The sequence below is a fragment of the Heterocephalus glaber genome, unplaced genomic scaffold, assembly GCF_053883595.1.
Source record: "Heterocephalus glaber isolate CG9 unplaced genomic scaffold, H.glaber_assembly_v1.0 deba00001472, whole genome shotgun sequence".
Taxonomy (NCBI): domain Eukaryota; kingdom Metazoa; phylum Chordata; class Mammalia; order Rodentia; family Bathyergidae; genus Heterocephalus; species Heterocephalus glaber.
This window is the reverse complement of record NW_028258315.1, coordinates 70,966,590-71,038,678: the sequence shown is the minus strand read 5'-3', so window position 1 is coordinate 71,038,678 and position 72,089 is coordinate 70,966,590. Positions and strand designations below refer to the sequence as shown.

Below are 72,089 nucleotides of genomic sequence, written 5' to 3'. Positions count from 1 at the left end.
GTAAGGCAAAGCCCTAAACTGATCCCCAGATCCCTCATCCCCTAGTGTCCACTCTTTCCTTGTAGAGTCCCAGAACTATGAGTAACATAGATTTCACTTCCTTGGTGTTATACTTTGATCATTCCCACCAAAACTCATCCCTATTATGTGGTATTAAATGTTTGGAAACTTAACCTAAGATATTGGGCATTTGAGAGGTAATTAAGGTTGCATAAGGACATATGAATGGGCCCTTAATCTAGTGGGACTGTTGTTTTATAAGAAGAGGACCTGAGCTTGGACACTCTGTCTCACTATGTAATTCCTTGCACAAGGAGTCCCAATCAGCAAGAAGAATCTCATCAGTTATAGTCAACAAACTAAATTTTTCAGCCTTTGGAACTGTAAGTTGAATGAACCTTTATCCATTATAAATCACCCAGTTTGTTGTACTGAGTTATTCCAACAGAGAACAGACTAATCCACATGATTAGGTTATATCATATGACACACTTGTTGTTAAGAAAAGAGGATTTCATGCAGGTGGGAAGACCTAATTAGGTGAACTTTTAAAGGACCTGGTATATTCCTGAGAAAAAGATCAGAAGCAAGGAAGGGTTCAACATGAGGCAGATTTTCCATTGCTGGCTTCAGAGATGAACAGAATAACAAAGCAAGGATTATGAGCTGTTCCTAGGAACTAAGGTCAGCTGCCAGTCAGTAATCAGCAAGGAATTGAGAACATAAGTCCCGCAACCACCACAATAACCAAAACTAAAGTCAGCTGATACCCTGAAAGAGCAAGGAGATGTGCTTTCCCCAGAGCCCAAGCAAAGGAAAAGAAGTAGGCGAACATTTTGATTTTAGCATTCTGGGACCTCAAGCAGAGGACCCAGTACGCAGAGCCAGATCCACAGAACTGATAGCTAATCAGTGTGTATTTTCCCAATCTGCCAAATTTGTGATAGCCTGTTAAACAGTAATGGGTTCTCTGTGTGCCACTCCTGTGTCCACACAGTCTCCCAATTCAAACATCAAACTCCAACCAACTATAATCTCTCTGTCTTCAAAGAACAGAGAGACTTGGTTTGTTCCTAGTTGAGTCAAGAGACAGCCATGGTTAGTGGGCCCAGCCCTGTTCTTCACCGCTCACTTGGCCATGGTTGAGGACATGCAACCTCAGGCAAGGGGACAGAGACAAGGCAGGCAAAATGCCTGGGTATCTGCTACTGTCCTTCCCACTTGACTGTGGTGGCTTCCTATTAGTCTATACCCTGCTCTGCACTCTGCATTTCCTCTTCTCTAACTAGCCCAGGAACTCATCAAAGGCAAAGGGCCATTTGTTACAGTAAGGCAAGCACTATTTTATGGCACACAAGGAGTTACGTGTTAACCCATTTATTTGCTGTGTGAGCCTTGGCAAGTCATTTAAGCTCTCAGGACCTCTTTTCTCATTTTGAGGAGATAAGGAGTTGTTCTTGTATGTGTTTAAGAGATAATTTCTCACTGTGTTGTCCAGGTTGGCCTCAAACTCCTGTGCTCAAGTAATCCTCCTGTCTCAGCCTCCCAAGTAACAAGGAATACAGGTGTGCACCATGACATCTAATTCTCTTTCCTTATTTATGAAATGAGAATGATATACCCATCATGCAGAGCTGTTGTGAAAACTAAGTGAGGTGAAATAAGGAAAGTCCTTTAAGGGATCAATATATATTAATTCCCTTCTGCGCTTTTTTGTTTTTTGGCTGTGTTGGGGATTGATCTCAGGTCTTTAGACATGCTACACAAGCATTCAACTACTGAGCCACACCTCTAGCTCTGTCATTAAAAAAAAAATCTGTTTGTTACACGCCATGGCAGCTAGAACAAACATATAATTTCATTGCTGTGTTAAATTTTTGTAAAGCTACATACTAGTTATCTGATTGATGAGAAGGAGTAGAGCCACCAATAGCATAGAAGTAATCCAATTATCACATGGAGCAGCGATGACAGACTAGTAACAAGTTCTCTGGATTTGAGTTGGCCAAGAACATAATAACATGATCATAGCATCAGGCATTAATTGCTAGCATCCAGTACTGTGCTAGGCACTGTACTGACAGCCTCTTGACGTATCTTATTCAACACTTAATGAGGACCTTCCATCAGCAGGTTGAATGTTAATCCAGAGAGCTGAAATGTCTTGTGTCAACTTGAAAGAGGCAAGGTCAAAATTCAACCGTAAGTATATGTGATTTCAAAGTCCAAAGCTTTTTAAATACTCTGCTTCAAATTGCCATGAACAGGGCATCCCTCTTTTGGAAACACAGTTCAAGTTAGTGGAAACACTTAAACCCGTGGAGCCTAAAATGGGATGATAAGATACAGCTCTTTTCATTGCCTTCTGGGTTCTGTTCAAATCTTTAAATTCCCAAGAAGTGTTTTTGTAAATCACAGGACAAGAAAAATATTCCAGAAAAGAAAATGGGCTTATGTCTGCCAAATCAAAAGTAGCTATTCAAAATAGAGCCCAAAGCAATTTCATTTCCCTGCCTAGTGGAATACTCCATCAGTGAAGTTTTTCAAACAATTACTGCTTGGTTTTCAGTTGTTCAGAGAATTGAGACAAAATGGGAAGACTACTATTCTCTGTACTTAGAGCCAAGAGTCTCTGTTGTTTGTCCTTTAAGCTGAGTTGAGACTTCTCCAGTGGCTAAAACATATGTACACTGCTTGAGATATCAGAGAAATTCCTGTGTCTCCCTTGACAAACATTACCTCCTTTGGGAAGCTGGCATTGTTATCTTCATTCTGTATCCCAGACAGGGTGTGAGGCCCTCACCTTGCCACTCTGCAGAGCCAGCCCAGCTGCCAGGAATACCCCAAGGCATACTTCGATGGTTTTAATAAACCCTTCCATTCTCCAGTTAAGATTCTGCCATTATGGCTCAAGCCTTTTCAAATCAGCTCAAAATTCACCTTGGTATGGTTCCCATCTTTGTTGGACACTTCCCCTGGCTTTCCAAACTTAGTAAAAAGGATTGAGCTCTAGTGGGAAATGCCCACCTGTCATTGTTTTCCTTCTAGATTCTGGATGAAATGTCGCATAGGAATGCCCTAGGTCTGGATTAATTGAGCCATTTTAATATACAGCAGTATCAGGAAAAACTAAAGGTGATTCATTACCACAGCCTCCAGGCCTTTGTCTCTTAGAGTTTGGAGGATCTGTGGAAATCAGAGAATAATATGTAGAGGCCCACAATCTTATTTGCTGACATAGATGCCTGAGTTGTGCCTTTAAACCCTAAGCTCCATTCTAGATAGATGTCACCACTTCCCTCCAGAGCCTTGAGTCCAGCTCAGCAGGGAACGATGTCCTTCTTCTTGCCAATGCCAACTCCTTGTTGCCAATTCCAACTAAGGCATTGGATTTTAGTGTTTATCAAGTTGTCAGAGACCCCTGATGATAAAGCTTGTAAGTACAAATTGGGCCAAAAAAATCCTGTATGTAGGAAAATGTTATTCAAGTTGTGGTCCATTAATTATTCAATACCAGCCTACCATGAGGGAGACAAACAAATCAAAATCAGCACTCAGAAGTCTCCATAGTTATTTGACACTATTGGGACATTTTACAGAAGTATCAGTTCACAACTGATAGAAATTAAAAAGTATTTTTTTTTAAGGTCAGAGTTTGAGAAGCACTGGCATAGATGACATGGTGGAAAGAGGGAGGGAGGGAAGGAGAGAAATACAATGAAGGAAGGAAAGGAGGCAAAGAGGAGGTAAACATTGTAGGAATAAGAGAAATAAAAATAATAATCTCTATATAACTGTGTATAACATGCAATTCATCATTACCTAAGTTACATTCCTGAGTCCTTCCCACCGTCCTCCAAGATCTCTCTCCTGCTCCTCAAACACTCCAAGCATTTTGTCAATCTCTTCCCTCTTTCATCTTCTTTCCTTGAGCGTGCTTCCCTCCACTGGATTTTTTTTTTTTTTACATGTCACCTCTCTGGTCAACTACTCTAGAATGTTCACCTCTGCCCAACCCCATGCCAGCCCTCTCCATGCTCCTATGAAGCATAAAACAATACAAAGCTATTTTATTCATGAATTTGCTTACTCTTCATGGTCAATTTCTCCTCTTAAACTCAGTGAGAGTAAGAATACTGAGCTGAGAGTAGTGGTGCATGCCCATAATCCCAGCTACTTTGGGAGCTGTGCAGGAGAATCTCAAGTTTGAGGCCAGCCTGGGCAATTTAGCAAGATTCTCTAAAAACAAAAAGTAAAAAGTTGGGACTACCTCAGTGGCAGAGCACTAGCATACTCAGGACCCTGAGTTCAATCCCTAATGCCACCAGAAAGGAAAAAAAGAAGAAATAGGAACATTTTATGGCCTGCTCACCCCTTAAATCCCACAGTTACAATAGTACCTTGTATAGGGATGAATGGACTAGTGGATAATATATAAATAAATTATATAGATATTTTTGTTTACATTTGAAATGCAAAGAAAATAAGAGTTTTAGGATTTTTCCCTCAAAAACTTTAGGGTCTTTCCCAAAGATGTACACAGTTCCTCAGGGTTCCAAATAAGATTCTGGACTCTAGGTCCAGAGGAAGGGGCTTCCCAGTCACCATCCTTCCTGCCGCTCCTGGCCCAGAGGAAGGGGCTTCTGGGCTGCCATCTGTCCTGCCGCTCCAAGCCCAGAGGCAGAGGCTTCTGAGCTGCCATCCCACTGCTCCTGTTCCAGAGGAAGGGGTTTCCAGGCCACCATCACTCCCACTGCTGCCAGCCCAGAGGAAAGGGCTTTTGGGACGCCTTCTGTCCTGCCGCTCCTGGCCTAGAGGAAGAGGCTTCCAGGCAACCATCCCTACCGCCGCTTCCAGACCCTGTCCCACCTCTCCCAGCTCAGAGGAGGTGATCTACCCAGGCGGAAGAGCACCCCCCCCCCGTGTCCCCCAGTGGAAATGAGAAAACACGTAAATAAGTCTCTGAACCAGACTTCCAGATCATCTACACCAAACCCAAAAGAAAATGAGATGGAACACCCTGGTACTCGACCACCTGGACCCACTGAACTGGCAACAAAAGGGGATCTGGAAAAAATGAAATCAGAAATAATTTCTCAGACAACAGGAGAAATTATGCTCCTAGTGAAAGACATGATTAATAAATCTAGAGAGGAGCTGAGGAACATGATGGAATCCCAACATAAGAAACAAATGGAATGCAAAAAACAGATGCAAATAGATTTCCAGGAGATGAAACACTCCACTGAAAGTGTACATAGCAGAATGAGCCAATGTGAGGACAGAATTTCAGATATAAAAGATAAGATTGCAATTAGTGACCAGGAAAAGGAAAATTGCTTCAAAATTATAAGGGAACATGAGAAATCAATTCAGGAGCAGCTAGACGATGCAAAGAAGAATGACATAAGAATGATTGGAGTCAATGAAGAAACAGGAGAGAGTGCAGATGACATAAAAATATCTTCACAGAAGTAATGGCAGAAAACTTCCCAAGCAGGGGAAAAGAGCTTGACATACAGATAAATGAGGCATATAGGAATCAAAATAGACTGGATCACAAAAAAATCTACACATAGGCATAGAACTGTTAAGATTCCAGAAACACAACAGAAGAACAAAGTTCTACAAGCAGTCAGAGAAAAGAAACAAATCACATACAAAGGAAAGCCCATCAGAATCACAGCAGACTTCTCAACACAAACCATCAAGGCAAGAAGAGCTTGGAGTGACATATTCCAAGCCCTAAAACAAAACAGCCTCATACTCAGATTGATATACCGTGCAAAACTATCTTTTAAAATTGATGGAGAAATAAGATACTTTCATGACAAAGAACACCTTAGGAACTTCATGAATACCAAACCAGCACTCCAAAGAATTTTACACAATATTCTAGGAACAGACATTGAGGATCACAACCCCAGGAAGCAAAGCAGAATGAACCCATCTGGCATGACAAGAAATTAAATGTAAACGGGGAGAAACCAACAAAAAGAAAAAGTCATGGCAATGACAAGTCAATACGTTTCAGTCATAACCATCAACGTTAATGGTCTCAATTCACCAATCAAAAGAAATAGACTGGCAGAATGGGTCAAGAAGCAAAATCCAGCAATATACTGCATACAAGAAACACACTTAATTCAAAAGGAAACTCATAGACTGAAAGTTAAAGGGTGGAAAACAATACTCCATGTGACAGGAACACAAAAAAAAGCAGGAGTAGCTATCCTCTTTGCAGATCAACTAGATTTCAAACCAACACTGATTAAGAGAGATAAAGAAGGACACTACATCCTTGTAAAGGGAAGAATCCAAGAGGAAGAGATGACAATCATAAATATCTATGCACCAAACATTAGTGCACCCAACTATATAAAACAAATACTAACAGACATGAAAAGTCATCTATGCACTAATACAATTATAGTAGGGGACCTCAACACCCCACTGTCACAAATAGATAGATCAACTAGACAAAAAATAAGTAATGAAATACTAGAACTCAATCAAACTCTTGAACAAATGAACTTAACAGATGTTTACAGAGTCTTCCACCCCATAAAAACAGAATACACATTCTTCTCAGCTGCACATGGATCATTCTCCAAAATAGACCACATACCCACACATAGAACATGTTTAAGTAAGTGCAAAGGAATTGAAGTTATCCCCTGTATATTATCAGACCATAGTGCGATGAAATTGGAGACCATAGCAAAGGAAACTCAAAAAATTTCATAAACACATGGAAATTGAACAGCACACTTCTGAATAACCAATGGGTCACAGAGGAAATGAAAGAAGAAATCAAACAGTTCCTTCAATTAAATGACAATGAAAATACAACATATTGGAATCTATGGGACACAATGAAAGCAATCTTATGAGGAAAATTCATAGCAGCGAATATGCATATTAGGAAAACAGAATGAGCCCAATTAAACAACCTGATGCTGAACCTCAACCTTCTAGAAAAAGAAGAGAAAGACAACCCCAAAGCTCATAGAAGGGAGGAAATTATAAAGATCAGAGGAGAAATCAATGCAATGGAGACTAAGGGAACGATACAAAAAAATCAATGAAGCCAAGAGTTGGTTCTTTGAAAGAATCAACAAAATTGACAAACCCTTAGCCAACCTTATCAGAAAAAGGAAAGAAAAGGCCCAAATCCATGCAATGAGGAATGAAAAGGGTGAAATTACAACAGACCCAGGAGAAATCCAGAGGATCATCAATACCTATTTCCAGATCCTATATACCAATAAGATGGAAAACACAGAAGAAATGGACAGGTTCCTAGATACATATGAATTACCAAAGTTGAATGAAGAAGACCTAAAAATTCTAAACAACTGAATATCAACCAATGAAATTGAAATCATAATAAAAAACTTATCAACTAAGAAAAACTTGGGCCCTGATGGCTTCACTGCTGAATTCTACAAGACATTTAGAGAGGAACTGCTACCCCTGCTCTTTAAACTCTTCAATGAAATTGAAAGGGAAGCAATACTCCCAAATTCATTCCTGGAAGCAAGCATCACCTTGATCCCCAAAGCAGAGACAGACCCAACTGAAAAGGAGAACTATAGGCCAATCTCACTAATGAATATAGATGCAAAAATCCTTAATAAGATACTGGCAAATAGAATGCAGAAGATCATCAAGAAGATCATACACCCTGATCAAGTGGGATTCATCCCAGGGATGCAGGGATGGTTCAACATATGCAAATCAATCAATGTAATACACTATATCAATAGAGCTAAGGAAAAAAACCATATGATCATCTCCATAGACACAGAAAAAGCATTTGGCAAAATCCAACATACATTTATGATAAAAAACCCTACAAAAAATTGGAATAGATGGTCTCTACCTCAAACTGATAAAAGCCATCTATGAAAAAGCAACAGCCAGTACCATACTAAATAGTCAAAAACTGAAATCCTTCACACTAACATCAGGAACAAGACAAGGATGTCCTCTATCACTACTCTTGTTCAATATAGTTCTGGAAACATTAGCCACAGCAATTAGACAAGAGAAAGAAATAAAAGGAATAAAGATAGGAAATGAAGAAGTCAAATTGTCATTATTTGTAGATGACATGATACTCTATATAGAAGACCCCAAGAACTCCACCAAAAGTCTTCTAGACTTAATAACCAAATTCACTCAAGTAGCTGGTTACAACATCAACACACGAAAATCAATAGCTTTCCTCTACAACAATGACAGACTCACTGAGAGAGAAATAGGGCAAATAATTCCTTTCACAATAGCATCCCCAAAACTGAAATACCTAGAATCAACCTAATGAAAGAAATCAAAGACCTCTTCTATCAAAACCATAGCACTCTGAAATGAAAAGAGAGATTGAAGATGATATCAGAAAGTGGAAAGACATCCCTTACTTCTGGGTAGGAAGGATCAACATAGTGAAAATGGCCATACTTCCAAAACTGCTATATAGATTCAATGCAATTCCAATTGAGATCCCAGCAGCATATTTCATGGACCTTGAGAAAACAATCCAAAAATTCATTTGGAACAAGATGAGACTCAGAATATCAAAAGCAATTCTAGGTAACAAAGACTTGGCAGGGGGTATCACAATCCCCAACCTGCAACTCTACTACGAAGCTACTGTGATAAAAACAGCATGGTACTAGCAAAGAAACAGACCTGAGGACCAGTGGAACAGATTAGAAGATGCAGAAACAACTCCAGACACACTCAGCCATCTCATCTTCGACAAAGGAGCCAAACACCCTCACTGGAGGAAAGATAGCCTCTTTAATAAATGGTGCTGGAAAAATTGGGTTTCAACTTGCCAAAGATTAAAACTAGACCTATATCTCTCACCATGCACTAAACTAAAATCAAAATGGATTAAAGATCTAAATACCAAAATAGAAACGCTGAACCAGTTGGAACAGAGGTTAGGGAGAACTCTTGAAGACATCAGTGTAGGAAAAGATTTTATGAACAAAACCTCAGTTGCTCATGAACTAGCACAAACAATCAATAAGTGAGATCTCTTCTTATTAAAAAGCTTCTTCACAGCAAGAGAAACCACCAGCAGTGTGAAGAGACAACCCACAATGTGGGAAAAAATCTTCACCTGCTTTTCCTCAGACAAAGGTCTAGTATTTAGAATCTATAAAGAACTTAAAAAGATCAGACCTCTCAAATTTAAAGACCCAATCCAAAAATGGGCAACTGAAATGAACAGACATTTCTCACACAAAGAAGTAGAAATCACCAATATATACATGAAAAAATGTTCAACATCACTGGTCATTCGAGAGATACAAATGAAAACAAAGCTGAGATACCACCTCACTCCAGAAAGAATGGATTCTATCATGAAATCAACCAATAACAAATGCTGGCAGGGCTGTAGGGAAAGAGGAACCCTGCTCCACTGCTGGTGGGAGTGTAGGTTGGTGCAACCACTGTGGAAATCAGTATGGAGATACCTCAAAGAACTCGGACTGGAAGTCCCATTTGACCCCACTATTCCACTGCTGGGGATCTTCCCCAAAGAATTAAAAGAATCATACCACAGTGTTATATATGCACCTATGTTCATAGCAGCACAGTTTGTGATAGCTAAAACTTGGAAACAGCCCAAATGCCCATCAACTGGAGACTGGATAAAGAAAATGTGGTTTTTTCATAAAATGGAGTACTACTCAGCCAGAAAAAATGAGAAATTAACGACATTTATAGCTAAGTGTATGCACATTGAGGTGATACTCTTAAGTGAAATAAATAGGACACACATGTATAAATAATGAATAGTTTCTCTAGTGTGAGAAACTAAAAGTATAAATAAGGACTAAAGTGTATAATAGGTAATGTGAAATAGGTAGAAAAGGGGCAAAGGGGAAGGAAGTGGGAGGGCTAGGAGAAAGGATAGAAGGGAATGGGATTAATATGAGAAAATGGAAACATAGGAACAAAATCTTTGTAAATAGGGAGGAATGGAGTGGTTGAAGGGAGGGCTGGGCAAGGGTGAAAAATAAGAACCAAGAGAGACTATGTAAAGGTGCAAATTTCCTATGATGAATGTCATTATATTGTATACCTAAAATGTACCAATGATTAGAATGAATAATTGATAATGCAAATTAGGAAGAAAAGGTCCAAAGGGGTAGGGGTAGTAGGAGGGGCAGGGGAAAGGAAAGAAGGGAATGGAAAAATGATAAGAAATGGAAATAAAGTCTTTGTAAATAGGGAAGGGTGGAGGGGGTGAAGGGAGGGCTAGGAATGGGGAAAAAATAAGGACCAAGATGCATCATGTAAAGGTACAATTCCCAGTGAGAAATGTAATTGTGTTGTATACCTAAAATGTACCAATAAAAGAATTTAACAAACAAACAAACAAAAAAAGATTCTGCACTCTAAAAAAAGTGCTCCTTCTAAAACATTGCCAGATGTTGAAATTTCTGGGGAAAGACCTACAGAGTGTGCAGTATCCAATGTGAAAAGTCACAGAGGTTGCACGATGGTGTAGTCCACTTCTGCAACTCAAGTCAAAGATCCCGTTGAAATGACAGAAAAAACACTCAAAGGCCAGGAGGTTGAGTGAGCATCCTGCTTCCAGATGAGGTGACAGCTAACCTCTCATCTGTTTCCTTGTCCTAAAGCCCCACATGATCCCTTAAATCCACTTCTTACTGAATAATGTGGAAAAAGTAAGGACTTTGGAGCTAGGCAGACTTGAGTTCAAATCCTGAATTTTGTTTACTCTTGCTTGGGCAAGCTCCCATATCCCTCTCCTCCTCAGTTTCTTTATCTCCTCTGTACAATTCCATTTTTGATTACTATAATGAAGTACCTGAGGCAAGATGATTTTATTTTAAAAGAGGCTTATTTAGCTTGCAGTTTTGGAGGTTAAGAGCCCAAATGGCAGGCTGGTGCAGGCTCTCATGAATGCCCCCTTGGTCGTCACCTCATGGTGGGTGGCAATGGTGGGACTACTTTGGGGAGCAAGAGGGCATGTTGTAAAAGAGAAAGCCAGAAAGGCTGTGGTCCCACAGTCCTTCATGTGGCTATGCCTTCAGTCACCCTAAGAATCTACCATTAGGCTCCACCTCTTAAAGATCCCACAATCTAAAAAAAAAAAAAAAGAAAAAAGATCCCACAATCTCTATACCATCACCATACCTGAGATCAAGCTCTCAACCCATGAACCTTGGGGGAAAAACATATTTAAGCCATGGCACTCCCTTTGCAGAGTTTGTGTGATGATTAGCCAAGATAACATAGGCAAAGTGCCCACCAGGAACATTCAACCAAGACAAGTCTCTCTCTTTTTCCTGTTGTCATATCAGTTAATTATATTGGTGCCAAGTGAAAGTGAAAGCGAGTATAAAATGAGTAAAGATTTACAACCCACGCAAGATACTTAGGTCCTAAACTGGTGAGTATACAGTAGCCCCACTAGCTCTGAGCCACCATAGCCAATATCACACAAGCTCCAGTTGGCCTTTGAACCAGATCTATGTTACTCTGTTATATAACTTCCCCAACCAAGTCTAGTCTGAATTTCTTTCCCAGTTGGTCACAGCCTGATATCCAGTGCATAAATCCAATATTTCATGTCTTATGTATAACTGTTTTAAAGGATTTTATTTTGTGATATATATATTATATATATATATATATATATCAGTAGTGTACACTGCCATATAATGTAAAAAGGAAAGATCTATCTGTGAACAATGCAATGAACTAAGCGTCATACCAACAGCAACACCAAATAAATTCTCACACAAGGTATTGAAGACCCTCTAGCTAACCCTATATCTTGTGAGTGAGGTCTTCACATATACACTCTGTGGCCAGTCTATAACCTCATACCCAACAGCTAAGAAAGTTGTGATTTGATTGACCTTTATTTGAAAAAGGAGTAACTGGTAGCTTCCAATGCTAAAATACAGTTGTAAGAGCAAATGGTGTTCTTGAAAACTGAACTCTCTACTTCTTTTCTGCTTTTTTCCTCTAGCAGGTTAACCAGTGGGAAAACTATGCGCTTTGGTGACACATAGACAAGGGTTCAAGTTCCAGGTCTAATGTTTGCTGGAAAATTACTTCATATGTCTGAACTTCAGTTTCCAGCCTGTAAAATGAATATAATCCTTCTTACCTTGAGGCATTCTTGGTGAACCAAATGACATATATAGTGCAAAAAGTGGAAGGTGCTCAGTACCCAGAAGTTTTCATTCCTTTTCCAAACATCTGATCTTAATCACAAGAGGAACAGAGGCATGACAGGGATGTCTTTTTCACAAAAGACAGTGAAGGGAACATAGTAGGCACTCAAAAAATATTTGGTGAATGAATAAAATGGAAGGGCGATTTGTTTGCTGCTGTCAAAGAGGAAAAAGTTCCATTTCCTAACATCTGACTCGGTGTTCCAGAAGATTAATTCATGACATGAAGACTTATTTGCAAAAGCTCACCATGTACAGTACAAAAGCCATTTACCTATCTTTCAGCTCCTCTATGACATGGTTAAGAGCTCATGATTTAAGGTCAGCTAGGAGTGGTGACATGGTCCATTATGTCAGACTGAAAGGTCCAAAAGTAATATCTCTGCTGCTAAAGTGACTATTCTCCCTTGGAGAGCTGCAGATCCCCAGGGGAGAAGATTTGAGGCTGCCACCTTCAAAGGCAGCCGGCCCTGATTTAGAAATTTTATTCCTTTAAATCTGGGCCACTCACTGCATCTGGATTTTCAATTCGGGCCCAACCCTTCCTGTCAAGAAAATAATGCATGAAATGCCATCTTGCAATTAGATAAGAGCAGGAAAATAGAGTCAGCAAAGATTGAGGGTCTTGAGAAGAGCTCCCATGCTTGGGTTTCCAATCTATGAGAAAGTTTAGATCCAATGTTTAGCAGGAGAGATGTAGTTGTCTGTCAGACATCAAGTCTGGTTTGTGAAGCTGTCAGTCACTGCTGTGAACCATACAGTCACTGTGTGAGCTGGCCAACTCCCAGGAGGATTTCTATAAAATTAAAACTCAGACAAAGGAATGCCATTGAGCCCAAGGAACATTTCAAATCTTCATAACACTGGTGACCAGGACTCTAGAGTACATCGGATTCTTCCTCTCTCCTGCTTCCCTCCCGTCTCCATCTCCTTCTTCCTCTTGCTTTTCCTTCTTTCCCATTTTTATTTTTATTTTGTTGTCTCTTTCCTTCAGTTTTGAGAAATTTACAAAACTAAAAGAACAGTATAAAGTAGGCAAAATGCAAGCTTATTAGGGAGAGTTTTCATTTGTCTAAAATCTAAACTTCCACAAAATCATGTACATGGAGTTTTTTCTTCTTTTATGAGAAAAAGACTAATAGGTAGCCAATGTGATAAATTTAATTTTGAAACTAAATTAAGTTCAGGGGAAAATACAAGGCAGTGTGAATTTAGTGTTTATTTATCTATCTACCTAACTTTGCCTAATTCAGTAAGTCCTTTCTGAGCATCCAGCACAGAACATGCTTTTTTCTCCTTCCCTCTGCCCCAGACCAATTTCACTTCAAAATTTTTTCACTTCAACCTCCACTGGGACTACAGTACTAGCTGGAGTCTTTCTGCATTTCTCTGGGACTGACCCCTTCTCTTCCATCCTCCTTCCACTCAGGCAAATGTAAATCTTCATACTTATCAAAGCTTCTACCTAATCACCGTATCCTGCTCAAAGCAGCCCTTCACCTTCTTCTTCACAGTGAAAACAGAAGTCATATGACAAGAACTCCCTCCCCCTCTACTTCCAAACTGTGATCACAATCTTGGGATGATAATTATAGTAGAATACATGCCATCTCTGTCCTCTTCTCAGTAAAAGTATCCTGTGGACCATGCTTCCTCTCTCCAAATCTTTAGCTTTTTTTTTCCACCAGTTGTTCTTTATCAGGATATAAATATACCTCAGGCTTTTCCATGTTGAAAACACACAATCAGATAAACAAACCCCTCTCCCCTAGGATGCCCCTTCTGGTTCCCTCTTTTCTTCTATATCACGCGCAGAACTTCCTTCCAAGTGCCATATTCAAAGATCCAATCGCCTGTAGGGCATCTCTACAAAGATGACTCACTCACAATGTCAAATTGTCCCAATCAGACTTAATCATCTTTCCCTGCCTTCTTGTATAGAGTATCACTCACTGGAAACCTTAACACCTGTTTCCAATCACATTTTACCTCCTACATATGCCTCAGTCCAACTGCATATGTGCCACAGTTCGCATCTCATTGTCCCGTCTACATTACTGTCACGAATTTCCAAATGATAGATGTGTTGCCAGAATGAGCTTCATTTTCTACATCATTTTAGTCAGACTCCTGAAAATACAGAAAACACAAGGAATGGTAAAATGAGTACCCATATTCCTACCACGAAGAATTAACAGTGATGTTTCTAAAGCTAAAATCTCATCATATTGTCTGTCTGTAATGATCAATAGGTCCTCTGGATTCTTTTCTTTTTTTTTTTAATGGTGGAAAAGTTTGACATTTATTAAAGGTAGGAAGAGTGGGCTCTGTAGAGCAAGTTTGGGTGAAACAAAAGTAGGAAAATGAAGAAAACAAATTTAAAAATACTATACGCCCTACAGTGTAGGATGGGTTATCACTAAGAAACACAATAGCGGTCCTTAGTATCGTATTCTTTTTGAATGCAACTGCAAGGTTGGGGACTGTCCAGGATTTGCCACCTCTTCTCACCATACTTCCCAACTCGGCAATCTCAAATCCAGGTCATAGCAAACTACTTGTTTTCCTCCCAAAATACCAAGTTCCCTCTCCCCTGCAGCCCTTTCTACCTTTGAGGAGGAGGGTGGAAAGTGAGAGGAGTGGCCTGTGTGCAGGACAGGGCAGAATACATTGGAAAGTACTTGGCAATCAACCCATAGAAGTGACGCTGACAGCAGTACCTTAGATTGTGAAGTGAGAACATCACAGAATCTTGCTTGGAAATTTATTTAAATTCACCCTCTCCTGCTGTCCATAGCTAAATCTATCCATCATGCCTCAAAAGAACCTATATTTGAAAAGTAGTTATATACATGTACTATATGTTTTGTGTCTTGTGGCTTATGTATCTTATGACTTATGGTTTAATGTACTCTAAGTAGAATGTATAATGCATGGAGAGAGGTGATTTTAATTCTCTAAGACTCATCGGAGGCAGAAATCTTTCCCCCAACATCCCTCTAAGAGGGTAGAGGTAATCTTTTAATGGAAAAGCAAAAAGGTACCTAAATTCAATTAAGCAGGATTTTTTCATGAGGGCAGAGGAAGATCCAAAAGTTTCTGGCAATTTCTTTGTTTTGTGGAAGTAGTTAAAAGGAAGCCCAGAAGGAAGATAAATTTTTCCAGTTCCTCTGACAGGCCTCTCAAATTGTCTTATTTTAAGGAAATGCTGGTATTTCTTTCACTTCCCAGTTATACTGAATGATGCCTAGAAAATGACATAGACGTTGCAAACCAGAATTCTCCAATTTTAATCTGCACTGTAGTCTGACTTCAAAGATACCTATATTATTAAAAGCCTATTTTAATTGGCAGAAAAAGTAGTGAACTACCAGTGTTTCATGCACTGGTACTAGAATTACTTGTGAAACAGGAGAAAATGGATGGTGCAAATAAGCTGCCCAATCTACCAGGCTTTACAGGAAATTGCTCCAATTTCCATGGATGATGTAAAATGGAGGCTTTGTTGTTTTCTCCAAATTCAATAGCTGTTAATTGATCATACTGTTGCTTCTATAATGACTTTTGTAAAATGTGAGAAGAAAACTGAAGGAGCTCATTGGTCACTGAAAAAAACAATACGAATGAAAAAAGGGAAAGACAATCCATGGGTGAGTTTGATAAATTATGAGATATTTTGTTTGGGGATTGATTTTCCCCATTACGTATGTGAACACTTACTCTGGAACATAACTGACTTTCCAGTAATGTGAACCATTTTCAAAGTGGTGCCATTCCAATTACATAAAAAGTACGTTCTTTTAGAGCAGGTGTTTTGGAAAAATTAAACTGTGTCAAGATGGATATTTTAATTTGTAATGGAAACAACACAGATGGCAATAATCAGAGCTGTAAAATATCCTTTAATTTATTATTTAAGACACTATGTAATTATTTACTCACACTCAAAATTTTCAGCTCAGCCCTCCAAGCACAATTTTGAAGAGATGTGCTTGATACTCTGAACTATATGTTAAGGAAAATAGAAAGTTGCTAAAAATCTGTATTACAAGAGAAAAGTCTGTGAGAAACTCAACCTCTGTATGGTACAGTCCATGCTATATGGTGAGGGCACATGTTTGAGAATTTCACAGACACAGAGACAAACAGATACACACACACACACACACACACACACACATGCACACAGGAACATGACAGAAGTGCAGTGAGTCTGAGCACTATGAGCTCTTGGGAAAGGGTTAAACCAGCCCTCTAGTAGATATTGTGGTCAACATTTACTTAGGACCAAGTGTATAACAGGTACCATGGGTTGTCCTTCATAAACATGGTCTCATTTTATTCTCCCAAAGCCATATTTAGTAAATTATAAAACCCTATTTTACAGATAAGAAAACAAAAGTATGCCTTACTGTCAAACTACCATACCACCTTGGAAAAATTAACAAGGTCATTTGTATCTAAAATTTGTAGCTCTTTCATGAAGGCATGCTTCCCAACTTGAGTAAGAGTCAAATTTGGTTTTAAATTAAGGCTATTAGTTTATTTCAAGGAATTTATAATTTAGATATAGAAATGAACATGTTTTTAAAATTCATTATATTCTTTTTTTGCAAAAGTTTTATTTTAAAAGCTAAGGGTAAATACTGTATTGGGCAGAATGACACTGTACAAGGTGTTAGAAATGGCTAAGTGTGGCAAAACTAAGGCTGAAGATGTAATCATGGGAAAATAATAAAAATTTCATGGACCATCTTCACAAAGCTGGGCTTTATCCAGAAGGTGATAAAGCATCTTTGAAGGACTTTCTTCAATAACTCCTTGATTTCATTCCATCTCTATCACCAAGAGCATAGTTTCATCTCAATTTCTTGTACCTAAAATCTTTCATAATTTTAGCCTCACCACGTGGTAAAACTCCCAAAGCTTTTCTCCTGCAGAAAACTTTATTTTAGAAATGGAATTTGTGGAATTTCCCACCCAGCCTGAATACTAAGTCCTCTCTACCTGCTCACTGCTACAGTGTCCCCTGATCCTAGCTCCAGAAACAGAGTCCTGATTAATGCAGAGCAAGGAGGAAACATGATAATTGCTCAGCACCTGTGACATGAACCTACCTGGCTAATCTGCCTCTACAATTCATTTCTTGCCTAAAACACCTTCACTTGCTTTTAGCTGTTTTCTCTTGAAGGTCCAACTTTTCTCTAACTTGAATCTGGTAAATGGGATTATTTCCTCACCGACATTACTAATACTAGGTTAACTAAAACTGTTTTTCTTTCAGTGTTTAAAATGATAAATGTTATGCCAGAATGCATCCTTTAAAATATAAAAAGGTCCTTTTCAAAAACTGAAATATAAAGTATATCATCCTGTGTTGGTCAGCTTCCTGTTGCTATAACAAAACACCCAAGACAATCACTTTTAAAAGAAGAGAGGTTTATTTTGGCTCACAATTTTGTAGATTTCAGTCCATGGTCAGATATCTCATTCCTTTTAGGCTGATGGGAAGGCTGTAGTGCATGACTGTAGTGCATGGCAGAGGAGGCTACTCACTTCATGGCATCTCGGAAGCAGAGAGAAAGAAAGGGGCTAGGTCTCAATATCCCCTTCAGGGCATGCTGTCAGTGACCTAATTTCCTCTTAGGCACTACCACTTAAAGGCTCCACCACATTCCAATAATGCTGCAGCCTGACAACCAATCCTTTAATACACAGACCTTTGGGGCCACTTATCCAAACCACAACATCTCCACAAGAATTTTCATCTTCTGGACAAAGGGAATGCTTAAAATGCAAAAATGATCCATGCTTTTGGTGGGAGACAGTTGAAAACATGCATTTCTGCATTCAAAGATTGAACGTTAATGGACAGAGAATCATGATTTTAAAAAGCAGTGTCTGAATAAATAATATCCCAAACAGTTCAGGTATCACCCAGGAAGGAATTTCTTTGCACATGCTGCAGTTCGCCACAGACTTAGAACATACGCTAGGCTTCCACCTATAAAAAATTCTGCAAGCAACAGCATGCCCTGGCTAGAATAACGATATATGACTTCTGTCTGAAAACATTCCACAGCTCAACAGATGGCTCTCTTCTGGGGCTTAAGACAGCAGGCATCAGAAATATCCTGACAAGAGTGAAATACTGAACCAAGGAGAAGAAAATGAGAGCAAAGGGAGATGGCATACCTTTTGTGAAGTACACCATTTTCTGGGCGCACCCTACTGGAAGCTCTCCCAGAATGCAATAACAGGGCTAGGTTTCTGAAGTGTGTTAAGGAATTTGTAAAGTATGAACCACTGATGTAAGTGAAATTCCATCAGTTCTACCTATTACATGGAGATATTTAGATTTTGTCTCTGCATTCAGAAGCTTATTGCTGCTATACATCTAGATCATAATGAAGTGTATCTCTATGGCATATTTTAGCCCCAATCCCTTATTTTACCAGTGTGGATTCTCACTTAAACCATGGAGAAAAATAAATCATGGCCACTACTCATAATGAGCTCTGCTTGGTCCTTGAAGAGCCTTACCCACCCATCCACACAAAAGCAGGTCTTTCCCACGTGGTCCCCCACCCTAGACATTTCCAAAACTGAACTCATTTTCTCCCTCCAAACCCTAATTCTTCTCTCATCTCCCCCAGTGAACAAATGATTACACCATTTGCCCTCTGTTGTGCAATCCAGAAACCTAGATGTCATCTCCACCTCTTTCTTTTCCCTTATTTCTTTGGCCAATAACCAAGCCCTGTCACTGTGACAACCTAAACCTCTCTCCAGTCATTCTTTTCTTTCCAGCTCTTCTCTTACCTCTCAGGCCTGCTCTCAACAAATCTCACATTGCATTTCTCTTGTTTAAAGTCCTTACAGTGTCTCCCCATGCATTTTAGGTTAAAATCTGAGGTCCTTACCATGGCTTAGAAGGTGTCTCAAGTTATTGCCCTTGCTTTGCTCTGAATCCTCATCCCTTGCTGCATGGGTAACACTTTATATGCTTTAATCAGTCTGAAACCTATGTGGCTTCCCCAAAGCACTGTTCTTTCTTTTTCCACAGGCCATTTGTGTATGCTGCTCCTTTTACCTAACACAGGGATCTTCTACCTGAATCCTACTTGTTCTTGAGCTTTAGCATGGCTTTATGTACCTACAGGAGTCTTCTATAGTCTTCTTCCAAGACTCTTTTGGGTGCTCTCGCCACATGTTCTCATAACCCTCTTTCAAGTAAGAATATGTAACCCAATATCTAGGTATCTGGGTCCTACAAGTGTCACATCCTAAGATTTAGGCACAGAACCTAGAAGGTATTCAATACTTAAATGTTTGTTGAATGGATGAATAAACACTTCCTGAATGATTGAATGATGTACTAAATTAATAAATTGTGCTCCTGATTATTTTAGTTATTGATAACACATTCCTCTGCCTCTTTCCCAACGCTCCAGCTCACTTCCTTCCTCATCTATTATTGACTTGCACAGATCGGTCCTTTCTACTCCTAACTTTGTCCCTCCTTGGACCTTTTGGGCTTCATGTATATATATACAATATCACTGCTATCTGTCCATTGGCCTTCCCACAGTGTCTCCAATTTGATCCGCCCTTTTGCCTCTCAAACCTCCTTTGAACAGGGCCAGCCTCCCAGCATCAATTTTGGCTTTTATGCAAGCCACTCACTACTCCTGCCCCAGCTTGTGTGGAATGAAGAGTCAGGTATTTTAATATGCATTCACAGTGCTTGAAGCACTTCCTCAAGGCTCAAACAAAATATACCATTTGCATCTCCTTATACCATGGCTGTGATGTTAAGGCAGCTTTGTAGCAGATGTGTCCTGTACTGGGCCAATAAATGAAGGCCAAAGCAGAGCTATCCACTCACCTTTGACCAACAGTACCTCCACCTGTCCCTGTCAAATCATCACAAGCCTACTCCTTATCTTGCTGTTGAATAGTCCTGTGGACTCATCTACCCATGATACCCAGGGCTAGAATCTTAGGGAAGTTTCTCTTATAAACCAACCACTGTGGGCCAGTGTTAAGGAGGCTGTGCTATCCCTGCAGAGGATTCTGTTTGCTTCTTTAAGGTCCTTCACAAGGAATGCCCAATAGTCCTACGCCCCATCCAGCTCGCTGCCAGGAGTCAGAGGCTAACATGGTCAGGACACAGCAGCCAAAAACCTCTGGCCTAGAATACTCTCTCACAGCCCTTAGACTCCAAGTCTTAACCCCAGCTCGCTGAGTCCTAACATCAACTCCCTGAGTTTTACCATCAGTTTTCTAAGTCCTAACACCAACTCCCAGAGTCTTCTCCTGTCCTAAATCTCCAGGCACCATCATTTGCCACTTCTTTTATGTTTTTCACTTATATTGGTTTTGATTTCAGCCACTCTGACCTTGGTATTGAGATCCTGATCTTGCTCCTGCCTCTGACATTCTTCATTTGGTGTCTACATAGGGACTTCTAGATGTGTGATGCCTGGCTTCCTGCTATGACTGACTGATTTATCCTCCAGGATAAGATTCCAACTCCATGGTATCTACCAACCTAAGGCCCTTTAGAATGAGAAGGAGAGTAAGAGAGTCAAACAACCACCTAGCGGTCGTAACTGGGAAGCATACTACCTATAAAGGCTCTTTATAGAGGCTGCTTTATCCTAGATTTCTGTAAACTCAGGTATAAGGCCATTGTTAGAGACCAGCTATACTGTAATTGACTGATGAGATAAATTGGATCGTTTTGAAGTCTTCTCTCCTATTTATGCCACCTCCAGATACCCTGCTGTCTTTCTTAAGACATGTTTGATCTGAAAAGTACAAAATTCTTAAAACACACAAGGTGGAACTGAAAATACCACATCAAACATCATAGAAGCAGGGACAAGTATTTAAGGAGATAGTTGAAATCTTGTTCTCAAAAACTATTAAAAGCTATCCTTTCTCCAATCCTGTCATCTGGCCACCTGATTGCTTTTAAATGAAGATGCAAGATCTCAAAGAGAAAAGGGTGCAAAAAATAGAATGGCATTTTTTCTCTCCACCATCTCACAGATAATGATGTGGGAGCCTCAGCTGGTATAGCTAACCAGTGTAAATTAAAAGCTTAAATGAGAGCCTGTGAAAGGCATCTCCACTCCCTTTGGCCTACTCCCATTCTAACACAGTGCATCACAGAACTTCAGAGAGAGCCCCAAAATATTATGTCTAGGAAACTCAATTGCTGTAGCCAATTATTCAATGTAATGTCATTTATTATCTAAAGTCTTTGGTCAAGGAGTTTCTTTTAAAGAGATTCTTCCTTCATCCACTTAAAGGTGAGGGGTGTCAAGTGCTGACCTTGCTTAGCATTAGTATTTATAGGCCAGGACATATTGTAAAGTATCTTAAGGACAGTACTTCCATCCCAATACTGTTCATGGTATAATTAACTTCAGGGAAAATTTAAACCACAAAACCCACAATACAAGATCAAATGTTCTAAAATATTTAGAACTTGATAAAAACACAAAAGTTCATAAAATCAGGCCACAAACCAACTCTTTATTCTGCTTAGGAGTAATTAGGGGAAAATATGTGTAAGAAAACAATGAACTTATTATGCCACTTAATTTAGCTACTCTTTCCAAACTTCCACCCAAATCCATGCCAAGAACTCTGCCATAGAGATAGGACCGTCACTGATGGACACCTGACTACAGGAAGATACTCCAGAGTTTCTTTCACAGAAAATTGAATTTAGCCACCAGCATTGTAGTTATTTAGCCACAAGTATAGGATTTAGAAAGCCATGCAAACAAAGGTGCACACTACATTACGGAATGGATGCAATAATACCCAGGACAGGGGGCAGAAGGAGATAGACAGAGAGAAAGGAGAGCATCTCAGAACTTTCCAGTTCTAGTAGCTATACCTCTTGCAAAATACCATTAGAGTTTTGAAATAAACTGCTTTTAATTTGAGCATTCTTAGAAGATTTCTCTTTCTCTTCACCTAGGGATGTTTGCTCATGCTATGTATCTTCCACATGTTCCTTTGTTGTTATGTCTTTCCTAGGCCAAATCATACCTTTGGGCAATTATTACATATTTCAACAAAAACTTAATTCTCATATACCCCAAATTTTTAACTATGTAATTTGTTATATAAATTACAAGGCTAGAAACCACATTTCAAGAATCTATAACAAAACAGAATTCAAGTCAATGTTTTTATAGTAGAAGAAGTAAAGTAGAAATACTATGGATCTCTTGAGAGAGTAAAATTGATGTCAAAGACCCCTCACAACTATTCTTTATCTTCTACAGTTTTCTTTTCTTTCACAGTTTTCTGAAATCTAGGAATTTTATTTTATTTTATTTTGCTTGGCAAATAGCGAGGTAAATAGGTTTTATTGGATGTTGGAAACAGGATGCAGCAACCAGTTGGAAACCTAGATGTTAAAACAATAAAACTATTCTTTCTCCTCTTTTCTCTAAAAAAGAAAACAGTACACAACCAAGTACATTGATTATCAAGAGGATAAGTAATACTTCAGAATATGATTTGAAGAAACAAATGTAGCAAAGATATTTTTTACAGGTTTAGTTCTTCAAATTTGGGTTTAAAATACCAAACTATTCCAAAGAACTCTTACTAGAACCTATCAGAACTCAATAAAGTTTCATTATATATTGTCCTTCTCTGTAAGGCTATTTGCAGATACAAGATAATTTTTTGTATGATAAGTACCTGTTGTGGAATGGAAGGTCTTTGTCAAATACTTAACAGATACATACACCACACCACAGCTGGACATGCTTCCTATTGAACACTCAGCTTGGTGCATCCAACTTTTACTGACTTTGCCATCGGAAATAGGCCAAATTGTCACAGGATGGAAAACAAGACTTTTCCTAGGGTTGCCAGACAAAATACAGTATGCTCAGAAAACCAAATTTCACATAACCAATATACATTGCACAGGACATACATATACTATAAAAAATTATTTATTAAATCTAACACCTTTACTTATCCTCTTGCCTGAAAAATTCAACTGAAGCTCCAAAACTGAAAACACTGGGTTATAAACACTCAATATCTCTGAAATGAGCTACTGTTCAAAGTTGTATTCAGTTTGGATTCTGCTTTGGCTTTGTGCTTAGGGCTCCTAAATTCTTTATATATTCTGTATATTCTGGCCAAACTAATTGTTCTAAGAGTCCAGTCACATCTATCATCTGCTATAAACTGCAAACTTATTCAGGGCTTGGCTGTGTCTTATTCGTCCCTGTTTCTTCAGAAACTTGAAAACACATAGATGTTCAATAAACGTTCACTGAGATAAAATGTTTGTCTGCAGCCTTCTACATCAATTCCAGACTTCTTTTCCTGGCTTTTGAGAGCTTTCATAATCAAGTCTCAACAGGAAAAGCTTACTTTTCCTTTCTTCTCAACAAGAGCTTCCTCTTTTGAAGCTTTTTGTTCCTGCTGTTTCCCAAACAAGTTCTGCTCCTCCTACGAATCTGTCCATGCTAATATAGGAGCCCAAGATGCTCCTGCAATGCCTTATGGATCCTTGACTATTCCCACAAACTTTACTTATGATCAACCCTCTTCAGGGAGATTTACTGGATTATTCCACCCAATGCCATCTCTGTTCCATGAAATTTCTGTATTAGCAATTAAGGCCTAACACAACATTTTAGCTTCAATTTTTGCTAGGTATTTGTTCATTCAGTCCCTTCAACTCTGAGGCCCTTGACATCAAGGACTGTGTCATAATTATCTCTTGTCTTCCCTCCACCCCAATGTGTGCCCAGTGGACATGCCCTACAGAAAGATATTCGATGTTATTTCTATCCCTTCTAGCACTTTCTACTAAATCACTAGAGAACAATTCATGTTTAATACCTCCCAGAGCAGCTAAGGAACAAGGTATTGGAGGCTATGTTGCTCAACCACTATCCATCCAATTCGCAAAAGTTCTAACTTAAAACAAGCTGCTAGGAGCTGGTACTTGTGTTGCCATCCCTCATGGCTTTCCAGAGGCTGAATTTTAAGTGCTAATGATAATTTTTAAAAACTTTACCTCAATAAAAACAAAGGGGTAAGAGAAAGGGGTAAGCGAATGAGACTTTCAACTTAGCCTTTCCAAAAAATTTCATCAATCAATAAATTTCTCTCATTTTGATGTGCATTTTTCTGATTATGGGAAGCTGAGCAACTTCATGCTTATCAGACATTCCATTGCTTCTCCTTTCATGAAACACTTCATGGTGTATTCAGCTGCACATTCTTGTTTGGGTTCAGTTTGAAATCTGAGCTTGAGATGTAGTTTTGGGAATATTGATGTAAAATGTTGATGTAATGGTGTTGGAGAAGGCAGACGAAGGGAATGTAGTAGTTGTGACAACCCAACTGGCCTTGTCAAAAATATGGATTTCCATAGTTAATTTCTAAGAATTATCTATTTAGCAATAGCCAAGTGAAGTAGAAATGAGCAATATAAAACCCAATCTTAAACCCCTCTGCTCACATTTGATATTATAGGATTTTGTTGGGATAAACTCAATCATGTTTCCAAGAATCAAACATATTGGTAAGTGGGAAATTTCCAGAAGGCAATATCAATAAAGCTGTGTTTGCCACTCTGATTTGACACTGTAAGACAGAGACAAATCTGGCAAAGGATAGTGGCTGCATTGGGTTCTGGGTAGTGCTGATAGTGGTCCAAAATAATGAATTTGTAGCATCTGCTCCAACTGGATGTAAATCATTTAGAACAATTTCTCTGGCTACTGGGCCAAAGCCAGCATACTCACTGCAGATTGGAGAGTCAGAAATGTTGACATAGAGTTCAACATTAAACAAAACAAGGCACGTTATTATAAGCCAAACAAACATCATATTAGCTGTTTAATGAAATAATTTTTAGAGACACTGAAGGGTCAGGCAATACCACTAGCCATGTTACTATGGCAGGACATGAGTACAGGCCAGTATGCTTGACCAGTGTAGCCAGCCACAGAGATTCTTAATATTCTAACCAAGAACTGCTGAAAACACAGGACTCTGCAAAGAGGAGAAATCATTTATTATCTGTCCCTGGTATAAGAATCATGAAAACTATGTTTGTTACTCCAAATATCAAAAGATAATGTCAGTCAGTGATGATAAAATCCCATGATGCTGCTTCCAGCTCTGACATCTTAGAATCAGTAAAAAGGGAAATAATGGTCTATTGGTGATGGTTTTCTCCACGTTAATAATCAAAATAATAAAAAGGAGTTAACAAATCACAAGTACTTAATCTATGCCAGGGACTCTGATCTATTTAAAACTAGAAACAATTTCAGTAGGGTGGACCATGTAGGAAGTAACTCGTGGCATGGTACAATCTTTCTGGGAAATCTTTCTTGTCTCTGGTACTTCCTGAGGAAGCAGGTTAAAGGCAGCATCCTTACTATGCAAAAGGACACTCAATTCTAGCCTCATTTGCAAAATACAATGTGAGCTCCATCTTTGACTTCATTTTTTTCTTCATTACTTTCTCTTCTCTGGTTCTGGTTGAATATCTGTGTGGCCATGTGAGAAAGATTAGCCCCACAAGTGAACTCCACTACATGTGGAAAAAGAGCACTTTCAATTTTCTATATTCTTATTTAAAGAAGAATGGCTGTGATAAAAGAAGTGACTTGTCAGTTTGGATGTCTAATAAATAAAATCTGTCCCACTACCTAGGAACTACTCTGAGATTTCAGAAAGATTCTAAAGAATCCTTGTTTGTTTAGTTATGCTATTCTCAAATACCTATTTTTATGATCAGCTTATATTCTGAGTGACAAATGGAAAAAGAAATTCTTGAACTTTTCTGAAAACAATTACCAAGTTTTGTCATACCATGTGACTCAGAGAATTACACTTGTATTGTCGGAACCTCAGAAGTCTTCATTTTGTTTTGGAAAATAAATAACCTAAAACATGTTTTTTTCTTTTTCACTGGAGAGGTATTCAGTATTGTATTATGGCCCATGGTCAATTCATTTTATATGATAAATGTTTTTCTCAATATTCTTTTTCTCTATTTATACTGTCAACTTTGAGTCTGGCATCTAAGGACAATTAGTTAAGAGTTAAGAATTAAGCTGTTAATTTACTGGCTGACTGCATTCTCTTTTCCATTTTTTATGATCTGGTTTTGTCACTTAGTAATGTAATACTGTTAAAATGATTGTGATAAAATAATAGCAGTGAAAGAGAATTATGACAAAGTAAAGCCAAACTTTGGAGAAACCTGAGTAGAAAGAGGATTCATTGGTACATTTTCATTACTACAATGAAATACTTGAGGTAGGCTACTATATTTGTAAAAAGATATTTATTTTGGCTTACATTGTTCAAAGAACCAGGTCTAGAAGACTCAACTGCTGATGGCCTTCTTTCTAGCAGAGCTGCATAGGCCATCACATGGGAAGAGACAGGGGTCACGTGTGCCTGTCTGTCTGAACTCCTCTCTCCCTTTGCTTATACATCCAGAAGGATACAGTCAAGGGGATTCCACCCTAACCACCTTATCTAATCATAATCACATTCCAGATGCTTGACCTCTAAACACCATAATTGGATTGTTTCTACTCTCTTGATACTATTAACATGACTTTGAGGATTAGACTCCTGCATAAATTCAGGGGAACAAACCATCTACAAAACATAGGCATAAACAGCAGGAAAAGTTCTCATTCATTCAGGAAGCTTTCAGTGAACAACCAGAACCAAATGCTGTGATTTCCAGGTTTTAGGGTGGAGGAAGTAAAGGTCGGCTACAGGCAGCATCAGAGGGAGAGAGCATGCACGGGTCTTGGAGACAGAGTGGCCCACCCCAGGGGAACAGATGGCAGATGGCTTTACACCAGCTACTGGCTGAGATCCTTGATGATCATAGAAATTATTCACTCTTTGACATTTCTTGAGATAATTATCAGTATACTTATAGTTGTAAGAAATAATGAAGAAATACTTTGTATGTTCTTAACTTAATTTTCCTCAAGGTAACATTTTACATAACTATATAACAGTATCACAACCAGGAAACTGATATTGATTTAATACTCCAAACTTAGTTATATTTCATCACTTTTATATGTACTCTTATATGTGTGTATATTTAGAGCTATGCAATTTTATCACTGCATAAATATGTGCAACTACCACAGTCAAGATATAAAGCAATTCCATAGCAACTACTAATCTGTTCCCCATCTCTATGATCTTTTATTATATGAATTTTATGTAAATGGAATCATACAGTTAATCTTTTGAGACTGGCTTATTTTCCTTCAGCATAATTCACTCCAAGTCTATCCAGATTGTATATATTAATAGTTCAATCCTTTTTATTGCTTAGTAGTAGTGGTCCATGGTACGAATGTTCCACAATTTGTCAAGTCATTTACTTGCTGAAGCATATTTTGGCTATTTATAGCTTGGGGCTATAGCAAATAAAGCTGCTTTGAACATTCATGTGTAAATTACTGTGTGGTATAAATTTTCATTTATCTGGGTTATATATTCAAGTGTACAATTCCTGCAATGTGTGGTATCTATTTAATTCTATAAGAAACTGCCAAACTATTTTCTAGATTGACTGTATAATCACAGCAATGCATGAGTGATCTCTCTATACCCTTACCAGAATTTGATTTTATTATTATTTTAAAAAATTATTTTGGTCATTCTGATAGGTGTCTGGTTTTATCTCATTGTGGGTTTAATTTGCATTTCCTGGATGACTAATTATATTGAACATCTTTGTATGTCCTTATCTTCCATATGTATGTTCTCTTCAGTGAAATGTTTGTTCATGCCTTTTGCCAATTTTCTAATGGATTATTTTTTTAATCACTCATTTACCAGTCCAATCATTTGAAGTACAAGATGATGAAAAATTGCATATTTTTTCATTAATTTTTATATGATAATATAACAGGAAATATAAAAATGACAATTTTATCAAATTTATTCAAAATTTTCTATGTATATTTTAAAACATTCAATACAGAACATAACACTATAATCTGTACAATAGTATCTAGTCTCTTTCTAAATTCTTTTTCCCCTATTGTCTTTCTTTGAACAATCTACTTTACATTGTCATGTCATTGGTCTTTCCTTTTTTTCTATGCATGATATAATTTCAATAAAATGTCTACCCACTAATTATAGTGGTGAAGACATCAATGATGAGTGTCCTGGTCGGTGTTTAGCTATCACGTATTTTTTAATTATTTTGTCTATTAGATCTAATTTAAATTGTAAATGACTTTTTGAACCCCTTTATTTTGAATAAATAACAAATGAGTTCCATATTATTTGGTCCAGAAGGTACATAAATATTTTATAATAATATTTTGCCCTTGCTTTTTGATTACAAGATAGCTTATTAGATGTTGGTCAACTTTGTCAACACCACTCAGAATTATTATCATTGACCACTATTGGAATTTTTTTTTAGCTTTATTTTTTCTTTCAACTTCTATCATTTCTGTATTATGAATAGTTGACGATAAAGACATGTCTTTTCTTTTCTTTCCATTTTATAATACAGATTTTTCCTCTCTGATATGCAAACATTTCTCCATTTTTCAGTCTTTTCTTTTGCAGATCTTTTGGCATTTCCTTCCTATTCAGTCTCAGTGTCCCAAATGTGCCTGTTTGTACTGTAACAGAATATCACTGAGTTCTGGAGAAGTATAAAAGTTATATCTAATATACTTATGGTAAGAGTTTTTATAGATTATAGAGCAAACTTGTATATTTTTTCACAAATAAGATAAACACAAATTAGTAAAAGAAAATATCCAGAACTTATTATTATATTTCACTAGAAACAAGTATTAAGTGAATATAACGTTCTAAATAAAAAAGTATGCAAAAATAGTTGATATAAAAAAATAGATATACATGTGTATCTCCTACAAACAAGGATCAAATAGTTTAAATGACATCTGCCTGAGCAACACTCAGGATAGTCAGTACATAAACAAATGCACTGCCCATGTGATACTCAGGTAAACTGTTAAGCAGTTATTTTTTAAGTTTGTCTTGGTTACTTTTCTCATTGCTCATCTTTTTAACAGTATTTTGTAAAAAAAAAAAAAAAAAAAAAAAAAAAAAAGGTTTTTAATTTTAATGAGATTCTATACATAAACTTTTCCTTTTCTGATTGTGCCCTTGGTATCAAATCTAAAAACATTTTGCTAGTTAGATCTTAAAGATTTTCTCCTGTGTTCTTTCCTAGAGATTCATAGTTTTAGATTTTATAATTGAGTGTATGATATCCACTTTGCATTAATTTTTATATAAAGTATGAGATTTAGGTAGAGGATTTTTTTTTTTTTTACTTTTTGCCTATAGTGTGTAATGCCTTAACAACATTTGCTCCCTACCCCATTGAATCATGGATATCACAAAATGCCAGAAGGTTATTCATTTTCTCATTTGATAATGATTTGCTAATAAACACTGGCAATGGCCACTCAGCCAGAAACAGTTCTCACCAATTGCTTAGAAATATGGATCTACCTGGTCCAGCAAGGAGGTATTGACAGATTGAGAAAAAACTCTTGCTGAAATGCAGGTATGTAAAGCCCATGGCCTTCCTTGAATGAACTAGAAGCAACATAGATTTCACATTGGCATTTAAGCTGCCATGTAGTTATTTAATGATCCCAAGTTTCTCACTTAACCTCAGTATTCAAGTTTTCTCATTGACAAAATGAAGGTAAAACTCTGAATCTCACACTTTTGTGGGGCTATAGAATTATAAAGCACAATATACCTTATTTGTTAACTATGTGCTATTTTTAACTGAAACTGAATCCTTGTAGGCACAGAGACTATGAAATGGAAGTTCCTGAGCTTTGTCTATTTTTTTTAGATTTTTAAAATTGTTTGTAATACATAATGATTATATTCATCATGGTGAGTTGTTACATTCACATACCACATCTTAATTCTTTTTACTTCCATTTTACCTTCCCTCCTCTCCCTCTTCCCTCTCTTTTTTCTGATAGGAGTACAAATTAGGGAGAATAAATCTGCATGGATAGTTGAAAATTGCTTTTCCAAAAAAGCAAAGAGAAATAGAAGACATAGGGCCAGTTGGAAAAACTTGGGAGGGAGAGTATAGAGCAGAGCTTTGAAAGAAGTCCTCCCCAGAAGAGGCAGGTTTATATTAGTGTGAGTGTGATGTATTACATAGCAAAGGCAGATTGGAGATAGTTGAACTCAAGTGGCATAAAAAGCCAAAAGTACACAAGTAGCCACCTAACTCACATATCTACCCTAGGAAACAAAAGAAATTTTGGAGTTGCAACTCCCTGGACCCTAGTCAAGTTCATGCAGATCTCAGGAAGCAGGTAGCTGACTTTAGAAATACATATATATTTGCATTCATATATGAGAAACAGTAGAATATTGACATCGCCAGTCCTTGGGTGACTTTTATTAAGCAAAAAGAAGGGGGGAGACTTCTTATTCTATTATTCCAACTTTGATGTTTTATTCACTCTTAAAGCATAAATAATTGTTTGTATATATTTTTTTCTGAATGAAATCACTATTGAAGACTTTGTTGTTTGTAGTTTTGCTTGTTTCCTGCTGTGGACTTTAAAACAGAAGGCTTTCCTTTTGAACTGAAAGTATCAACGACCAGCACCCTGTGACTTTCATGTGTTAGATTCTTTTGTTAGTGGATTTTTTTGCCTTATGTTCTTATAAGGTACACAAATAATTACAAGCATGAATAGCATGTGTTTGCTGTGTGGGAGAACCTGAGGTGAAATTGGCTGCCATTTACCCTTCTCCAGAGTGTGCCCACCCATAGCCTCTGCAGCAATGCAGCCCTGGGATTTAATTTGACCATGTGACCCAGCCATCTGGCTATATGCAGGGGTGCAAAACTAAAGCAAGAACAATCAAACTCAAGCCTGACCTTGATCTCTGGGGTGGCTCCTTGGGGAAAAAACAATTCACACCAGTTAAGTCCTCTTTCTCAGGTATTTTAAAGGGGAAATGTGGTAGAGAATGCTGAAAGTGTACTGATGAAGGCCAGGAGATAGTTTTAGAGGTCATAAGTAGTCACAAGCAAGGCAGAATTAGGATTAAACAAGTCAAAAGCAAAAAGAGTATAAAGCAGATTTAAGAAAACTGATCACATCACACAAAGCTCAACCTGCTCCTGCCCTAGGTATGAGCAAGCACAAGCCACCCTCTTTGCTTATCTTCTTCCATTTTCTTTTCCCATCTCCTCCCTCTTTTGCTCCAATCCATCCAGCCAAAATGGTCAAGAACTTTATTACCAGACCAGATGAAAATGCACTTTTCCAAGGTCCTTGTTTTTCCCTGTCTAGGCTGAGTTTTATAAAGGGTGCAATGACCATGTTGTCAAATGTAGGCATAATGACATTGAGCTCTTCCTTTGTCATCTCAATATGTCCAAAAGGAAAAATGCCTGAGAATATAAAGTTTTCTGACCACAGTGCTCTTCTCTCTTGTTGACTCTAATTGTAGCACCAGAAAAAGAGAGACTGGTTCTTGCAAACCTCCAAATGAAATGCTGGCTGAAACATTTTACTCTCTAAATACAAAAAAACAAAGTCAGCAAGGTGTGGAAGAAATGGCAATGTTGTATTTGTCATTGATTCAGAAATGGTGGGTTTGTCAGGAAGGGAGAGAAATGTACATGAAAGCACTATCATTGCAGGGAACAATATATAGATGTACAGAGAAAAAATATAGTCAAATATATTTTCAGGATGTGGCAAGTGGATGTGGCTCAACCAGAGGAATTTATAGCTGCAAGTGACACTGCTAGCACCATAAAACTGCATAGAAGCTGCTTTTAGACTTCAAGGATCAAGCAGCTAGATTGAAAACATAGATAATAGAATAGCACCCACTACTTAATAGGGAGTAGGAGATAATAATAATTTCCTACAGAAGCTTCCCCCAGCACAGAGGAGGTAAACCTTCTGGGCCACCATACCACTACCACCAGCTCCTAGGAGGTGAGCCTCACAGTTGCCAGCAGCACACATACCACCACCACCCCCCATTGAAAACAGCAGAGATTGTGCCCATAGTGCAAGATGTGATTAATAAATCTAGGGAGGACACAGATAAAAAAATAGAGGATCTGAGGAACATGATGGTATCCCAACATAGGAAACAAATGGAATCCATAAAACAGATGAAAACAGATTTCCAGGAGATCAAAAACTCCATTGAAACTTTATGCAGCAGAATGAGCCAATGTGAGGACGGAATTTCAGATATATAAGATAAGACTGCAATTAGTGACTAGGAAAAGAAAAATTTCTTTAAAATACTAAGGGACCACAAGAAATCAATCCAGCAGCTAGCTGCTAGATGATGCAAAGAAGAATAACATAAGACTGATTGGAGTCAATGAAGAAACAGGAGAGAGGGCAAATGACATAAAAAATCTGCTCACAGAAGTGATGGCAGAAAACTTCCCAAGCAGGGGGAAGGAACTTGACATATAGATAAGTGAGGCATAAAGGAATCCAACTAGCCTGGATCAAAAAAAATATCTACACATTAGCATATAATAGTTATGATTCCAGAAACCCAAAAGAACAAAATTCTACAAGCACTTAGAGAAAAGAAACAAATCATATACAAAGGAAAACCCATCAGAATCAAAGCAGAGTTCTCAACACAAAATCTCAAGGCAAGAAGAGCTTGGAGTGAAGTATTGCAAGCCCTAAAGGACAACAGCCTCCAACCCAGATTGATGTACCCTGCAAAACTATCTTTCAAAGTTGATGGAGATAAGATACTTTCATGACAAAGAGCACCTTAGGAACTTCGTGAATACCAAACCAGCACTCCAAAAAATTTTAGACAATATCCTAGGAAAAAGACAATGAGGATCACAACCCCAGGAAGCCCAGCAGAATTAATCCATCAGGCATGACAAGAAATTAAGTGCAAAGGGGGAGACTCCAACAAAAAGAATAAGTCACAACAATGATAAATCAATACATATCAGTTATAACCGTCAATGTTAATGGTCTCAATTCACCAATCAAAAGAAATAGACTGGCAGAATGGGTCAACAAGCAAAATCCAACAATGTGCTACATACAAGAAACACACTTAATACAAAAAGAGACTCATAGACTGAAAGTTAAAGGGTGGAAAACAATACTGCATGTGACACGAAGCTGAAATAAAGCAGGAGTAGTTATCTTCTTTGCAGATCAAATGCATTTCAAACCAACACTGATTAAGAGAGACAAGGCAGGACACTACATCCTTGTAAAAGGAATAATCCAAGAGGAAGGAATGACAAACTTAAATACATATGCACCAAATACTAGTTAGTACACCCAACTATATAAAACAAAAACTAACAGACATGAAAAGTCATATATGCACTAATACAATAGTAGTGGGGGACTTCAATACCCCACTGTCACAAATAGATAGATCAGCTAGTCAAAATATAAGCAATGAAATACTAGAACTCAATCAAACTCTTGAACAAATGAACTTAACAGATGCTTACAGAGTGTTCCACCCCACAGAATCAAAATACATATTCTTTTCAGCTGCACATGCATCATTCTCCAAAATAGGCCACATACTCACTCATACAACATGTTTAAGTAAGTGCAAAGGAATTGAAGTTATCCTCTGTATATTATCAGACCATAGTGTGATGAAATTGGAGATCAATAGCAAAAGAAACCACAAGAATTTCATAAACACATGGAAATTGAACAACACATTTCTGAATAACTAATGGGTCACAGAGAAAATTAAAGAAGAAAGCAGACAGTTCCTATAATTAAATGACAGTGACAATACAACATATCGGAATCTATGGGACACAATGAAAGCAATCTTAAGAGGGAAATTCATAGCAGTGAATACTCATATTAAGAAAACAGAGCGAGCCCAATTATACAACCTGATGCTGAATCTCAAGTTTCTAGAAAAAGAAGAGCAGGACAAACCCAAACCTCATAGAAGGGAGGAAATTATAAAGATCAGAGCAGAAATCAATGCAATGGAGACTAAGGGAACGATACAAAAAATCAATGAAGCCAAGAGTTGGTTCTTCGAAAGAATAAACAAAATTGACAAACCTTTAGCCAACCTTGTCAGAAAAAGGAAAGAAAAGGCCCAAATCCATGCAATTAGGAATGAAAAGGGTGAAATTACAACAGACCCAGCAGAAATCCAGAGGATCATCAATACCTATATTGAGAACCTATATGCCAATAAGGCATATAGATGGAAAACACAGAAAAAATGGGCAGATCCCTAGATAAGTATGAATTGCCAAAGTTGAATGAACAAGACCTAAAAATTCTAAACAATCCAATATTAATCAATGAAATTGAAAATGTAATTAAAATCTTATCAACTAATAAAAGCCCAGGCCCTGATGGCTTCGCTGACTAATTCTACAAGACATTTAGAGAGGAAGTACTGCCACTCCTGTTGAAACTCTTCGATGAAATTGAAAGAGAAGCAATACTCCTGAATTCATTCCTGTAAGCAAGCATCACCTTGCCCATCAACTGGATACTGGATAAAGAAAATGTGGCTTGGTCAGGGGATTTAGCTCAGTGGTTCTACCCGCTGCCTCTCAAGTGCAAGGTCCCAAGTTCGATCCCCAGTATCAAAAAAAAAAAAGAAAAGAAAGAAAATGTGGCTTTTTTATAAAATGGAGTACTACTCAGCCATAAAAAATGAGAGATTAGAGACATTTATAACTTAATGGATACACACTGAGGTGATAACTATTAAGTGAGATAAATAGGACGCACATGTAAATACCGAATACTTTCTCTAGTCAAAGTGTAAATAAGGACTAAGAGGTATAATAGATAATGTGAAATAGGAAGAAAAGGGGCAAAGGGGCAAAGGAAAGAAGGGAATTGAATTAATAGGAGAAAATTGAAAATTGGAAACAAAGTCTTTGTAAACAGGGAAGGATGGAGGGGTTGAAGGGAGGGCAGGGGAATGGGGAAAAAATAAGAACCTAGATAGAGTATGTAAAGGTACAAATTTCCAATGATGAGTGTCATTATATTATATACCTAAAATGTACCAATAAAATTAATAAAAAAATAAATAAATTGCTACACTTCACTGGATTCCACCCCATTCCTCTAACACAGCAATCCTGAGCAGTTAATTTATTAGAATACGTGTAGTTGCAGCAGACAGGGGAAATTGCTATCAGTAATAGAAGAAACAGTAGATGGCAGATCTTTAAGCAGCAGTTATCAAGACTAAGATTTCAGAAGCCAGAGTAGGTACAGTAGGAGGTGAACTGAGCAAGAGGAAATGAATCCCTAATGAAAGAAGGATTCCTCACCCTAGGTCAGGAAAAAAGATCCACATAAAGGAATCCACGTTTAATATTTTTAAGATTTACTTTTAATACGTAATTGTGTATTTCTTATTTAATTAAGAAATTAAAAGAATTTCTTGAAATTAACCCATTTTCTAGCTTTAATATCAGTCTTGAAATGCACAAACCAAAATATTTCCTCCCCTAACCTATTTTTTAAAAGACCTCTCTCCAGCAACCCTATAAAGTCATAGAAATGAAATTTTAAAGCTGGCAGTACATGACCTAGCTAAAGATGACATTTCCAACTACCTTTTCTTGTCAACCCAAAAGAAGTACTGAATGTGGGAGACAGATCTGTTGAGATGCTCATAGATGTACATATGTGACACTTCAAGGAAAAAATAAAAAGGGAATTGGATTTTCCATTTACATTCTCCCACCAGTACTCCTTCCATATTTTTCCTGCCCCAACCCACATGGGAGCATAACAGCAGGGAGAAACAGTATGAAAGTGTAGAAGGTAGATGATAAACACATGTGGTCTCCAATATCAATGGAGCTTTGACCAAAAGTAATGAGTTATTATTGTTGGCAGCCCCAGCAAAATAAATAAATAATTTAAAATACTTTCTCCCTTTCCCTTGAAGTCTTCTACCCCAATCTGACAAATAGCAATACATTAAAAGAGTGTTTTCATCAATATGTCAAAAAATGCTGTTCAGAGTAGGATTTTCCATGAGCTAGCCCCAGGGAAGTTTCTGCCTCAAATGTGGATATGCAAATTGCTTTAAGGTTTTAAGATTTGGCAAAATATGTTATACCTTCAATGTACCCCAGGCCAAAAATGGAAAAGAGGAATTCAGCTTTTCAGGCACTGGAAAGAGATTCAGTATTTCAATAGGTTTGCAAAAATATAGCCAGCAGAAGAGACTGGCCCTATAACAAGGTGCTGCAGACCTTTGAGCTTCTAGCTGGCAAGTTGCCCAGCAGAGATGATAGAATATTGTTGAATTTTCAGGCTTTCCAGTCAGTGATGGGGGCGAAAAGGCATTCCAAAGGAATAATAAATACAGGAGGGAAAGTGAAACCAGGGATGGAGGGGGTAGGTGGATTCTAGAAGTGAAAAATTATTTTTCAAGTGTAAAAGAACAACTTTAAAAAAGACTACTGGGGAAAGATTGCTCAAAAAGTGACCTTAGTAAGAAGCAGAATGAAGAGGATACATAGGTGTTATGGCTTGTATCTAGATGTAACCCCAAAGCCTCATGTGGTCATAGATGGAGCTTTTTGGAGGTGGCTGGATCTAGAGTGTGTGGTGCTGGGATTAAGAATGTGATGCTGGGGGCCAGGAATATAGCTCAGTGGCACAGCACCCGTCTGAGTTCCATACCTGGTACAAAAGAAAAAAAAAAAAAAGAATGTCATGCTGGGACTGATTCATGGTACAGTGCTGGGATTAAGGCCTCATCCTGGGTATGAGTGCTATGCACTCAAAGGGTGGGTAGCCTAGAGAGAACATAAGGGACAGAAAGATGGCTGCTCTTGTCACTGCTTATTGCTTTCTGCTTCTTCACTACTTTGCTGCTTTTCTGCCTTTTGCCTGCCATGAAATGTTTCTCCTATGTGATGCCCCTCTGCCATGCCACTCAGCCTTGGAGCCAGCCCACTATGGACTAAAATCTTTTTTTTTTGTCTTGAAGTTTTATGGTCAGTTTATTAAATTCAATGGTGAAAGTTATCAGAAGAATATTCTCTTGAGAGTTATTTTTTCTTAGAAAAAAAAAAGAAAGGAAAATGAAAAGCCTCTCAGCACAGCCACAGGTGCTGTGGCTGTGGGGCTCTCTGGAGATGGTGCATCAGTCCTGTGAGTCACTCCCTGGGCCAGCAGGGTTGTAGTCTGGGTCGTCCTCAACATCCTCCAGCTCCAAGTCACCCAGCTCCTGGAACAAAGACTCATCTACTTCTACATTATTTCCGGCATCCTCCAAGAACTGGATATCAGATGTGTCAAGATTATGATTGGTTTCAAACAGCTATTTGCCACATAATTTATTTTTTCCTGCTTGCTCTTCTTCTTTTATCCGTTTCTAATTTCCAAGAGTTCTGCATCAAACTTGGCTTTCCAACGTAAGAAATTCTCAATTGTAACAGGGGCGCTGTGGAATAATTGCTTCTCTGCTTCTTCTTCTTCTTTTTCTTTCAGTTTCTTTTCTTCCTCTCTTCTCGTTTTTATCTGATCTACTATTTCATTTAATTTTTCTTGCACTGCTGTCACTAGAGTAAAGATCATGACCATACCAAGATTTTCCTCAGCCTGTAATGCTAATAATTTTAAAATCTCTATGACATCATTATCTTCTAGATTTTCCTGGGAAAATATTTCATAAAGAGGAGCTTCATCTGGGTGTTTTTCACTGTATGTAAACTCGAGGGTAGTCTGGACAGTTTCATCATTGTCTCCAGCCTCAGATGTCACAGTGATGGTGAAGCTAGGTGGATTTTCTGATAATACTGTGAAGGAGTCGCGGTAGATCGACTCCAGAGCTTCCAGCTCCTTTCGCTGCTCCTCGCTGTAATCTGTCATCGTGGCTCTGGCTGCTGCCCATGGAGCACGCCGACGCTCAGGCAGCGCGCCACAGCCGAGTCCCAAGGCCTCCGGCCAGGCCCGGCCTGCTGAGCCAAAGCCGCGCGCCGCTCTCGGCCGATCGCTAGTTCTATGGACTAAAATCTTTACAACTGTGAGCTAAATAAACCTTTCCTCCTTAAACTTTGAGTGTTGTGTATTTTGTCTTAGCAATGAGAAAAGTAACTAAGACAATGGATCTCGAAATATATTCTGTGCCCAAGATTCTCTGAGCACTAAATCCATAGATAAACAGAAAAATTCAAACAGAAGGATGGTAATCTCTAAATAATAAGCCACTTCACTGAGTATTCATTCTCTAGTTCCAAGCCCAGATTTATGATGAGAAAAAGAACAAACACACATACACACGTAACACACACACACACACTCTCTCACACAGTCACACACATACAAACACACACTGTATAAACCCAGAGGCAGAGCATCCTATGGCATGAGCATAGGAGGCACTAATGGGAAAACTCATTCACAAGGACTTTTTAATTGCTTTGCATTCATTTTTATCTTCTCTTGCATTTCTTCTGGTGATGATTGTGATTGTATTTTGAAATCACAATCTACCACTGCAGCACTGTAATTACATAAATTTGGCATTATAAATGAAGGTTAGCACCAGAAATAGCACAGCAGAGAGGGGTGCAATTTGTTTTTGTGGATGCAAGTGCATGTGTATATGTTTATAAGTATCTCTCATTTACATGGCATTTGAAAATCATTTGTTAATCCAAGCAAGGAAGGTTGTTAGGAAACAGAATAAAACCCTCAGTCCTGTTTTCAACTGAAGAATATGAAGGCATGAAAAGACAGGGTTTTTGGTAACAAATGGAAATAATGTGGAAAGAGCTAGGCTTAAACTGCCCTCGGACTTTCAACTGGCCCACAGTTGTTGGAACCAAGGGCTCTGCTCATAAGCTGAAATCCATCTGGGGCAGCCCAGTACTCAGTAGATCTCTTTAGCATTGCTGGAACCTCAGGCAGTGTCTCCTCGGGCAGTCCTCTCCTAGTTTCATTCTGTCTTGTTTGCAGGGGGCCACCCAGAAACCTCAGCCAACAGCAATGGGAATTGGTAAATAATCCAGCTTCCTCCACTCTCAGAGAGAAGTTTCACAGAATCTGTAGTAGTTCTAAAATGTGTTAAATTCTCCTTAGGAAAATGGAAGTTGTTTCTCCATTTGGACTGTACTAAGCGCCTCACTTCAGATGAATATAAAAGTGATGCTATGAGACTCCTAAGGCTAGGTCATAAAAAGATTATTTCTCTTTTGGGTCACTTCTGGGATAAGGCAGACACCATCTAATGAACATACTCATGTAGTCTACTGAGAAGTCCACACAGTACGGAACTGGGATCCTCTGCCAAAACCAACAAACAGCACCAATTCACCAGCTATGTGGCTAATCTGCCTAGAAAAGGACCCTCCTGCCCCACTCAAGTCTTCAGATGACTGTAGTCCTGACTGACATTTTGAATATTTATAACTCTATGAGAAATTCTGAGATCTTTCACACATAGAAGCCACTCCTGAACTCCAGACATACAGAAAATGTGAGTATAGTAAACATTTATTTTTGTAGAAAGCCAGTTAATTTGGGGATAATTTGTTATACAGCAGGATAACTAATATAGAGTCACACTGATATTGTCTACCAGTTACCTGTAGCTATAACTAGGTCATCAACTCACTATGTAAGCTTCCTTGCATCTCTTCCAAAAGAAGGGACCATACTCAAAATTCTTGTCACAGAGTTTTCTTTTGGGGTCTAGGACATGCCAAATAAGGTAGATGTTATTAGTATCCCCATTTAAAAAATTTAAAAATGAGACACATCAGTTAAAGTCACACAGTAAATAATGGCAAAATGATGTTTTCTTTTTTTTAATTCATTAAGTTTATTGGTACATTTTAGGTAGACAATATGATGGCATTCATCATTGGGAATTTGTACCTTTACATGATATATCTTAGTTCTTATTTTTCTCTCCATTCCCCTGCCCTCCCTTCAACCCCTCCATCCCTATTTACAAAAATTTTGTTTCCATTTATTCTGCTTCTCATATTTATTCCTTTCCCTTCCCCTACCCCTCCCACTTCCCCTTCTCCTTTGGACCTTATCTTCCTATTTCATATTATCTATTATACACTTTGATCCTTATTTACATCAGTTTCTCATACCAGAGAAACTATTCAGTATTTACACATGTCTGTCTGATTTACTTCACTTAAGAGTACGGCCTCAGTGTGCATTTATTTAGCTATAAATGCCTCTAATTTCTCATACTGATTTCCACAGTGGTTGCACCAGTCTACACTCCCACCAGCAGTAGAGAAGCATTCCTTTTTCCCCACAGCCCCACCAGCATTTGTTTATTGGTTGGTTTCATGATGGCAACCATTCTTTCTGGAGTAAAGTGGAATCTCAGCAGTTTTCATTTGCATCTCTCAAATGACCAGTAATGTTGAACATTTTTTCATATGTTTATTTGCTATTTTTACTTCTTTGTCTGAGAAATGTCTGTTCATTTCAGATGCCCATTTTTGGATTGGGTCTTTAAATTCGAGAGGTCTGATTTTTTCAAGTTCTTTATAGATTCTAGAGAATAGACCTTTGTCTGAAAAACAGCTGGTAAAATTTTTTTCCCATATTGTGGGTTGTCTCTTCACATTGTTGGTGGCTTCTCTTGCTGTGCTAAGGTTTTCTAAAACTTAACCCACTGCTTTCTGATTCATCACAGTGACTGCCCTCCTTTACACACACCCAGATCCTCTGCAAATTTAAGCAACTTCCCTTCATTCCCTATAACAAATCAGTTCAGGTGCTCATTCTCTGTGAGCCTAAATACTCACTCATCATAAAATTTAATTTCAGCAAGCTCAATAACCAAAGCAGGAACTTTAGTCACTTAAATCAAAGTGCATTTGTTTTTCTTTTTTTTTTTTTTTTTTTTTGCTTAAATTCTTTTATTGGTACATTTTAGTATACAGTACATTTACATTTATCATTGGGTGCTTGTACCTGTACATGATGTATCTTGGTTCTTATTTTATCCCCATTACCTGTGTGCCCTTCACCCCCTCCACCCTTCCCTATTTACATATTTCGTTGCCATTTTTTTTTCTTTTCTCATAATTTTTCCTTTCCATTCTTTCCTCATCTCCTCCCACCACCCCTACCCCTTTGGACCTTTTCCTATTTCAAATTATCAATTATTAGTTATTAATCCTTTTATTCCTTATTTACACTCTCAGTTTCTCACACTAGAGAAACTATTCAGTATTTATACATGTGTGTCTTATTTATTTCACTTAAGAGGATGGCTTCAATATGCATCCATTTAGCTATAAATAACTCTAGTTTCTCGTTCTTTATGGCTGAGTAGTACTCCATTTTATAAAAAAACAAAACAAAAAAAAAAACCTCACATCTTCTTTATCAAGTTTCCAGTTGATGGGCACTTGGGCTATTTCCAAGCTTTAGCTATTACAAACTGTGCCATAATAAACATGAGTACACATATATCTCTGTGGTATGACTCTTTTAATTCTTTTGGGAAAATACCCAGCAGGGGAATAGCTGGGTCAAATGGAACCTCCAGCCCTAGTTCTTTGAGGTATCTCCACACTGATTTCCACAGTGGTTGCACCAGTCTGCACTCCCACCAACAATGGAGAAGGGTTCCTTTCTCTCCACACCCCCACCAGCATTTGTTATTGGTTGATTTCTTGATAGCAGCCACTCTTTCTTGGGTGAGGTGGAATCTCAGTGTTGTTTTCATCTGCATCTCTCAAATGACCAGTGATGTTGAACATTTTTTCGTATGTTTATTTGCTGCTTTTACTTCTTTGAGAAATGTCTGTTCATTTCAGATGCCCATTTTTGAATTGGGTCTTTGAAATTTGGGGGGGTCTGATTTTTTAAGTTCTTTATAGATTCTAGATAGTAGCCCTTTGTCTGAGTTACAGCTGCTAAAAAAATTTTCCCACATTGTGGGTTGTCTGTTAGCTCTGTTGGTGGCTTCTCTTGCAGTGCAGAAGCTTTTTAATAAGATGAAATCCCAGTTGTTGATTCTTTCTGCTAGTTCCCGTGCTGCTGAGGTTTTGTTCATAAAGTCTTTTCCTATGCCAATATCTTCAAGAGTTCTACCTAACTTATCTTCCAGCAAGTTTAGTGTTTCTGTCTTAATATTTAGATCTTTAATCCATTTAGATCTTAGTTTAGTGCATGGTGTTAGATATGGGTCTAGTTTTAATCTCTGACAGGTTGAAATCCAGTTTTTCCGAGTTGCGCAATGCCCGCCGGCGCCGGCCCCGCCGGGCCTTCAGGGAGGTGGGGAACCCTGAGGAGGTGCCACCGCGCCAGCACCCCGCCTCCTGGAGAAGCCCAGTCGGCCCGAGCCGCGGCCCGGAGCATGGAGCCTGTCCAGTGCCCCGCCATGGAGACCCGCTACAACCTGAAGAGCCCGGCTGTTAAACGTTTAATGAAAGAAGCAGCAGAATTGAAAGAGCCAACAGATCATTACCATGCGTAGCCTTTAGAGGATAACCTTTTTGAATGGCACTTCACAGTAAGAGGGCCCCCAGATTCTGATTTCAATGGAGGCGTTTATCATGGACGAATAGTACTACCACCAGAGTATCCCATGAAACCACCAAGCTTTATTCTCCTAACAGCTAATGGAAGATTTGAAGTGGGCAAGAAAATCTGTTTGAGCATCTCAGGACATCATCCTGAAACTTGGCAGCCTTCATGGAGTATAAGGACAGCATCACTGGCCATCATTGGGTTTATGCCAACAAAAGGAGTTGGAGCCATAGGTTCTCTAGAGTACACACCTGAGGAAAGAAGAGCACTTGCCAAAAAATCACAAGAATTTTGTTGTGAAGGCTGTGGCTCTGCCATGAAGGATGTCCTGTTGCCTTTAAAATTGGGAAGGGACTCAAGCCAGGCTGACCAGGAAGCCAAGGAACTCGCAAGACAAATCAGTTTTAAGTTAAAACAGGCAATAGATGAAAGTAAAAATACTCTTCAAAAATTAAAGAAGGCTAATGAAGCTGCACCTGTCAGGAACTATGATCAGAGGAAAGAAGAGGAGCAGGCCCTGCTGGACAAGCTTACCCACCAACTGCAGGAACTTGGTGTGGCCCTAAGTAGAGAAAATATGACTAACCATGAAGTCAGGGCAGAATATCACAGCAACTATCTGCAGGCACCACTCATCAAGCAAGCAGGGCAGATCCCGACATGGGGAGAGACTGACAGGTACACCTACTGAAAAAGAGGAAGATGGTGATTCTACTAAAGAACAAAATGATGATGACAATGACAACGATGACAACAAAGAAGAAGACAGTGAAGAAAATGGTGGAGAAGAAGAAGAATCTGAAGAGGAAGAAGAGCAACAGGGAGATGAATCTCTCAAACAAGCAGCAAATAAAGAATACATTGCACTTGGAGATTTTACTGCTCAGCAAGCTGGGGATCTTACATTTAAGAAAGGGGAAATTCTCCTTATAATTGAAAAAAAGCCTGATGGTTGGTGGATAGCTAAGAATACCGAAGGAAATGAAGGTCTTATTCCCAAAACCTATGTGGAGCCCTATAATAAAGAAAAAGAGGACCAAGAATCAAGTGAACAAGACAGTGAAGAAGATGTGGAGATGAGAGACGAAGCAGCAGATGGAAATGAAGTGAAGCAAAGAACTAATTCCCATTGGAATGCTGTTCGAAGAGCTGTCTCAGAGATAAACACTGTCGATGTGCTGACCGCAATGGGGGCCATTCCTGCAGGCTTCTGGCCCTCCACACTCTCCCAGCTGCTGGAGGAAGGGAATCAATTTTGAGCAGGTTACTTCCTACAGCAAGAGCTCACGGCATTGCAGCTGGCCTTCCAAGACCTAGTGTGGGATGTGAAGTCGGGCACTATCAGGTCAAGACTCAGCCATGTTTCGTTGGTCCTGACCCTGTGGAGCTGTAAGATGATTCCTCTCCCGGGAACGAGCATTCATGTCCTCAGCAGGCACATCCGCCTCTTTTGTGTTCGACAGTAACAGGTACATAGGAATATTCACAAAGATAGATGGGTGATCAGAAGACAAACCTCACAAATTTGAAAGAATTGAAACTCATACAATATATTGTCTTTGAGCACATGGAATTAAATTAGTCATCAATAACAGAAAGGTCCTGAGCAACACTCATACAGTCCAAGCTACGTGGCAACCTAAAAAGCCCAAAACATGGACTTTTTCTCCCCAGGTTACTGGCATCTTTCCCTGCTTGCTTGATGGTGATTGTTTCATCAGGTCCAATTCTTCATCTCCAGACCCCAGAATATTGTTTGAACTTGGAATTTCTTATATTCACAATTCAATTGGTGAACGAGGAGAGTTAAGTTGTGGCTGGGCATTTCTGAAGCTGTTCAATGCCAGCGGTGTTCCTATTCCTGCCAAAACTCTTGTTGAACGGCAGGACTCCCTATGAGAAAGGTGTGGAAGTGGACCCTTCTGTGTCCAGGAGAGCACACAGCAGTGTTTCCTATCAGATGCTGACCATGAGAAAGCAGCCTCAACTTCTAATAAAACAGGTCTCTGAACCAAAGATTAAGAAACATGCCAAGTCTCCTGTCAGAAACATTGATTGGAAGTATATGCTGCTCTCACTTGGTATTTTATCAACAAATTCTTGGAGATGTGTTGCTGAAAGACAGGATGAACTCATAAAGTACTGATCTAATCAGTCACCCAATGCTGGCCTCCTTCCCCAAGCCCTTGGAGCAGCCCAAGGTGATGGATGCTCTGTGGAGTTCGTGAGCTGAGAAAGAAAGCACATTGAAAAGATCAGAGAAGAGAGACAGGGAGCTCCTGAAGGTCAGCTTCCTCCTGATCTACCATGACTGCGTGCTCCTGCTGCTGCACTCCACTCTCCTGCCCCCCTTCAAGTGGGCTGAAGAAGAGACCGAGGCTGCATGGTAGAAAATCATCGCTGACTTCAGGCAAACCCATAAGAATGAGGGCACCTTGCAGGCTCTGCTATTGCAGGACAGGGTCCACGAGCCCTTCAACCTCTTGGAGCAGGCCTATGACTTCCTGGATGTGGGAAGGAAGAGGCCCAGCTTGCTGCCCCTCAGCGTCCACAGCTCTGGTGACCTACTGGGGGATGCAAACCAAGTGACTGAACCTGAAGTAACTGGCCCATCCTGATTGAGAGCCTGCTCTTTTTTTTGAACATGTTATATTTTTAAGAAATATTTATCCAATAATATGAATGTTTTAAAAAAATAAAATAAATTTAATACAGAAAAAAAAAAGAAATCCAATTTTTCCAATACCATTTTTTAAATAGGCTATCTTTCCTCCAATGAGGGTGGTTGGCTCCTTTGTCAAAGATGAGGTGGCTGAGTATGTCTGAAGTTGTTTCTGCATCTTTTAATCTATTCCACTGATCCTCAGGTCTGTTTCTTTGACAGTGCCATGCTGTTTTTATCACAGTAGCTTTGTAGTATAGCTTCAAGTTGGGTATTGTGATACCCCCAGCCATGTCTTTGATGCCCAAAATTGCTTTTGCTATTCTAGGTCTCTTATGGTTCCAAATGAATTTTTGGATTGTTTTCTCTAGCTCTGTGAAGTATATTGTTGGAATTTCAATTGGCATTGCATTAAATCTATATAGCAGTTTTGGGAGTATGGCCATTTTCAATATATTGATTCTTCCTACCCAGGAACAAGGGATGTCTTTCTGTTTTCTTATATCCTCCTTGATCTCCTTTTTCAGGGTGCTGTAGTTTTCAGTGTAGAGGTCTTTTGCTTCCTTTGTTAGATTGATTCCTAGATATTTCATTTTTTTGGATGCTATTGTAAAAGGAATTGTTTCCCTAATTTCTCTCTCAGTGAGTCTGCTATTTGTGTATAAGAAGGCTATTGTTTCTTGAGTGTGGAACTTATATCCAGCTACTCTACTGAATCTGTCAATTAAGCCTAGAAGCCTTTTGATAGAGTTTTTTAGGTCTTCTATGTAAAGTATCATATCATCAGCAAATAATGAGAGTTTGACTTCTTCCTTTCCTATCTTTATTCCTTTTATTTCTTTCTCTTTTCTAATTGCTGTGGCTAGTGTTTCCAGAACTATATTGAAGAGGAGTGGTGATAGTGGGCATCCTTGTCTTGTTCCCAATTTTAGCGTGAAAGTTTTCAGTTTTTGACCATTTAGTATGATATTGGCTGTTGGTTTTTCATAGATAGCCTTAATCAGGTTGAGATAAAGACCTTCTGTTCCAATTTTCTGTAGAGTTTTAATCATGAATGGGTGCTGGATTTTGTTGAATGCCTTTTCTGCATCTATTGAGATGATCGTATGGTTTTTGCCCTTGGCTCTGTTAATATAGTGTATTACATTTATGGATTTATGTATGTTGAACCATCCTTGCATCCCTGGGATAAATCTGACTTGGTCAGGGAGTATGGTCTTCTTGATGACACTCTGTATTCTGTTTGCCAGTTTCTTGTTGAGGATTTTTGCATCTATGTTCATGAGAGAGATTGGCCTGTAACTCTCTTTTTTGGTTGGGTCTTTCCCTGGTTTTGGAATCAAAGTAGCACTTGCTTCCAGGAATGAATTTGGAAGCCTTGCTTCCCTTTCAATTTCCTTGATAAGTTTAAAGAGTAATGGTGATAGTTCTTCTTTAAATGTCTTGTAGAATTCAGCAGTAAAGCCATCAGGACCTGGGCTTTTCTTTGTTGGTAAATTTTTTATTACATTTTCAATTTCACTCATTGCAATTGGGCTGTTTGGAATTGCTATATCTTCTTCATTTAACTTTGGCAATTCATATGTATCTAGGAATCTGTCCATTTTTTCTGTGTTTTCCATTTTATTAGAGTACAGGTGCTCGAAGTAGGTATTGATGATCTCTGGATTTCTGTTGGATCTGTTGTGACTTCCCCTTTTTCATTTTTAATTGCATGGATTTGAGTCTTTTCTTTCCTTTTTTTGATAAGGTTGGCTAAAAGTTTATCAATTTTATTTATTCTTTCAAAAAACCAACTCTTGGATTCATTAATTTTTTGTATCGTTCTCTTAGTCTCTGTTGCATTGATTTCTGCTCTGATCTTCATAATTTCCTCTCTTGTGCAGGCTTTGAGTTTGTTGTTCTCTTCTTTTTCTAGGAGTTTGAGGTTCTACATTAGGTTATTTATCTGAGTTCTCTCTGTTTTCCTAATATGGGCATTCACTGCTATGAATTTCCCAGGTAGAACTGCTTTCATTGTGTCCCATAGATTCCTATACGTTGTAGTGGCATTATCATTTACTTGTAGAAACTGTCTAATTTCTTCTTTAATTTCCTCTGTGATCCATTAGTTGTTCAGGAGGGTGTTATTCAATTTCCAGGTGTTTGTAGGAGTTTTGAAGTTTCTCATGTTATTGATCTCCAATTTTATTGAACTATGGTCTGATAATATACAGGGGGTAATTTCAGTTCTTTTACACTGACTTAGACATGTCCTGTGAGCTAGCATGTGGTCTATTTTGGAGAATCACCCATGTGCAGCTGTAAAGAATGTGTATTCTGATTTTGTGGTGGAACGCTCTGTAAATATCTATTAAGTCCATTTGTTCAATAGCTTGGTTCTGTTCTAGAATTTTGTTGTTAATTTTTTGTCTAGATGATCTGTCTATTTGTGATAGTGGGGTATTGAGGTCCCCCACTACAACTGTATTAGTGCTTTTTTGGTTTTTCATGTCCATTAATATTTGTTTTGTATATTTTTCTGGAAGGTTGTTTCATATAAATTCAAAATGGCCTATTCTAGCATCTATTAGAAGTTACATTGAAATAATTATAATGAAATTTTGAAATACTAAGCTAATACAAACCCTTATAATTATCCCATGGTGTTAATTGATAAAGTTGCCAAAGAACATGTATTATGTACAATTCAGCAATAAGACAATGGTAGTCTTTAGTAACCCTTGGAATTGGGATTTGCCTACTGATGTTAGCTACTGATCATCACTTGTGATATGAAGCAATTTGAGTGGGATGTGACTAGATGACAGCCAGACATTTGTAGTTGGTTTTGTGAGTCCTGAGAATCCAGATAGTGGATTTTATTTTTTGAAATATTATCTCTGTTTGTAAGGGCTATCTCTTTGAAAATGTTGTTTTTCAAGAACTATTGCCTAAAGGAAAATAAAACGTAGACATGCCTGAAAAAAAATTGTTTTGTATAGTTGGGGGCATTCGTATTTGGCGCATATATATTTAGCATTGTCATCTCTTCCTCTTGGATTGTTCCCTTCACAAGGATGTAATGACCATCTTTGTCTCTCTTAATTAGTTTTGGTTTGAAATCTACTTTGTCTGCAAATAAGATTGCTACCCCTGCTTTTGTCTGGGTTCCTGTCGTGTGGAGAGCCGTTTTCCATCCTTTTACTTCCAGTCTATGAATTTCTTTTTCAGTTAGGTGTGTTTCTTGTACATAGAGTATTGCTGGATTTTGCTTCTTAATCCATTCTGTCAGTTTACTTCTTTTGATTGGTGAATTGAGGCTATTAACATTGATAGTTATAATTGATAGATATTGACTCATCCTTGTCATGATCTTTTACTGTTGTTGGCTCTTATTTCTTTTTCCCCCTTTCCCTTTAGTTTCTTACCTTGTCTGATGGCTTCCTTCTGTTGAGCCTCATGGAGTTGTGACCTTCGTTGCCTTTTTCTAGGACATTGCTTAGAATTGTTTGAAGTGCTGCTTTGGTGTTCATGAAATTTCTCAGGTGTTCTTTGTCATGGAAGTATCTAATTTCCCCATCAATTTTGAAAGATAATTTTGCCAGATACAACAGTCTAGGTTGGAAGTTATTTTCTTTTAGGGCTTGAAATACTTCACTCCAGGCTCTCCTTGATTTGAGCATTTGTGTTGAGAAGTTTGCCGTGATTCTGATGGGCTTTCCTTTATAGGTGATTTGTTTCTTTTCTCTAACTGCCTGTAGGATTTTGTTTTTCTGTTGGGTTTCTGGGATCTTGACTATTATATGCCTAGGTGTAGATTTTTTTTTATCATGGCTAGTTGGAGTTCTATATGCCTCACTTATCTGTATGTCCAATTCTCCACCTCTGCCTGGGAAGTTTTCTACTATTACTTCTGTGAACAGTTTTTTTATGTCAATTGTACTTTCTCCTGTTTTTTCATGGACTCCTATCAGTCTTATGTTATTCTTCTTTGCAACATCTAGCAGCAGTTGAATTGATTTCTCATGGTCCCTTACTATTTTTAAGAAATCTCTGTTTTCATGGTCCTTCACTGCAATCCTGTCTTCTATATCTGATATTCTATCTACAGATTCTCTTAATCTGCTCTGCATGCTTTCAATGGAGTTTTTAATCTCCTGAATATCTGCTTGAATCTGTTTCATGGATTCCATTTCTTTCCTATGTTGGGTGATCATGGTTTCCATTTCTTTCTTATGCTGGGCATTCATGGCTTTCAGCATGTTTCTGAGCTCATCTTTTTTTTATCAGTTTCTGTTCTAGAGCCTCTAATCATGTCTTTCACTCTGCTCACCATCTCTGTAGTTATCTGGGAGATTATTTCTGCTTTGAATTTTTCTAGAGCCTCATTCATCTGTTTTGTTACTTCCTGTGCTATCAGTTGAGGATGTCCAGGTGGTTGATTATCAGACTTTTGCACCTCATTTCCCCCAGAAACTGCCTTTTGTGGGGTGGAAGTCTAGGTTTGTGACTTGCTTAAATGCCTTCTCATTTTTGTTTTTGGTACTGTCCTGGGTTTAGTGCCTGGGTTGATATTATGAAGTTTATTGTAAGTATCTTTGTTGATGTATTTAAAACCCTTATGGAATGATTGCTTCTCAGAGGTGTCTTCTGGGTATAGCTGGTCTTTAGGTTTTGAGTCTCTAATGACTCTGAGGCTATCTCATTTTCATTATACTAGGAAGGAAAACGGTTTAGATCAATCACGGCACCTTAGCCCAAGTTATACAATCAGCAACACCATAACATCAAATACCACTAGAGAATGACAATTTGTGGTAGTTATGAATCTATCACCTTTAAAAAATAAAGGGCCTCCTTCAAGGTGTGTTTCTGCTGTCACAATAGACAATGAAGGCAGCAGTGTGCAGTTATAAGTCAATGAGTCTCAGTAAGCTAGTCCCAGACCCGTGAGATTCAGGCAGATTTTTGGTTGCAAGTCCCAAGTTGAGCTCCCTGTCCTCCTGCAGGGTTGCACACTGCAGGGTTCAGCTGCTTTTCCCCTGAAGAAAGTCCAGTTTCTGATGGGAGCTGATGATCCCTCCAACTTACCAATCATGGTGGTCTGGTGTGCCTTTATTGCAGAGATTCCCTTCACTTTTCCAGTGGGCTTGTTTTCATCAGGGAGCCTGAGACAGGCCCTCTCTCTGTTGTGCACTTCTGGTGCTCAGGACAATGGCTTTTATGTCCCCCTGTGTCTCTACAGTGTGTAACCAAGTAGCTGCACAGCCAAAAGGCCAGAGGCCCAGGGTGGGGGTCGCAGGGTGGGGTCCTCCTCACCCTGTCCTGGTCACTGGTGGAGCAAGCCAGAGCAAGCAGGTCCCTGTCAGCCTGCAACCTTTCAGCCCCACTCGGCCCCACCCGGCTCCAGTTCGGCCCAGCCAGCAGCTGGTGGGCCTGTCGGGGGTGAGGGTGGGGGTCCTCCTCACCCTGTCCTGGTCGCCTGTCCTGGTTGCCTGTCCTGGTTGCTGGTCGCATTTGTTTTTCTTAATGTTACCTCTACACAGCAGGGAGGATAGCAAATTAATGGATTATTCTTTTGTTGACATTAATGCTAAGGCTCTGTGTAACTCTCCTGTGTTTTATGTCTAGATTATGTGTGGTGGTCTGAAATTGCTGACCATGGTTGCCTGTAGTAATTTATTGAAGTTATGAACACATGACCATGCTGTGTGGGCCAGAAATGAAGAGGAGGCCCCTATGTGCTGCACTTTCTGTTTGGACCAAATAAAATGAACAGCCAACTCATCTGTTAGATATTTAATCATAATAGTTATCATGCTATGTGGTAATTAAGCATAAATAGGACATAAATAACTCTTGTCAGCCCTATTTTATACATCAAATAACAATTTTGTGGGGCTTTTTTATATAGTTTTATAGTATCCATCTCTACTCAGTGTCACAGTGGTTGATTTCCCCTGAGCCAGAGTGGTAAAAAACACTTATGGGCTCTGAAACCAAACAAATCACTCACACTGTGTGATCTTGCTCAGTCACATGAGCAAAGGCTCTCTGGGCCTTTCATATGAACTCTAAGTGAGTACCTTCCTCATAGGATTGCGATGAGAAATCAAATGAGAAACAGAAATGAGTAGTGTTCATATATAGTAGGTGTTATACTGTCTCTAATGCTATTACTTTCATATGCATCAATGTCAGAGATTCTTGATCATCTCCTCATGAGTTATCTTTTCCTGGGCTGGATCCCACTCCTAAGCACACCTAACTTCACTCTCCAAATCCTATTGTCTTGTGCTAATTCCAAGTGTATTCATTCTTGAAAAAAATTTGTTATCGGATGAATAAAAATTTATGCAAAAATTTTTGGTACATAAAAAAGTAGGTCCACAAGTAGGAATAATCTGGCTTAAAATACTTTTATGGGAGGAGGAGTGGTGACACTTTAGCAGGACTAAGTTCTAGTTGCAGATAAATGATGAGTGGAATTTATCTTTCTATTTGATTGGATTTGGCTAGTGAGGGATTTGGATGGTTCTGGGCATCATTAAGGTCTCACGAAAGAAAAAAGTGCTGTAACTTCCAGTCACATCCAGCAGGAAGTATGCTATAGTTTGGAATAATTTAGTCAATTTATACAGACAGAAAGTGAGCACCAAAATACTTCATGTCCTCATGGCTGTGTGGTCTTCAGAGCCTTGGCAGGTACTATGAAGGAGAAGAGTCTAGCTTTCTGTGTGAAGAGAACTGTGAAAGTTCTATCCAGTGACAAACCCAACCAATCATCATAATGACAGCAACAATAATAACTTTCACTTATTAAGACCCTAACATTTATTTGTATACAAGATTCACAAATCACTTCCTTGTGTTACCTCATTTGGTTTTCTTGCAGCTGGGTGGATATATAATTATTGCCTCTATTTTACAGAGTGGCAAATTGAGACCCAGGAATATTAGACATCTCACCCATAAAACTTATAGAAATTAGACAAAAGAATAATATCTGGTATCTTAATCCTATATTCCTTCCTCTTATCATATCAGAAATAATTAGCTTGGTTGAAGAATAAATAGAAACTAATTTGTTAATTCTCCAATTAGCTTTTCTTGTTCTATATTTGTTTTTAGACTCACAATGCAACACATCCAGATCATACTAGGTAGTACAGAAATAATTTTAAAATAGTTGCTTAATAATTTTTGAGAAAAATAAATCGCCATGAGTAAAGAGCCTATTTCACATTATCCAAGGTCATTGCATTCAGTCCATTGTAAATTGTCCAATGATGAAAAGCAGGAACTCTTGGAAATATTGTAGAAGGAAACTTCTTCAAATAGTGCCTATAATTTGCACAAAAGGAGGTATTCAGATTTCACCACAAAAGAGCACAGTTTTAGTGGGCCAGCTGTGAAATGAACTGACAGGTTTTGTAACTTCCCTCCACAACACAGAGACTTTGACCACAGATATCAAATTTATCTATGAAACTCTCAATGTCACCAGGCAAGAACAGCTTGTCATGGGGGCAAGAGTGTGAAGGCCCACCCCAGGGCTCTTGTGAGGCCCAGGTCACTTAGAGGGTGACATGCTCACTCCGAAGAGATGACACTACACTGAATGTCATGGAGTGTGTGATAAGGATTGTCTTCTCCCTCCTTTATGCTGTATTCAGTAAAATTCACTTGCTCACTCATCTTTCAATGTGACAGAAATTTTCTGAAGAATTCTTTCACACACTGGAGGGCATGGATGGGACCCCAACAGATGCCCAGCCCAGGAAATGGCAATGTCTCTCATTCCTTCCATGCTGCCAGCCCTCCACAGCCCTCCACCTGCCCACATCCATTCTCTCCCTTCTCCCCTCTTGCCTGTGTTCCAGATGGTCACAGAAGGCTCCTTGTCCTCTGGCTATGACATGGTCCAGCCAGGAGTAAAGTCAGGGTACACTTCAGTCAAATGCACTCTCCTCTGTACTACATTTCTGGAGTGGTTACATCCCTCTGTGGAGACCAGCTCTGCTGGTGTCCCCTCCTGTGGCTCCAGCTCTCCAGGACTCCTGTTGCCCTTGTCCTTCAGGTCTAGGGAAGCCATAAGCTCCTCAGTGCTAGTACCTGGGTGCCTCAGAGTAACTGTGATTTTTCCAAACCCTAGGGACACCTCTCATAATGTCATTCTTAAATTATCTTCTGTTTGACTGGAATTCAGCTTCCTGCTGGGATACAGAAAGCTCCTGGTGTGCAAAGAGTAATAAGGAAAGAAATCAATTAAGAAGAATACAGTCTAGCTAAGACTACCAATGTGGTTGCACCCAAAGGCCCTAATCAGAACCTGTCACTCCCACTTGTGCAGCAATGGTAATACTTAAATTATGTATCATACCCACAAGGGGCTGAAAATACTGCCTGTCCTGGGTTTTCCTCTGCTTGAAGCAGAGAAAAAAGCAGGTAGTCCCCACTGCCACAATGAGCTACCAGTGTCCCCCTTTGCCTTAGTAAGACTCCAATAGAAACTCCCAATAGGGCTATGTTTTGGCAAAACTATTTATTTATTTTTTGATTGACAATTCATCGTTGTTATTGGGATACAATGTGCTTTGATATATTTATATAATATAGTACAATGAAATGAAACTAATTAATATATAAATTACTTACCTATCATTATTATATATTAATATATAAATTACTTACCTATCATTATTTATGGTAAAACATTTCAAATTTACTCTTAGCTACTTTGAAGATACATTGCTATTGACTATAGTCATCCTGCTATACAATGGATCTCAAAATTTATTCCTCCTGCCTACCTGAAACTTTGTATTCATTAATCAGCAACTCTCTGTTCCCTCCCACCTCATACCCCCACTCCCCACAGACTCTGGTAAGCATTGTTTCACTTTACTTCTATGAGTTCTACTTTATCAGATCCCACATATAAATGAGAATATGTGGTATGTGTCTTTCAGTCCCTTATTTCTTTAAATAATGTCCTGCAGATTCATCTATGTTCCCACAAATGACAATCACCTTCTTTTGTGAAGCTGAATTGTATTTTATTGTATATATACGTATATATATACGTATATATACGTATATATAATCTCTATCCATTTATCCACAACCCCTATAAAATTTTAAAAAGTAATACAGGATGCATGGCTCAAGCTACAAAACACAATGTCATAAGCAAAATATTCCCATTTCAAAAGGGAGAAATAGGGGAAAATTAAAGAATGGGACCAAGGCAAGACCAAGCCAGCAAGGCAAACATTAAGTCCTAGAGCTCCATGTTCAGCATTTGGGGCACAAAGTGGTGAGGTGTGAGCACCAAAGGGTCTGGGCAGCCCCACCCCTTTGGCTTTGCTGGTTGCAGCCCATATGGTCTTTCCTTTATTCTGGCTCCACAAGCTCTCTACAGCTTTCATCAGCAAATGTTCCATGTTCCTGGCATCTCCAACTTCCTGGCATCTTTACTGCAGCTTCAAGTTCACTCCCACAGCTTCACACATTGTCACCCTGTCTGGCTTCCCAGGCCTTTCTTTGAAATCTGGGTACAAGCCTCCATGATACCATAACTCTTCCATTCTGCATGCCCACAAAACCAACATCATTTAGATGTCACCTAGATCTGTCAACAGCTAGAGCCTTAGCAGTGCTTCCTTGGGCCAGAGCTGCAGTATCTTCTTAAGTGCTGGAATGGGTGAAATTAAACTCAGAAACTAATTTCCTAGGTAACCTTTCTCCTGCAGGGGGTTCAGGGACTTTCTTCTCAAATGAAAGGTTGATACTTTTGCACCTTCAGCCTCTGATGGGTGGGATCTTATAATTTCTGAGATGCCCTCAAGGCATTTTTTTCTTGTCCCAGTGCAAGGTACTTGGCTTCTTTTTAATAGTGCTAATTTCTTTGGCAACCATACTTTTTTGGTCAACTTTACATGTGCTTCTTTTCTGACCAACATTTAAATTTCTCAACATCTTCCTGCTCTGCTTTTTGCTTCCAATTCTCACTATAAATCTGGCTAAAATCAGCCATCAGTACCCATATAACATGCTCCCAAGGTAAAATGGCACAACATTCAGCCAGAAGGGCATGGCGGAGGAAAGCCTACCAGGAACCAGAAAGTGAGGAAGAGTCTGAAACTGTCTTTCCTCCCCTGTGCCCCTCAACAATGATATTTCTGTCTCAGAGCCAGCTGACCATGGACTGAAACCTCTAAAACTGTGAGCCAAAATAAGTCTTTTCTCCTTTAAATTATGTATATTAGGTATTTTGTCCAACAAGGGAAAGGTGACTAATACATTTCACTATCATAGTAATGCTGCAATGAACATAGAAGTTGAGACATCCCTTCAACAGAAGTGAAATTATTGAGTCATATGGCAGTAATATTTCTTGAGAACCCTATACACTTTTTCCATAATAACTGTAGCAATTTATATTACTACCAATAACATAGAAGAAGCCAAGACTGGTGGTGCACACTTAAAATCTCAACACGTGGGAGACTGAGGCAGGAGTATCACAAGTTCAACCCAGCCTGGGCAACTTATTGACCGAGTAAGACCCTGTCTCAAATTTTAAAAAGGACTGGAGATGTAGCTCAGTGTGAAGGCCTTCCTTTTAATCCCTTATACCACTAAATCAGTCAAACAAACACAAGAGCTCTGTTTTTCCACATCCTCTCTAACAGTTATCTTTCATGTTTTTGGTAAAATCATTCCATCAAGTGTGAGGTGACATCACCTTATGGGCTTGAGTTTTATTGGGAGGCAGAGTATTGTTTCGTTTTGTTTCATTTTGGCAGTGCTTGGAATTGAATTCAGGGCTTCATGCATGCTAGGCAAGTGCTCTACCACTGAACTACAGTTCCAGCCCTCACTGTGTTTTTTATTTTCATTTACCTGATGATTTGTAATGCTGAACTTTTTCTTCATTCACCTGTTGGTCATTTGTGTGTTTTCTTTTGAAAAAAATGTTTGTTGAGGACTAAACATTGTGGCACACACCTGTAATCCCAGCACTCGGGAGGCTGAGGAAGGAGGGTTGCTGTGACTTTGAGGCCAGCCTGGGCTACATGGTGAGTTCAAGGTCAGCCTGGGCTAAATAGCGAGACCCTGTCTCAAAAAAAGAGGTCTGATTAGGTCCTTTGCCTATTTTTTTAATTTATGCTACAATCATACCTTGGTACTTTAAGGCTTCAGAATTTGTCAAATCTGGTGCTCATCTTATTTTGACGAGAAAAATCTTTCAGTACTCTGCACTTTCTCAGGACATGTCACACTTGCTGGAACTTGTGTGTGTCATGACCCAGCCCTGAGAGAGAAAATGCTTATTACTCATCATTAGCTCAAGAACAATGCGGAACCCCTACATATTTGTAGTTAGCATTTTATAGTTTTGTGCATCTTTAGTGACAATCATGCAACACAAGAAGGTTAAGAGTGATACCACTAGAGCCTAAAATGTTTGTATTAACTTAGTAAACTGCTAATATTAGCCCAGAAAAATGTAAACTTCCATGAAATAAAATATTTCTAATTACATTATTTCTTATGGGAAAATATTTTTATTGCCAATCAGTTTCAGCACCCATCATTAGTTCCAGAATGAATTAGCTATGAATACCAAGGAATGACTGTATGTGCTCTATTGCTACTGAGTTTTTTGAGTTCTTTATATACTTGGGATATTAACTCCTTATCATATGTATACTTTGAAAATATTTTATCTCATTTTGTGCGTTATTGCTTTACTTTGTTGTCTTTCCTTTGCTTTGCAGAAGCTATTTAGTTTGATGCCACCCTATTTGTCTTTTTTTGCTCTCGTTGTCTATGCTTTCAGGGTCATTGCCAAAGAAAACCATTGTTCAGAAACAGTGTTGTGAAGCTTTTCCTCTACACTTTCTTCTAACAGTTTTACACATTCAGGTCTTTAGTATTTAAGTGTTTAACATCCTGTTAGTTGGTTATTGTACATGGTATAAAGGTCTAATTTCATTCTTCTGCATGTGGATATACATTTTCCCCAACACTATTTATTGAATAGATTGTCCTTTCCCCATTGTGTGTTCTTGGTGCATTTATAAAACATCAGTAGACCTTATGACTTGTAGTCAAAAAATTATGGTGAGTATTTGAATTTTTAAAAATTATAGTAAACTGTACACTGCCTTTAATCCCCCTCAAACACTACTCTTTGCTTCAAACACACTTCTTCCATTTTCCTGGCCTCTTTCTGAGGCAATTCTGAAAGTGCTATTTTGTGTCTTTAGATGTGTTGTCATGGCTGTCTCAATGCCCTGAATCAATTTAAAATATTTACCTCTCATGGTCATTTTGAGTTTGGGGAAGAGACAGAAGTTGTACAGTGCCAGATCCAGTGAATAAGTAAATGAGAACTCACCACAATGTTTTCATTCTACAGAAATTGCTATTAACAGTTTGAATTCAGAACATCAAGGCAGCCACAAAAAGGCACTTAAGAAAGAGAACTTCCAGAACTCCTTCAGAAAGTGACAAGAGCAGTGGGATAAGTGTGTTCAAAGTGAGGGGGGGATATTTTGAGTGGGAGTAATGGCAATGTGTCTTTTACTATAATAATTTTTTGAATTTTTAGTTTAGACATTCACTGTATTTTGTGATCACACTGTATAAATGCATGAGTTTACTTTTGGGTTTTCTGTCCTGTCCCATCAGCCAATGTGTCTGGTTTTTATACCTAAACCATGCTGTTGTAATTATAATGACTATGATTATACTAAATATGTTTTGAAATCATAGTGTATGATGCCTTCAGCCTTCTTCTTTTTGTTCAAGATTGATTTGGCAATTTTGAATCTTTTGTCATTTCATATGAATTTAGGGATTTTTTTTACATTCCTGTGAAAATGACATTGGAATTTTAATAGAGGTTTGCTGACTCTGTAGATTGCTTTAAATAGTATGAATAATTTCACAATATGAATTATTCCAGTCCATGAACATGGAATGTCTTTCTGTTTATTTGTGTTTTCTTCAATTCTATTCATAACAGTTTTATAGTTTTCAGTATATAGATCTTTTATCACCTTAGTTAAATTTACATTTAAGTATTTAAAGCTTTTGTTTCTACTGTAAATGAGATTGTTTCTGAAATTTGCTTTACAGATAGTTTATCATTCCTATGAAGAAATGCTACTGGTCTTTGTATATTAATTTTTTTTCCTGCAATTTTACAAACTTTGTTTATAAGTTTAACACTGTTTGGTGGAGATGTCAGGGTTTTCTTTACATGAGATCTTGTTGTCAACAAATAGATATGACTTTGCATCTTTCTCTCCCATTGGGATGCATTTCTTTCTTTCTCTTATCTAACTGCTCTGAATAGTATTCCAATATTATGTTGAAAAGAAGTATTGAGAGTGGCCATCTTGTCTTCTTCCATTCATAAAGAAATAGCTTTTGAGTTTTTAATGTTGATAATAATGTTAGTTATGGATTTGTCATATATAGCCCTTATTATATTGAAATACATTCCCTCTGTAAATAATGTGTTGAGAATATTTTTCATAAGTTTATTGGTACATTTTAGGTATACAATGACATTCATCATTGGAAATTTGTACCTTTACATGATATATCTTCATTCATGTTTTTTTCCCATTTCCCTGCCCTCCCTTCAACCCATCCAACCCTACTTATTTGCAAAGACTTTGTTTCCATTTTTTCCTTTTCTCTATTTTTTTCTTTCCCTTCTTTCATTTCCCCTACCCCTCCCACCTCCCATTCCCCTTTAGATCTTTCTTCCTATTTCACATTATCTATTACACATTTTGATTCTTATGTACACTTTCAGATTCTCACATCAGAGAAACTATTCAGTATTTAAACATGTATGTCCTACTTATTTCATTTAGGAGTATGGGCTCAATGTGCATCCATTTAGCTATAAATGTCTCTAGTTTCTCACTCCTCATGGCTGAGTAGTACTCCATTTTATTAAAAAACCACATCTTCTTTTATTCAGTCTCCATTTGATGGGCAATTGGGCTGTTTCCAAGCTTTAGCTATTACAAACTGTACCACTATAAACACAGGTGCAGATATATCACTGTGGTATGATTCTTTTAATTCTTTGGGGAAGATACCCAGCAGGGAAATAGCTGGATCAAATAGGACCTCTAATCCTAGTTTTTTGAGGTATCTCTATATTGATTTCCACAGTGGTTTCACCAGTCTTCACTCCCACCAACAATGGTGAAGGGTTCCTTTCTCCCCACAACCCCACCAGCATTTGTTGTTGTTGCTCAATTTCATGATAGCAGCTGTTCTTTCTGGAATGAGGTGGAATTTCAGTGTTGTTTTCATGTGCATCTCTTGAATGACCAGTGATGTTCAACATTTTTTCATACATTTATTTTCTGCTTTTACTTCTTTGTCTGAGAAATATCTGTTCATTTCAGATGCCCATTTTTGAATTGGGTCTTTAAATTTTGAGAGGTTTGGTTTTTTTAAAGATATATATATATAGATATAGATAGATAGATAGATAGATAGATAGATAGATAGATAGAGATATATAGAGATATATATAGATATATCATAGATAGTAGTCCTTTGTCTGAGGAACAGCTGGTAAAATTATTTTCCCACATTTTAGGTTGTCTTTTAGCTCTGTTGGTGGTTTCTCTTGCAGGGCAGAAGCTTTTTAATAAAGTGAGAACCCAGTTGTTGATTCTCTGTGCTAGTTCCCATGCTATTGAGGTTTTGTTCATAAAGTCTTTTCCTATGCCAGTGTCTTCAAGAGTTCTACCTAACCTCTCTTCCATCAAGTTTAGTGTTTCTCTTTTAATATTTAGATCTTTGATCCACTTCGATTTTAGTTTAGTGCATGGTGAAAGATATGGGTCTAGTTTTGATCTTTGGCAAGTTGAAATCCAGTTTTTCCAGTGCCATTTTTTAAAGAGGCTATCTCTCCTCCAGTGAGGATAGTTGGCTCCTTTGTCAAAGATGAGGTGGCTGAGTAGGTCTGGTGCTGTTTCTGCATCTTCTAATCTATTCCACTGATCCTTGGGTCTGTTTCTTTGCAAGTACCATGCTGTTTTTATCACAGTGGCTTTGCACTATAGTTTCATGTTGGGGATTGTTTTACCCCCTGTCGTGTCTTTGTTGCCTAGAATTGCTTTTGCTATTCTATGTCTCTTCTGGTTCCAAATGAGTTTTTGGATTCTTTTCTCTAGTTCTGTGAAATATACTGTTGGGATTTCAATCAGGATTGCATTGAATCTATATAGCCATTTTGGCAGTATGGGCATTTTCACTATATTGGTTCTTTCTACCCAGAAACAAGGGATGTCTCTATTTTCTTATATCCTCTTTGATCTCTCTTTTTAGAGTGCTGTAGTTTTCAAGGTAGAGGTCTTTTACTTTCTTCATTAGATTGATTCCTAGATATTTCATTTTGGGGATACTATTGTGAAAGGAATTGCTTCCCCAATTTCCCTCTCAGTGAGTCTGTTATTTGTATACAAGAAGGCTATTAATATTTGAGTGTTGACCTTGTATCCAGTTACTCTACTGAATCTGTCAATTAAGTCTAGAAGTCTTTTAGCAGAGTTTTTTGGATCTTCTATGTAGAGTATCACATTGTCAGGAAATAATGACAGTTTAACTTCTCCCTTTGTTGAGAATTTTAATTTAAAAAGGTGTTGAATTTTGTCAAGTGCTTTTCTGCATCTATTAAGATGATCATATGATTTTTGTTCATTTTGTTAATGTGGTATACCACATTTATGTATTTACAATCATAGTGAATGATCTTTTTAATGTGCTATTGAATTTAGTTTGTTAGTATTTTGTTGAGAATTTTTGTACCTATGTTTTCCAGGAATATTAACCTATAATTTTGTCTTCTTATAATATTTTGTCTGCCTCTGGTATCAGACTAATATTGACCTCATAAGATGAGTTTGGAAGTATTGGTTCTACTTTGAATTTTTTTGGGGGGAAGAGCTTGAAAAGAACTGGTTTTTTAGTCTTTTAAATGTGTGGTAAAATTCAACAGTAAAACCATCCAATCCTAGGATTTTTCTTTGGTTGAAGACATTGTAGAACTTATTTCATCTCCTTATTTTTCGTTTGTTCAGATGTTTTATTTCATCATGATTCAATCTTGGTAAATTATGTGTAACTAGGAATTTATGCATTTCTTCTAAATTATCAATTATTTTGATGTTCAAATGTTCCTAATAGTTTCTTCTAACAATATTCTCTTTGGTACATCTCTGTAAAGGAAGCCCCCAAGAAGTACTAGAAGGGTAGAAGAATGGGGTAAATTAGCAATGACTGAGAACAAGGCAACTAAATTCTCTCCAACCACAATGAGAAATAAAAGTTCAACACTTTCAATCATAGAGCAACCTGCTAGTAACTATTATTTAAACTTCTGAGCTTTCAGGCTGAGCTTGGAATTGGTTGTATTCTCAGAGATAAGTTTTCAGCAATGTTATGCGGAAACTTGATAAAAGAAGGTCTTCTCTGGGCCCTGAAGGAGTTGCAAGGGTCTCTGAACAAATAGCAGGGGGAAATTCAATAACCAATTCATCCTTTCCCACTCACAACCCATCAGTCAGACCCAGAGGTCTCTGTTTTCTCAAGTCACATCAAAGATTGGAGAGTTTTAGAGAAGGAAAAGAAAATTTCAAAGGGTTTCTGGTAGGAGCAAAGACAATTTCACAACATGCAGGGAAGATTATTTGACCTGCTTGAAAAAAAAGAAAAAGAAAAACAGAAAAATAACCAAAGGATGGGAGAAATTACCTATCAGTAACTAGAAAGTGGGTAAATGTAGAAATGAGCAGGAAGAAGATGCACAAATGTTAAAATGGCCCCCAACTGGAACATCTATTTCATCTCTGGAAGCTACATGTCTAGCTCCCAATTTAGGCAAAGAGGTTAAAAATAAAAGCCAGGGTAACTATGTGCTTTGGAATTAAAACAGCATCTGCAGTATTATTAGCTGGACCAAGATGTGCAGAAGCTACCAATCTTTCTGTTCAGGAGAATAACTGGTTGCCAGAGGGGCCTATGCAGGCTGCTTCTCTCTCCCTGAGGTCTGGCCCTGCGTTCGGCACAATCAGCTAAGTGCTTCTGTGCTGGAGAAGGCTGGGGGCACCGTTGGCTCCCTCTCACACATGCGGTACTTAAGGAGAGACACACCTGCTGCATACCTGCCCCAAACCGGGACCAACACCACCCACTAACATCTCTCATGAACAGAAGCATTCACGTGTGGAAAGGGGCTCCTCTTTAAACTTTGGGCAACTAGTGAAGCTTATAAATCCCTTCTTTGGATAATGTTTCTATAGGCATAAAATAAATACTTAGGATTACAAAAGGAACCAGTTATATTGAAATACAGCTATCAAAATATGCCTGAAAATAAATTTGTGATGTAGTAATATTGTGTATCTTTATTAAACATTAAATAAACAAGATCTAGTGGTGGGAGCAATAACTTAAAGTTATGGAACTAATGAATATTTCAGGATATATATAATAATAACTGTGTGATGTGAAAATACCTGTAATAGCTTCTGAAATTGTTAATTCTACTGTGGGTTTCTGGCCTACATTTATCACTGAAGGAAGTGCTGAGATTTATTTAGATGTTAGTGAAAATAAATAAGTAATTTTTTTTCCTTCCAAGTTTATAGATCCTTGAATTTTCTCCAGGTGGGAATTCCAGGTAAAGAACTTCCACTGTAAATGGTAATTTACAGTCACAATAACACTCCCTGGTCAGAGTAAATGCTAATAGAAAACATGAATTCATTCAACTTGTAATTTAACTGTGCTGGTGCAAATTCTTTAGACAGCTGGCCTTGAAGCCTGGAATCTGGAATGAAAGGAATACAGCAACGTATACAGACAATAGCTGCTGTCAATTCTAAATTTTTCCACACTAATTGTCATTGGGCCCCTTCCCTGCTGCCCATAGAAATACAAACTGCATCACTTTCTTCTCTTCTTTCTCTGAATCTTCCCCTTTCTGCTTAGTGTCTCCATTTGAGGGTTTGGAATAAATGACTATTGAGTCCTCAGAGCTCCCCATCTGTACTAGACAATTGAGGTCTCAGCTATGGTTTTCTCAGTGCATGATCAGGTTTGTATTTTATGAAGGTCTCTCTTGCCTCGAGGTTGAGAGTATAACCCAGCCCAGCTGCTGGGCTCCATCTCAGCATCCCCACCATTGTCCCAAACACCATCCACTCTTACCTGGATTTTTGCAGCAACTTCTTAACTGCTTTTGTTTCATCCTTTCTTGCTGGCTAAATTGGACCTGCACCTATCATTGTATGACCTTAGGGCTAATATAGCTTCTCGAAATTTTTTTTCCTTCTTATTATATAAATATCTCAATAATAAGTAGCACAATTTAGCCTCCTGACCCATGAAGCCTAAATGTTTACTATTTGGCCATTTATAGAAAAAGCCTGTTAATTTCTGCAATAAGGTATTAGGCAGCTTCAACTAGGAAGCCTACAATGATCTAGGTCACTCAAATGTGGAAAATCAGCTCAGAGAATTAGTTAACCAGAGGTTCGAAGAGTTGACGATGCTAAGATGACATGGTGAAACACCACAGAGATTAACGATAGCAGAAAGATGCTATCTCCCTGCAGCTGGAGGACAATGGAAGGAGGAAGTGCTGTCACTGTTGGCTCAAGGAGCTGGGTGCATCCAACAGACTAGAGGTGAATACAGCTGTGCAAGAGACACTGGCCAAGGAGGCAGAAAGGAAGGGGTGGGGGTGGAGAAAACCCTGGATCCTCACTGTCTCCCCCTTGTAGTTCACATCAGTGCCTCCTGCTGGCTGAAGCTGCCTGGAAGGTTGTTAGCACACAGGCCTGGGAAATGTAGTTCCCTGTAATACAGAACATAATAAGGGAGGGAAAAGGCAGGAAATCAGGAAATCCAAGAGGTGGAGGTAATTTAATTAAGTTATCCAGTTAATATTATTATACAGTGCTCTTATTAATTTCTGCCCTGCACTAGGGTTCCCAGGTTGTCCAAGGTGAACATGAACATACCAGAGATGATGGCATCATAATTGATCTACCTTACCCAGAAATTCTAAGAAATGGATGAAATGAGACCACATTCATGGGTCCCAAACATAGGGCCCAGGAACTTGCAGCAAACCCTTTCTCCTACCCAAAGAAATCATTTCATACCATTTATTCCAGACCAGGAGGGTGGTCAGATCAGGAGTCTACTGTTGCCAAATGTACTCAGCCATGCTTTGTTCTAGTGGGGATTTTTTTCCCTAGAAGTGTGTCTGTTGTTAGAAGAAACACATTTCTGTCCACTCATGCACATTTCCCTTCCCTAGAACTGTTGTGTTGTGCCAACCGCTACAACCACAAGCGTAACAGCTTAGTTTAACAAGCTTCCTCTTTTAAATGCTAGCCAATGAAGTCAATGATGGGTGTAATAAGATGAAGAATGTAGCCAGTGGGGAAAGTTTTTGTCACCTTAAATGTCATATACAGTGATGACAAGGTGCACAGACTAAATATGCACCATCAGCTCAAGGTGGCCATCCAAACAGAACCTTGGGAATTGGCTGTTGGGAAGCTGATGTCCTCCAGCCACTCAGGGCCACTCATGGCTCTCAGACTCTCACCAGCTAAACACAGAAGCCCCCGGCCCAGGAGGCTTTAGGCATTCCAGCCATAGGTTTAAGAGGAATATGTGCCTGCTTACTTTAGCCACACTAGATGTGTTATTTACTCCTTCTCTCTCCACTTAATTGTCAGGGTGCAGGCCTGGTGTGTTGATGGCAACAAATAAATGCAAAATTTGGTCATATAGTGGGCCTCCCTCTATTTCTGATCCTCCTAAACCTATTTCTGGGTTAAAGTTGTAAGCACTGTAACCAGCACTACTTAAATTATTCAAAGACTTTAAATGGAAGTAATTCTTTCTACCGAGTTCTCATATTGATTCCCAGGAAATCTTTTATGAGAGCCCTCAGAGGTAGATTAGTCTTGAGATTGGCTTCCATGGAATGAAGGGTACATGGTAGAATAGTTTGATCCTAATCTACTGTTAGTCAAACTTCAAATATTCTCACAGAATCTTGTAACTTGTTATTATACCTAATTCCCATCTCAACACTACTTAATATCTTGCTTTAATTGACTTGCATTTTTATTTAAATTCACTTTAAAGGAAACTTTACATTAGTTCTATAAATGGAAAAGTAGAATCACTTGCCATAAGTAGAAAGTAGCCATGAAAACAAAACGATGTTATCATATGCCCCTGGTGGCCCACAACCTGAGGCTCATTCTCTACAGTAGAGAGGAGAGAGTTAGCAGGCATCAAGAGAACTATTAAACATATACTGGCACAAAAATAAAATATTTTCCTTGAAATAGTCATAGTTGAAAGCCAAATGAGAAGGAAATCATTTTTTTCTTTGTGTCATTTATTCCCATTTTCACACACTACCTAAATAATGTAAGTACTATATACACAGCAATAGCTACATAATTTTCAGGGCCCGCTGCAAATGAAAATGCCAGGCCTTGTTTGACAAAAGAAACTATATCTAGACAGTGACAATAGAATCTTGAGTCAAGCACGGGGCCCTTCCAGCCACAAGACCTCACACTCTGATGACAACTGTGGTGGTACAATCCCATATGGTGAATCTAGCAGAGAATGGAAACATACAAGAGAATGAGTGGGTGTCAATATCCTATAACAAATTTTAAGTCTTAAAATCCTAAAGGAAAGTCTATCAATGCTACCTGGGGAGGAAACAAAGCCAAAATTTAGGATTATATCATACTGATGAGGACAATCACAACAGAGTCAAGTCAAGCAATGATGAAGAATGTCGGTGGAACCATTGCCTGGAAGTGTTTTTGACTTGCATTTAGAAAACATCTCCCTCTTCCTTAAATAGTCAAGGTTAGATTCAAGAAATATAAAAGGAAGAATAATGGCATAATCACCCTAACAAGAAACTCCAGTGTGCTTAAAGAGACAGCTGGAGAGATAAGTGAAGGAACAGTCAATGGGGAGATGTAAGCAGAATTACAAGCACCAAAAGGGACAATCACACACCAAGACTAATTAGCCAGGAAGCTGACACCACCCTAGACCTGAAAGGGGAAGGGGAGGCAGTGATTACTAAAACTCAGAGAGCATAGAACCCATGGGAAAAGGCTGACCTACAGAGGCCCTGCCAAACCACAGCCCTATAGGGAAAGAGCAGGAAGTAGGAACGCATCAAGGCCTTTCTCTTCCCAGGACCTCTCACTCACTGAACCCAACCCACAACCAGAGGGCAAAAGATCCCAGATGATGTCATCCCAGAAATCAGCCTCCTGAGGATCAAAGCAGAAAGGACAATGAGGGGAAGGGTCTAGAGGGGCAAATGAAAGCTTAACAGCACATCTGGAGACAAATATTTGTGGGAGTGCAAAAAGAGGGTGAGAAGTTGCACTTGTGTTTGGGAAAGTGGCCGAAGAAGGAAAAATCACACTCAGATTTTGGGGCAGGGCAGTCAATCACTTTGAAATGTGATTCCTTTCACTGAGCTTGGAAATTCAGAGGACACTTCAGGGAGGAGTTAATGATTCTGTTTTGGCTATGTCAACCACCTCAACTGAGAGAAACAACCTCTAGTTTCCCTCTCCCTCCACCTGAAACTTCTCAGACTCTTAAAAAGCCAGGACAGAGGAAATAGTTGGCAAGTGTATGATGGAGGGGATGGATGTGCAAAATAGAATTAAAAGAAAATGAATTTCCTTTGCCCTCTTTGGGGCAAATTGAGGCCAACATTCTAGTTACCATTTCAGGCCATTTTGGGCTACTGGTCAATTTTTTAAAGTATAGATAATGAAGAGGCAAAGTCCCCTAAAGAGAGCCCAAGGTCTTCTAAATATGCCAGCCACCTGCCTCTGTCAGCTGCTGCCCTCCCTACATTTTCATGGCCTCACCAACTACCTCCTCAGTGCCTTCTTCTCCATAGGACATGTTAGGTCTCACAAGCTGAGAGTAAGGGAATAATGACACAAGGCTTTTTCTGCCCTCCATCTCCATATACTCACAGCCAGGACTTTACAAGGGCTGCCCCCCTGTTCCCCAAGGGTAACCTGGGTCTTATTTTCAGGGAAAGCTGTGGCTGGGCTGACAACCCCACTTCTGAAAAGCCTTGCGTGCCTTCTAGCAAGGGCATCGGACTGTCACCAAACCTCCCACAATTCAACTCTCTCATCCTCTCCAAGAAAAGCTGCTTTCACCAAGAGCCCCTCCTCAGGCAACTGGCCAAGTGAGCCAGCTCTGCTGGGACCCACCTTCTTGTTCTGCCAGTGCTCTCACCAGGGACAATATTTCAGTGAACCTCTTCTGAACTAGGGAGCCTTGGTTTCCTCATTCATTGAGAAAACCTTGACTAGATGTCCTCCAAAAGCCCTCTCACTCTCTGCTATATCTGTCTTTTGTCACCTGGCCTGAGTATTGCAGAATGTCTTCAGTTGGCTCAAGGAAGAAGGACTCATAACCTCTTACCTTTACAAGTTACTAGTCTTAGAGAAGAGATGGTGTCTTAGTTAATATTCTCATTGCTGAGACAAAATACCCAACACCCAAAGTTAAAGGAGGAATGGCTTATTGTAGCTCACAGTTGGTAGAAGTTTCAGTTCATAGTTGATTGGCTTCAAGGCAGGGTGGCATGACAGAGGGACATCGAACAGCAGGCAAGCAGAAGGCAGCAACCAGCAACTGACAAGCAAGAAGCAACAAGTGGCAATAGCAGCTTCTTTCTGTCCCTTCATATTCTATCTAGGCTAACTGCCCTTAGGGCAGGTAGCACTCACACCCAGAACTATGCCAAATCTATCAGTGGACTGATTTGGTAATTACACACCCTTCATCGAAGCATCACACACTCTAGATCTAGCCACCTCCGAAAAAGGCCCACCTGTGACTGCATGAGGCTTTGGAGGAACATCTAGACACAAGCTATAACACATGAAAAAGGACATATCCAGGTCACTAGAAGGTGTGGAAGGAAATTTAAAAGAATGCAGCAGAAGAATTGGTTCCTCCTCATTAAATCCAAATGAGAACCAATCATGGTTTTGTAACCAGCTCTATTTCACTAAGCACCTACGGTTTATTTACACCATGCTATGTATTAGGTATGTACACATTTATTAACTCTATATAACATAGCCAGACTCATTAGCTTCTTCATACAGATAAGGAATACAAAGCTCATGAAGTCAAGAATCTTGGCAAAAGCCACACATGAGGTAAATGAATTTAGGTGTGGACAAATGACTCCTGCTCTAAAACCTGGGTTTGAAAGTATACAAGAATTTGACCAACAACAGATAATTGTTAGGTATTTACTGAATACCATATAATCATACACTTAATATACCTCAAAACATTTACCCCTTGGGGAAGATGTTATTTCAATTTCCCTTTAAAATAATAAATTGAGACTCAGAGAAGTTATCCAACTTGCCCAAGGTCAAACAGGAGCCAGAATTTAAATCCAGGTCCTAATTGCTACACAGTTCTTCCCCCAGTTTAGAAGACAGGCATGTGAATGAAACTCTAAAGGCGATTAGAAAAAAATACATGGTTTCTTGGTTTTGGCTCCCTGCAAAGGCATAACCTGAGGTGAGAATTTGGTTGCAAGTAGTTTATTTTGACGGGGGCCCCTGGGGGCAGAAGAATGTGATATAAGGAAAGAGAAAGGGACAAAATAAGGATTCGTTACAGGGTTGCCTCTGTGGACAGCAGGCTCACTATCAGGGACCTTTCCAAGGAGCCCACAGACCTCCTCCCAGAAAGATGTTCCCCAGGAAGGATGAAGGAACATCCACCTCCACCTGCTGCACTCCCCTGGGCGCTCCTGGAAGCACGGAAGCCCTGAGAAGAAAACAAAGGTATAAGGTGAATGTGTGACACCAGACCTGCAGACAGGAGGTGAAAGGGGCCGCCTCTTGGAGCTATCCACCCACCAAGGCAGAAATGGGAGAGAATCCCAGAAATAGGAGAGAATGGAAGGGGGCGCCTCAGACACAGAAGAACCAGGAGCCCAAAGTGGGCACATTTACCATGCGCCTGGGAACTTCCACCCTCTGGTTCCCAGCTCTTGAGCTCACTGTCTGAGAGGTAGACCAAAGGAACAACCCTAGATTCCAGAGGCCAGGGGCAGCTTCCCTTGCTTCCATGAACAGCCTGTCCGCTGCCAAGGTGGGAGCAGCACTGGGCTGTCAGCTGCAACAATTTTTAAAGCTTGCAGTATAGAATTGGTACTGAATGCCTAGACTGTGTGTCCCTGGTGAGTTATTAGCCTCTCTGAGCTTCAGTTTGTTTCACCTCTAAAACAGAACAAAGACACCTCCTTAGTAGAATTAAAGGAAGATTTGATGATAATCTCCCTGTAATGCTCTTAGAATTGTATTTAGCCTATAGTGAGAATTTTATTAAGGATGGATGTACATATTTTAGCATTTCTGAGTTGATTCACTTTAACATCAAAGGGAAGAACTAGAGAGAGTTACTTACTATTTAAAGAAAGAAAATGAAGTCTGGTGCAGTGGTGCACATCTGTAATCCCAGTGTTGGGGAAGGAAGGAGCTGAGGCAGGAGAATAGAAATTTGAGGCCAGCCTGGGCTACACAGTAGGTTCAAGGCTGGTTCAGACTACATTCTGAGACTTTGACTCAAAAGGAAAGAAAGAAAAATGATGCAATACAGAGAGTGCTAGGTGTGTCAGGCAAAAGATTTCATTTTCTAGCTACAGGATCTTAGGTCCAATAATCTCTCTGAATTTAGGTTTTTCTGTCCCGCATGGAGATAATCATTTTTGCCTGCCTCACAACACCACTGAGGCCCCAAGGAGGTCAAAAAGGTAAAACTGTTAGAAACGTTAATGTGATATAAAATGCTATGATTGAGGTTGTTTTCATGGCAGAAATCAAAGCTTCTCCCTCTCTCCACCTGCACATCCACACTCCACGGGCTGACTGCTTCTCACGTGCAGGAAGAAGAGAGAGGCATTTTCATCTTAAGGTCAATGCCACTGAAGGGAGTGCATGATTAATACCCGAGACTCCCTAACAGCTGCTCAGGATGAGCCATTCATACCATCAGTATCAAGGACTGGGCTGCTAATTTATTTATGTACAACGAAGACAACCAGGGAAAGCAATTAGGACCTGGGCATCTGTGCTTTTGTGATCCCTGCTTGCTAGATCCATGACAGTGAGGCTCCACAGAAACCCTAGTAACAGATGCTAACTGATAACTACTTTCCCTCCTTGTTGGCTCAGGCTTACTGTCTCTTTATATGCCAAACAAGTCATGTTTGTACCCCAATTCTTTATCTGCTCCCTTCCATGGCCAACCCAAATCACATGACAAGTGGCAGAAGTACTGCAGGGAAAGCAGGATTGGAAACAAAGGGGTGGAGGGATCTTAAAGATTTTCCAGTATTCTTTACAACCATCAATTAATGAATCCCTACAACATCCTGGGAAGGTAGGTCAATATTATCATTCCTGCTTTGTGGATGAGAAAAACAGGCTTAAGAAGAATGGCTTGCCCAAGCCTAAGCTACTGATGAGAAGAGCTGAAGCAGAATTAGATGGGAGAATTCCTGACTCTGAATCCTTGGCCAAGTGTATGCTTACTTAGCATGCAGAAGTTGATCAATAAATGCGAAACATTCACCGATGGAGTCCTGAAATGAAACATTAATTCTTTCCTGGGTTCGAGGGCAGATTCTAGATCCAATTCAGATCCCTAACCAAGAAGAGCTTTAAAACACAGATCCTAAAACCTGTATGATCCAAGAAAATGCCTTTTGGATGCAGCCCAATTGAAAGGAAGATGAAGACGTGGCTTGGTCTTCATAGTGTACTTTATTTTGTGTGCCCAGCATCTGAACAGTGTGTTTTCCAAGAAGCAAAAAGAGTCTAGCAGGGCCTCCCTTCCCATCAACCCCCAAACATCCTTTTATAATCCATGGAAACCAACTTAGCTCCTATTTCACCCCTCAGGGTAAGTTAGAGGCTGCATGCCATGGAGGTCAAGGTCAGGGTTCAGGTTCTTGGGCAATACAAAGATATCCAGTGGCCACAGGGATTCTCCCTAGTGGCACAATTCTCCTAAGACTTCTCCATTAGCAAGGCTTAGTTTTCACTTTCCTGTCCCCTCAATATCTGCACCAATTTTCCTACTGTTCCGATAAACTCTTCGTGCCTTCAATTAACTGTATTTTCTTCTATTGTTTATAAATCTGCCTAGTAGAGTTTCTGGCCTAGAAATGTTAGTACTTCCAAAGGTGAATTACAGTTTCCAGCTTCAGAATCCCCACACATTACTAGTGGAGGGGTAAATGGGTAAAACATAAGGTAGAGAGCAACCCGGCCATAGCTATCACGTGCCTTTCACTCAGCTTGCTATCATTGAGCACTTATCCTACACATATATTTACACAACTGCAGAGACTCATGCAAAATGCAAAATGACTCATATAAGTCATTTTGCACTTGTGTACCTAGGTGTCTGACTATT

At 38.9% G+C, this 72,089-nt stretch overlaps 2 pseudogenes; one reads left to right on the top strand and one right to left on the bottom strand.

The window, feature by feature from the left end:
- Positions 1 to 37,472: 37,472 nt before the first annotated feature.
- Positions 37,473 to 37,912, bottom strand: LOC147826403 (RWD domain-containing protein 1 pseudogene; annotated as a pseudogene).
- A 4,990-nt stretch (positions 37,913 to 42,902) lies between these two features.
- LOC101707887 (nephrocystin-1 pseudogene) lies at positions 42,903 to 45,462 on the top strand (annotated as a pseudogene).
- Positions 45,463 to 72,089: the final 26,627 nt, after the last annotated feature.